The sequence below is a fragment of the Trichosurus vulpecula genome, chromosome 4, assembly GCF_011100635.1.
Source record: "Trichosurus vulpecula isolate mTriVul1 chromosome 4, mTriVul1.pri, whole genome shotgun sequence".
Classification (NCBI taxonomy): domain Eukaryota; kingdom Metazoa; phylum Chordata; class Mammalia; order Diprotodontia; family Phalangeridae; genus Trichosurus; species Trichosurus vulpecula.
Genome location: NC_050576.1, coordinates 40,202,497 through 40,253,887, shown reverse-complemented (window position 1 = coordinate 40,253,887; position 51,391 = coordinate 40,202,497). Strand labels below are relative to the sequence as shown.

Sequence of the window (51,391 nt, the reverse complement as noted above, 5' to 3'; positions counted from 1 at the left end):
CTGGTATGGCTAGGCCACCTTCCCTTGCATTTCTTTTCATTAATTCCCTTGATATTCTGGGCCTTTTGTTCTTCCAGATGAATTTTGTTATTACTTCCTCTGTACTGTAGACATCATAAAATTTTGGGAATCTACCTGCCAAGAGAAACCAAGGAATTATAGAAACACAATTGCAAAACACTTTTTACACAAATAAAGTTAGATCTAAATAACTGGAAAAATATTAGTTGCTCATGGGTAGGCCAAGCTAATATAATAAAAATGACAATTCTACCTAAATTAATTTACTTATTCAGTGCCATACCAATCAAACTACCAAAAAAGTTTTGTAGAGCTTGAAAAATAGTAACAAAGGCAATTTTAAAAATGGGTTAGATGGAATTGGAGTACTAGTGGCTAGCAGTTGAGAGACCACATCAGAATGGCTCAGGGGACCCCTAGGATCATGAGGGGGAGTTGCAGCTGATCTTGTTCTGGGAGGGTGAGGTTACATTTTTTGGAAAAGCTTTTTAAAAAGAGGGGAAAAAAGCAATTCCACAAAACCAGTGAATGAAAGGACCATATCTGACAGCTGTGAAATATTCCCCACACATCCAATGTCTCTCCTCCCTGCCTTACTCCAGTCTTCTCCAGGGCCAAGCCTGGCTCTCATCCATCTTCTCCCTCCTTCTGACCTAAGGCTCCCAAAGAAGGAGGAGAGACTCTGTAAAGAAGATAAGAAAATAGCTTTAGAAGAGAAAATACAGAAAAGTTCTTAGTGGCTCTTACTTACTTCCAAGTGGATTCTCCTGTGTTCCCAATGATCTGATCTTCCCTTGGTTTTTTGTTATCCTTCTTTAATTACTCTACCCTTTTCACTGCTGTGTCAGCTCTGATATTTCTGACTCTACTAAGGCCTGGGGATTTCCAGGCTTCCGTATGAGATCTGATAATTTAAAAATCCTAAACAAAAACCTCAGCCATCAGTAGGAACCAAACAACTTCAAGGAAGTAGGGCAAACCGAAAGTAAAGGAAAAGTTCTTTATTGCATAACTCAGATACTCAGTCACTCAGAGAAGCCACAAAAGGAACTGCCTGATTTCAGTGCTGAAAGACAATTTCTTGGTGGAGAGCTTTAAGCTCATTCTCAATAATTTGCAGTAACAGAGGGGAGCTGAATCATCCAGAAGATTCCTGGGACCCCTTCCCATCCTGCTTTTGCCATTAGAGAAGGATCTTTCTAGAGAACTCACAGATTTTATTTTTGTAATATGGACCTTCTCCATCCTAGTTCAATTAGAATTAAACAAAGAGAGTTAGTGACTTGAATGTAGTGAAAATAGATAATGTCTCTGGTTTGCATTTTCTGGAAGCAGTGTCTCGTTGATGGTGGCAGTGAGTCTGCTTAATTCCTGGTGATCATTGAGAAATCTTAAAGATTTATCATTCCTTAATACAATGTTCAATGTGTATATTAGAGTGCTATAGCATAGAACACTTAAAGGTCAATGTCACAATATCACAGATTTAAAACTTAATACAATGTTCAATGTGTATATTAGAATGCTATAGCATAGAACACTCAAAGGTCAATGTCGCAATGTCGCAATGTCGCAATGTCACAGATTTAAAACTGGAAGAGACCTCAGAGGTCATCTACTCCAACCTCCTTCTCCCCCTCCCCCTACCACTCCCATACTTTACCAATGAGAAACCTGATGTCTCATAAAGGTTAAACGACTTACCTAGGGTTTTACAGATATTAAGTGGCAGAGCTGGGACTGGAACCCAGGTCCTCTATAACTCCAAATCTAGTGTTATTTCCATTGTTCTTCTGCTGCCAGGGTCTCAGAGATCCATAACAGATTGTGGGAGTTTCCTTTTATTTATTGCTTCCTGCATTTTCTTATTTTATACTGTGGATTTTTGAGGGTGTCTTTTGTAGCCTGCAACTTCACTGAAACTATTGATTGTCTCAATTAATATTTTTGCAGATTCTCTAGGATTTTCCATACCATCATATTATCAACAAATACAGATAGTTGTATCTCCTCTTTACCTATCTTTACGTCTTCATTTCTTTTTTTTTTATTTTTTTTGTTTGTTTTTGGCAGGGCAATTGGGGTTAAGTGACTTGCCCAAGGTCACACAGCTAGTACATGTGGCAAGTGTCTGAGGTCGGATTTGAACTCAGGTCCTCCTGACTCCACGGCTGGTGCTCTACTCACTGTGCCACCTAGCTGCCCCTACGTCTTCATTTCTTTTTCTTGTCTTATTCCAGTTGCTATCATTTCCAGAATTCTATCAAATAAAATAAAAAAGTAGTTTTTCTTTGCTAGTTCCTTCATAGCTAGTTCAATTTATTTTCCTGAGGTTGAGTGAATCAAAATCTCTTTTTGTTCTTCTGATAGTTTGGTTATTTTATGTTTTTGAAAGATCCTATTTCTTTTGCACTCTCAGGTTTGGTAGCATATAACTGTGCTAATATGTTCGGATTTTTTTTTATTTCTTCTTTTTTTCTTATGATTTTACCTTGGTTATTTACTATTTTATTGATTTGGTTTTCCACCCTCTTATTTTTAATTAGATTAACTAAAAGTTTATCAATTTTATTAGTCTTTTCAAAGAACTAGCTTTTATTTTTATTTTTCATTAATGTTTTTTTCAATGTGTTTATTCTATAATTTTACAAATCTTCTTTTTGGTTTTTATATTAGGTTTGTTTATTTGTTGGCTTTCTGATTTTTAAAATGCAGATTCAATTCATTAATCATTTCTTTTTTATTTTTTAATGTATATTTATGGGGAAATGTTTTTTTTTCTCCAGAGGAATGCATCGATTGTATCCCCAAAGTGTTGGTATGTTGTTTCATCATTATCACTGTATTTCAACAATTATTGTTTCTATGACTTGCTCTTTGATGCATTCATTATTTAGGATCTCATTGTTAAGTCTCCATCTTGGTCTTTTGCTTGTAGTCCTGAACCAATGATTATTTTTGTTGCATTATGTTTTTGTTTTGTTTTTTTTTTTGGAGGGGTGAAGGCAAGGCAATTGGGGTTGATTTACCCAAGGTCACACAGCTAGTAAGTGTGTCAAGTGTCTGAGGCCGTATTTGAACTCAGGTCCTCCTGACTCCAGGACAGGTGCTCTATTCACTGCACCACCTAGCTGCCTCATGTTGCATAATGTTTTGCAAAACATAGATTTACTATTTCTGTCTTCTTATATTTGTTTGCAACATCCTTGTGCCTTAAAACATAGTCAATTTTTGTAAAAGTTCCATGTGGCATTGAGAAAGATGTATATTGTTTTGTAGTCTGTAGCACCAATGTGATATTCACAGTACCTGTGGTGGCTACGAATATACCAGCATAGTTCTGGATCACAAAATATAATAGACTTTCTACATGGAAAATAGAACCAAAACATTATTCAAACACCAGAAAGCCAAATCCATCACAGCAACAAAGAAATCTGCACACAGTAGCAATGCAGGGGGCACTGCCATCCCCAAGCCTTCCTTTTGTTAGGGCCTTCCTACAAAGGAACACCCTCAAGCAAAAACACTAACAGGATCCCTTAAGCAAAATGCCCTTCCCTCGTTCACATCTAGCTGCTTTGCTTCTCTGCTTCCTCTCTCTTTCCCAGCTCGGACTGCTCTGACCAACTTCCTCTCAGCTCTGCTCCACCCATCCTGCTCCACCTTTCCTGCTCTACCCCTTTCTGTTCCACCCTTCAGCAAGCTCCTCCCACCACAGGCTTCATGTGACTCAAACTCACGTGACTCAGGCTTCTATGTGACTTAAGCAGGTCACATGGGCTTATTTATAAATGGGAAAGATCTTCCCCTTAAGCAAGAAATACATTAACAAAACACAATCCCATCTAAAAGATGTCATATATATTTTAATGCTAGTTTATTCACATATTTGTTCTGTTCCATATTTTCGTCTTTATTCATCTTTCTGTTAGACATATCCAAAATACAGAGACATTGAAGTTTTCCATCACTATTGTGTTACTATGTCTTATAGTTCAGTTCATGTTTCCTTTATGAATTTGGATGATAAGGTTTTTGGAATATATAAATTTATTACTAATATTGGTTTGTTGCCTATGGTTCTTTTCAGCATAATGTAATTTCCTAGTTAATCCCTTTCTATTTTTTGAATATTTGTTTTTGTCTTGTCAAATAGCATGAGTGTGACTCTTGGTTTTTTGGATTCACTTGATGTACAGTCATTTTTTTTTTTGCCTATCCTGTCATTTTTACTTTGTACATATCTTTATTTTTTAAACTGTTTTTTTTAAATAAGCAACAGATTGTAGGGGCTTATTTTCTTATTGAATCTGTCACTTTTCCCCTTTTATTGAATTGTTTAATCCATTTGTGTTTAAAATTATGAGTTAGGCTTATATTTTCATCCCTTTGTCTCCAACATTGTTTTCTTAACTATTATTTTCCCCCTCTTCTGCTATCCACATTTACTTTAGCTTAAACTTTTTCAAGGTGGTCCTGTTCCTAATGGCTTTCTTCCATTTATTCTTGATCTCCCTTCCCTTTGAAGTCTTGGTCATTCCTTTTTCTTTCCTGCTTTTATCTGGCTATTTAATTCTTCCACTCTTTTCTCCTCTCAGTCAAGTAAATTCATCCTCCTTTTCTTCCCCTTCATTTTTCAGTCATGTCCAACTTTTCATTATCTCATTTGGAGTTTTCTTGGGAAAGATCCTGGAGTGGTTTTCCTTCTTCTCATTTTACAGATGAGGAAACTGAGGCAAACAGGGTTAAGTGACTTACCTAGGGTCACACAGCTAGTATCTGAGGCCAGATTTTAATACAGGAAGATGAGTCTTCTCAAGGGTTTCTTGCATTCATTGCCTTCATTATCCATCCTCTTTTGCTATCTGTTCTAGACCCACCTTCTCTGATTCGTGACACATGGTTTTCTAGTTCTCCTTTATACTCTGCATTCCTCATGGAGTCAAAACTTCTGCATTATTCATTATAGGCTCTTCTCTCTAAGCAGTTTCTGCCATTGCCTTGTAGAGCTTGTATTATAAATTCCCTTTACCTATATCCATGCCCTCCTTTTTGCTCTTGGAGTTCTATCTCCACACCTCTTCAGACAGGACAAGTGATCTTTTAAAGCACCAAATCCCTGCAAGATACCCAATATGAGCTCATCTCTCTTGACAGAACATTGTCATCCATGGGCCTATAGGAACATTCATCAGTGGAACTCTGTCCCACCACCACCATAAGATTTTCCTCTTTTACAACCTCCTTTCAATCCTTTCCCCCTCCTACTCATCCCCATCCCTTGTGGGTGAGTCTCTTCTCTCTCTGATAGGCCACAGGGATCATCTTCCCCTCATTGCTAGCTCTTGTTTTGACCCAGTTACATTATACTTTCCCCTCTGTCCTTCTCTTCTCTTTCTTTTCATGTACCTTCCCACTTTGATGAGTCAGTCCCAAAAGAACACTGATTCCTCTGTAGGTGGGATGTTGCCAGTTTCTGTTCGTAATGTTCTAGCCTTACCTCTCCACCATTAATTCAACCTGACTTCTGCCTTCACCCATGTCTCTTTGTGTATGTTTTGAATATCTCTCACTGGTCTCACTGTTGTCACTCTGTTGCTGTTGCTGTTCTTTGTTGCTGCATTCATTTATCTCTCTTGTGTTTCCCTTGTCTGAGGTATTCAAGAAATAAATAATCTCTTCAGGTCTCGTTTTCTTTATAACAGTGTTCACAATTTCTTTTCATTGAATGTCCATCTTTTTTCATTCATATTTAAGCTCAGCTTTTCAGATAGGTCACCCTGGGCTGCATTATGAGCTCCACTGTCCTTCAGAAAAATTCCATTCCCTCCTGAGTTTTCTGATGAGTATAGGATAGTCTTGTGTTATATGAATTTCCTTTCCTTTGTATTTGAAGATCATTCTCCTTTCAGAATATATTGTTTCTAAATTGAATTTTAAAATTTAACCACTGTGTGTCTTGGAGTTTCCAGCCCTGGCTTTTTTTTCTGGAGGTAATCTATGCATTCTTTATTTGATATTTCCTTTTCTGTCTTCAGAAGTTCTGGACAGTTCCTTTGTATTACTTCTTCCATTATAGTGTTCAGGTTTGTTGTCTTATGTTCTTCTAGGAGACCTATGATCTTTCTGTCTTCAAGATCAATATGTTTGGCTTTAATATTTTCATTTAATGTTATTGCTTTTTTCCTTTCTTCTTCTATATTATCCTTTATTTCTGTATACATACATTCCCAGTCAGTTTTCCTTTTTTGTTCCTTTGGTGATACTTGCTACTGAAGATTGAAATTTTCCAGTCTGCTGATTATTTCTGCTCTGCAGGCCATATATTCTACTCCCATTACTCTCATTTCTCTTTTAAACTACTCAGGAACAATGTGTTGTAGTTCCATATTCTCTCCAAATCCAACAGGGCCCTCTGTCATGTGAAGTATTGTCATTTTTCCTTTGTTTTGCAGTATCAGTTTGTAGATGCTAGAACTCATTTATTAGTTCTGGACAGAATATTTCATTCTGCTGTCAGCATTTTCCCTGTTGATTTATCTGCTTATGTTTGAGCTCTTTGATTTATTTTCTTCCTGAGATAGTTGGCAATTTTAATCTTTTCCCCTCTTATTTTCTCTGATTGCTCCTTTCTGGCTCTTTCCTCTCTCGTGGTGGTTTTCCTTTGGGCTAAATCCCAAAGTGTCTCAGCCTCCTCCCATATTAGGCAGCTCACAGTTTACCAGCCTAGATTTCTGTCCCAAGTGACTTTTGGGAGGGACAGAACTGGCCTAAGCTGGATGCTAAACTCTTTCCTTCAGGTTTAGTGTAGGGCTGCACAGCCCTCCTTTCACTCACCCTCTGACATCCAGTGTCCTGTCCCATTTCATCTGTTCCTCAGTTCTCTGGCCCAGTGGTTCAGAGTGCTGCTGTGGTGGTGCTATTGTAGCACAGTAGAGTTCATTTTCTGTCTTGTGGAGTCTGAATCTCTGAGGTTTTTGGAGGAGGAAGAGGGGTTGAGGTGTGGCGTTGAACTTTATTTTCCTTCCAAACATGTATACTGCCTCATTCCTTCTGTTCTTCTACTTTTCTTCCAGAATCTTTTGCAGCATAGAGGTCCAACAGACTAGCACAGCCTGGAGTCTGGATCTCCTTGGCACTGGAAAGATAGAAGGGGGACTGGGTTGCATTTTGTTGCAATTCTGTGGGTTAATCAGTTAGTGTAGCCTTGCTGCTGGAGAGGTGGTGGGCAGTGGGGGAGGGATGCTGAGTGAGCTCAAGGTAGGTGTCAATTCATGGAGGTATTTTTAAGCCTTTTTTAAAAAATTCCTAGTTTCTTAAATGTGGGATACATTTGAAGTTGCTTTATAATCAGCATATAATTTCTGTTTTGGAGAGTTTTGAGAAATTGTGAGGATCAGAGAAAATGCCTCTGTGGCATCTTATTCATCATGTGACCACAAAAGCAGTTCTTAGGAGCAAGTTTATATCTCTAAATACTTTCATCAGTTTAAGAGAGAAAATCAATCAATGAATTGGGAACAAAACTTAAAAAAACATGAACAAGAAAAATTGAAAATCCCTAATTAAACATCAAAACAGAAATTCTCAAAATTAAAGAAAAAATTAGTGAAAGTGAAAGCAAAAAAAAAAAAAACCAACACAGTGAATTGACAAAGTTTTGTTGTTGTTTGTTGTTCAGTTGTTTTTCAGTTGTGTCTGTTTCTTCCTGACCCCCATTTGCAGTTTTCTTGGCAGAGATGGCAAATGTTTTGCCATTTCCCTCTTCAGCTCACTTTATAGATGAGGAAATGGAGGCAAACGGGATTAAATGACTTGCCCAGGGTCACACAGCTATTAGGTGTCTGAGGCCAGATTTGAACTCAGGAAGATTCATCTTCCTGGGTCCAAACCAGCACTCTATCCACTATGCCACCTACTGCCCCAAATAAAACTAGAAACTGATTTAAAAAAAAATCTAATGAAATATATACAGTTAGCTAATCTGATAAAAAGAGAGAGAAAAAACAAAGTTCTATAAAAAGCGAAGAAGGAAATCTCTCAACAATTCTAGAAGAGAAAATAGAAATTGTAAGTAAAAATTTTGCTCAGTTGTTGCTAACAAAACTGAAAACTTAGAAGAAATAAATGGATAATTAAAAAAGTATAAAATACCATGATTAAAAAAAGAAGAAAGAAACTATTTATATAACGTATGATCAGAAGAAGAAATTATCAAAGAAATAAAAATCTAGGACCAGCTTTATTTACAAATGAATTCTATAAAAAAATTTAAAGAATGTTTAATTTCAATGCTATATAAACTGTTTTCAAAAATAAGAAGGCACTCCTCTAATCTCTTTGTATGTTACAGATATCTTAATACCTAAATTAGGAGAGAAAGCAGAGAAAAAAAACTACATACCAATATCCCTAATAAGTAGTGACATAAACATTTTAAATACAATATTATTAAGTAGGCTGCAACAAGAACTTAGAAAAATTACATGCTATCACCATAGTGTATTTATATCAAGAATGCAGAGTTTTTTCATCACAATTAAGATTATTAGTATAATAAGTCATGTTGATAATATGAACATCAAACCATATAATTATTGATTCTGAAAGGTTTTTGACAAAATAAAGCAGCTATTTTTATTAAGACCTCTAGAAATAGTAGGAATAAAGGAATCTTTCTTTAATAGAGTAAATACTATATAATGAAATCTTAGTGCAAACATTTTATAGTTAGAAGCCTTGCTAGTAAGATCAGGGGTCAAGCATGGGTTCCCAGTAGCTTTACCCTTCTTTGACAAAGGCAAAGCAGTAAGATCCAAAAGAGAAGTTAAGAGAATAAGTATAGGCAAATAGGTAACAAAATAACCACTTTTTTGCAGATGATTTTACTTTCAAACAGAAGATGAACTTCGCTAGGATACAGAGATTAACTCTATACTGTATAGACTATAGATGTTATACCTAAAGAATTTAACACACTTGGAAGAGTCATCCACATTTATGATGACAAAGCTCCATTTAGAGCAATGAATATGTGAAGCATCCCAATAGATTTTTTAATGCATTTAACATCAATAACTTTATTAAATAACAAAAGGAAATCCCTTTGGCAAGTGATCTGGAGGTAGAGTAAGATTTAAGGAATCATAATCAAATAGAAAGTTAATGTGGAGTTGAGAATTGGTGTAGTGATTCCAGAAATCATTTGGGAATTATGCTCCCCAATTTTCTTTTTAGTTGTACATATGCTTTGAGCCAGCTATACCACTACTAGGCCTATATACCAGAAAGATCACAGAAAGAGGAAAGGGACTCATATGTACAAAAATATTTATAGTAGCTCTTTTTTTGTGGTGATAAAGAATTAGAAACTCAGGGGGTGATCATCAACTGTGGAATGGCTGAACGAATTATTATCTATTAATGCAATGGTATGTTATTCTGCTCTAAGAAATTACAGGAGGCAATATTAGAGAAAAATCTGAGAAGATTAGTATAAACTGATGCATAGTAAATCAAGCAGAAGTAGGGGACAATTTTATACAATAATAGCAATGTAGAGACAAATAACTGTGAAATCTTTAAGAACAGCAGCAGCAACAACAAAAAAAGAAATCCTGAAAAACTCAGATCAAGGCAGTAAAGAACCAGGATTCCAGAGGACTGATTATGGAACATGGAACTCACTCTCTGAAAGACAGGGGATGAACTCAAGGTATAGAATTAGAAATACCTTTTCAGATCTATCTGTGGGTTTAGCTTTTCTTTCTTTTTTCCAAGTGGTAGTATATAGGAGGAAGACAAAATAATAACGATTAGGATAATGATAATAGCATTTATAGAGCACCTTAAGGTTTGTAAAGCCCTTTATAAATATGATATCATTTAATCCTTAAAACAATGCTGGGAAGTAAATTCTATTATTATCCTCACTTGTTAATTGAAAAGAAATGAAATTTCCAAAAATATTGGGGGGATCACACATTGCTTTCTACTTAGAAAACCAGAAAAAAATGTCAGAAATTTGTTTCAGCTCTGAATAGTCTCTTTGCATCTGGACCAAGCCCAAGGTCCTCTACATTCCTACCTCCCCTGCTTCATGAACAGAACATCACCACCCAGTTCCCCATTCCTCTTTAGCAAAATGACTTTTGACTTCATGTAAGGACAGTTTGTCCTGTATTTCCTGTAAACTTTGAGGTAAATGGAAACTGAAACTGGTTTGATTTAAGGAAATTGATGGGTTGTTTGTGAATGTGTATAAGCATGTGTCTACAAAGGGCTTTGGACACCAAAGAGAGGATTCTGTATTTGACCCTAGAGGTGACAGGTAACCTCTGGAGATTACAGCATAAAGAGAGGACATGGTCAGACCTGCATTTAGAAAGATCACTTTGATAGTTGAGTGTAGGATCGGCGGGAGGGAAAAGAGACATGAAGCATGGAGAACAACCAGAAGGGTATTACAATAGCCCAGGTGTGAGGTGAAGAGGGTGTACACCAGAGCAGTAGTAATGTCAGAGGGGGGAATGTACATGGGAGATGTTGTAAAGTAGAATCAATAGGACCTGGGAATAGTTTAGAGATGGGGAGGGAGAGATACTGAGGAGGTGAGGATGATGCCTAGTAATTGGAAGGATGGTGGTATGCTCAATAGTAATAGGAAAGTTAGGAAGAGGGGACGGCTTTGGAGAAAAGAAAACGAGGTTAGTTTTGGACATGTTGAGTTTGTGATGTCTATGAAACGTTCAATTTAAGAAGTCCACCATGTAGTTGGAGCTGTGAAGCTGGAGGTCAGAAGAGAGGTTAAGGCCATATAAATAGTTCTGAGAATCATATGAAGAGAGATGACAATTGAACCCATGAGAGTTAACGAGATCACCAAGAGAATAAACATAGAGGGAGAAGAGAAGAGAAGAGGGCCCAGTCAGCAGGCTTAACCTGGAGAAAGAGCCAGCCACTCAAACTGAGAAAGAGTGGTCAGAACCCCAGGAGTGGCTATCCTTCACTATTACTGCTTTTAGCCCAGCCCTCATAGCCACCATATATTGGCATCCACCACACTAGCTTATTATGGTGGGGTTCTTTTTTCTTTGGCTACTAGCCTACTTGCTGATGCCTGCCACCCTTCTGGAGGGAAGGTCTGGGCTGCTCCTGTTGGTGTTTTCCTGGAGTGTTGAGTGTGTATTATTCCAGGATCTCAGGGGCTGGCTGCAGACCAGCAAGCTTCCAGTGCTCCCAAAGTGATCTGATTCAGCACAAAGTCTCTTTGCTATCTGCTTCCTTCCCCCACCCTGCTTTCCCCTTATGAGGTCTATAAGTTCCAGACCTTCCTGACCTGGCTTTTTGTCTCTGAAAGACCAGATTGCTGTTGGATTCCAGCCCTATCAACCCACCAGAAAACTCTGTTGGTTCGAAGTGGCAGAAGTGTAGGTTCTCACTTGGGCTAGGATTCCTGCCTTGGTTCTGCTGCAGGCTGGGCTAGATGCTAGAAGTGAGTCTCTGCTCTGAATTTGGGTCCAAGGCACGCCTTTGCTGCTGCGGGCTTCTGAATTTCCTCCTTCTCCATTAACAGCCCAATGCCTCCACTCCCATGCACAGTTCCCTTTCTCAGCCCCCATAAATCCATGGCCCAGACCTGGGTATTAGGCAACAAAGCTGCCATTTTGTACCTGTCCCCATTAGAGTTCCCAGGTAATGGGCTGACAGTGCCCCATGTGCATCTCAGATCTCTTTTTGCCTTGGGTGCTGGAGTGCCCCATTCCCAGTGTTCATAGACCTTCCCTGTCTGGGAGCCTTTGGCCTTGTATGGGACAGAATTTTCAAATAATAGGAGAGACATCTTTAGCAGAAGCAAAGCAAATTTGGGCGAGATTTGGGCGTCGCCCATACTAGAGAAACCTAGTGGGGGAGGCGGGTGAAAGGGAAAGCTGCTCTAATTTATACTCTTAATGAAAAGATCCCCACCCACCCCTATCCTTTCTCACCATTGTCTGGGAGGCAGGCTTACAATCTAGCCGGAAAAAATAGAACTCAACTTCCTGGGGTGGCGTCCAAAAGTCTAGGAGAAGAAATGAGGAGGGGTAGGGGTCCAATTCCTTCGGCCTCATTCAGTGCAGGTCACAGTGACCCTTTCCTTATTTGGTCCTGAGAGTGGGGAAGGGAAGGGCCCCTACTGCTTCAGGCCCTGACTTTCTACAAGGTTAAATTCTAAGCCTCTCCTACTCCCTCAGACATTCCCAATTTCAGAAATGTGAGAAGAGTGTAACCCCTGTATTTTTATCCTGTGAAGTCTTCACAATTATTCTTCCCATTCAGCCTTAAGGCCACATGTGGCCTTCTAGGTCCTTAAGTGGGACCTTTTGACTAAGTCCATATTTTACAGAACAAATCCTTTTATTTTTATTAATACATTTTTGTTTGTCTTTTATATTTTTATTTTATTTGATTACAGCTAAATGTTAATGTGGCCTTCTAGCATGGAAACGTTCCCTACCCCAGCCCTATGGTTATCTAGGCTGGTCAAATGACTTACTGTGATTTTTTTTCTCAATTTCCCCATAAATATTAGGTCTGGTGCATGATTTAGATAAGTTTGGAGGAGTCTGTGGAGGGGGCTTACTTCTCTGCTTCCTATCACTTGACCACCTTGGCTCTGCCTCTGACCTTGGGAGTTTTCCATCTTACCTGAGGCTAAAACCTTCTGTTCCCGTTGTTTCCCCCCATTAGAATGTGAGATCCTTAAGATCAGGGACTGTCTTGGTTTTCTTAGCCTACTATGTGCTTAGCACATAGTAGGCACTTAATAATGCTTCACTCATTCAAAGACTACAGAGAGGACAAGAGTGACGAAGCCTGAGAAAAGGCCACTGGATTTATTGATTAAGAGGTCATTGGCAACTTTGGAGAGAACAGTTTCAGTTCAACGATGAGGCCAGAAGCCAGAATGTAGAGAGTTAAGAAGAGAGTGAGAGGAAAGGAAGTGGAGGCATTGCTGGAAGAAGGCCTTCTCAGATCTTGTGCAGCACAGAGCCCTGCCTCCATGGTGCTGTCTGTCGATTTGTCTGGCTGTGTCTCGGGGCCCAGGAAGCTTCTGTAGCCTAGAATGCTGCCCCACATTGTATGCCTCTCAAGGCCTGAGCAAACCTGGAGCCAGGATCTCCATGGCACTGGAAGGAGGGAAGGGGAAATAGATGTGGGCTTGTATTTTGAGGTGAGATCCTGGGTTGGTTCCTGGGGCTGGCTAGTGCAGCCTCAGTGTTGGCAGCCTAGAGGGCCATGGGGAGGGGGACTAAGGGAGCTCAGGGTAGGTGCCAGTTCATGGATTTTTGTTGTGTTTGTTTTTACCTTTTGGAGGATTTACCTTTTTTTGGTCACAGACCATGGAGAAAGTGGAAGTTAGTCTATCTTTGATACATAGTTTCTGTTTTGGAGCAGTTTTCAGAGATTGTAGAGATCAGAGACAATGTCCAGTCCTCTCTCTGGTTTGTCACCTGACCTCATAATTTCCTTTAAGAGCTCATTGATTAAGAATTTCTTCCTGTCCACAGATGTGAAAAATGTAACATTCAGTTCACCATGAATTCTTTTATGGTGTCATTTTAAAATATATTTAGATCATTGATCCATTTCGAAACGGTTGTAGTATGTAGACTGGATGCAGGCCATGTCTCCATTCATCACCAAATTATCCAGTTTTTCTGATAGATTTTGTTGAATAACAAATTCTTTTCCCATTGTTTTTCCCCCTTTTTATATAGATTCATCATTCAGTGACCTCAGAGGTCATCTAGTCCAAATCTCCCAGTTAGAAGATAAAGAAACAGAGCAGCTGGGTGACTCTTGTAAAGTCACAGAGATAGGTGATGGCACTGCCCAGACTCGGCTTCAGGTCCTCTGGGTCCAAACCCAACACTCCTTCCATTGCTGGTCAAATGACTCGCTGTGATTTTTTTTCTGAATTTCCCCATAAGTATTAGGTCTGGTGCATGATTTAGACATGTTTGGAGGAGTCTGTGGAGGGGGCTTACTTCTCCGCTTCCTATCACTTGACCACCTTGGCTCTGCCTCTGACCTTGGTCATCTGGTGGACTGTCAATCCTAAAGGCACCTGGGGAGCACAGTGGGGGAGGGTCCTGGCCTTGTAGTATGGAAGAACTGGTTTCACTTCAGTGTTAGCAGCTTTGTGACCCTGGGACCAGTCACTTTCTTTCAGCTTGGGTTTTCTCCTCTGTGAAATGGGTTTAATAAGAGCACCTACCTCTTCTTGTGAGGCTTCTTGTGAGGACCAAACGATAGAACCCATGTCCTGCATTTTGTAAACCTTCAAGTGCTATATAAATGCTAGCTCTTATCATAGCAATAATTATCATACCACTGAAATGTATTTCTTCCTAAAACTTTTTAAATCTATTCCAATTATTTACTTGTACAATTTTTAAAGCAGCCATGTAGCCTAATGATTGTCTATAGTCCTTGACTTGGAAACAGGAAACCCTGAGTTCAAATCCTGCTTCAGACACTCAGGCAATCTTCTGGGAGCCTATTGATTCTTTACCATCAGGCTTCTCAAGACAGCCTAGATTTTATCGTAAGGAAGAAAGTTTCTCTCTTTCCTTGTCTGTTTTAAATTTTATTTAAAGATAACTCAGTATATTGACTCTTCTAGACAATATCTCATCTTCCAGAGGCAATCAAGGATAAAAGTTTGTGACATCCAGTATAGTCCCTGTGTACAATGAGGTTACAGCTTACAAGATGTGCGCCCCAGAGGGCCAGTCATTTAGGCTCCCTCTGCCTCACTTTCATCATCTGTAAAATGGGGATAATTAGAACACATGGCTCACAGGGATGTTATGAGGATCAAATGAGATAATCACATAAAATGCTTTGCAATCACACATAAATGTTGGCTACAATGAAGATGAAGGCATATGTTGGAGATCTGGAGGGGTCCTTTTTCTTCTTCACTTTATTCAGGTTCATAAGGCCTGACCCCACATGATGCTTCTTAATACTGTCCCCAGCTGAGCATTTGGCAGCTCTCTTTGTCAGAGGACTCACAACTCATGGTCACCCACAGCTGTCTTGTTAGAAAACCAGGCAAAGTGCTTGAAATTCCTTCTGGCTGTGATCAGTCTTTTTGCCTCTGGACCACTTCCAAACACTCCCTTCACCTTTGGCATCCTCACCAGAATGCCAGCCAGCTGCCCCTCCCCACTCAGTTCCCTCCTAGAGAAAGACTTTGTGAATTCAAGAAAGCACAGTTTATGATTAACTGAACATCTGTAAGCTCTGAGTCAGATCGAAACAGAAGGTGATTTGATTCTAGGAAATCAGCCCATTGCTGTGCTTTCTTTGTGGTGTATGTGCATGCTGTGAGGTCCTTTATAAAAAAAAAATGGAGAAGCTGAATAATTATTCTCTACATGGAGAAGTTAACTGTTGTTTATTTAGAGCTAAACTTCAAAAGACTGATGTGAGTTGAGTTTATAATTGTCAAGAAATTACTTTTAATCTGGAAATATCTCTGCCATGGGAGCCCCTTCTCCCATTGGCGTGTTCTTTCCAGAGACCCCTTTCTTAACAGTATCAGCCACACCCAAGGCTGCAAAAACCTTAAACCAACTCTAGAAACCTGAGCTTAGAGAAGAGCAGCATGGGAGTGTTGGTGGAGAACAAGGAAGAACACAGGACAGCTGTGGGACCGTGGGCAAGTTACTGAATTTCAGGGTGCCCCTCCCCCACCCAGCCCCCAGGAAACTTTCTAAGACCCGAAGTGACAAAGAAAGAGCTGATCTACATGAAAAAGGAAAGTCTCTACTCAGCAGGAACCACAGGCCAGTTACACACACACACACACACACACACACACACACACACACACAGAGCAAAGAAATGAGGTGATTTCCTAGAATCAAGGCAGTTTCAGTTTCATTGTGGAAACAGGCGTTTATTAAATACGGGCAAACCAACATCAAGTGACTTGCTCAGAATCACGTGGTGAGTCAGTGCCTATATCCACAACTTAGGTGTTTACATACTCCATGAGACATTTTGGAGGGGTGTGAGATACTGGGAGAGTTTTCTGCAAAGAGAACAGTGCATCTGGGGCTCTAAGAGCACTTCCTGATAGTAGGGATCTTTGTCAGATTCCCGGAGAGAAATCCAGGAAGGAGAAAGCAGGCTGGTGAGACTGATGACACCCTGTTATAATTTCCCAGGATTATGCATTTCTATTGGGGGCGGGGGAGTCAGTGTGGAGGCTTATGGAAGGTTAGGCCAGGAGGAGCCTAGCAATGATTATCTTCTTGTTACCTAGGTTGATGAAGTGGTAAGTTGAGGCCCTTCTTGCACTAAAAATGTTTAGGGTTAAATGAGGGCAGCCTGACTTGATGTATTGTGAAAGCTCATGGTCCTTGGTGGGGCTCCCTTGATAAGGAGGCTAGCTTGACCATCCAGTAACCCAGAGTGCTTTATCTTTTTATGGGGAGCCTTGGTAGAAATGGAGTCCCACCAGAGGGATACCAATTTGGCATGAAATGGAGATATATTACTAAATAGTGTACACCACACGTTTCCAAATAGATCAGTGATTTGAACTGTTTTAAAAACTGTACCATAAAAGAATTAATAGTGGATTTCTATATTTTCATAGTTGTCAACAGAAGAAAAGTTTGTTATCAACAGTGTCTTAAAAGAAATTATGGGGTTAAATATAAAAACAAATAAAAAAAAATAAAAATAGAAAAATAATTCAACCAAAGTCAAGACAATGATTAATAAGATTTTTCAGGGTTCAAAACCAGTCTGTTTAGACCCAGAGTTGTGGTCCTGGATCAAGGTTTACCTGTATGTCTTTTTAAAATTTTTTTTTTTACAATTTTAATTTTTAGTTTACAATACTCAGTTCCACAAGTTTTTGAGTTCCAAATGTTCTCTCCCTCCTTCTTCTCCCTTCCCCCAAGATGGCATGTAATCTGATATAGGTTCTACATACATATACCTTCCCATTGAACTTATTTACATAATAAGTTGTAAAGAAGAATTATAACCAATGGAATGAATCATGACAAAGAATCAAAACCAAAAAAGAAGGAAAAAAAATGGAGAGCAAATAGTTTGCCTCAATCTGCATTCAGACTCCATAATTCTTTTTTTTTTTTGGATGGGGGAAGGAAGGGCAGTTGGGGTTAAGTGACTTGCCCAAGGTCACACAGCAAGTAAGTATGTCAAGTGTCTGAGGCTGGATTTGAACTTAGGTCCTCCTGACTCCAGGGCCAAAGTTCTACTCACTATGTCACCTAGCTGCTCCCAAGGCTCCGTAATTCTTTATATGGATGTGCATAGCTTTTTCCATCACGAATCTTTTGGAGCTGTCTTTGTACCTTGCATCAATGAGAGGAGCCATGTCTATCAAAGCTAGTCCTTACAGATAACGTGTCTATAATCATGTATAATGATTAAAGTTCTGCTCCCCTCACTCAGCATCAGTTCATACAAGTCTTTCCAGGTTATAATGAAGTCTGTCTGCCCCTCCTTTCTTATAGCACAATAGTATTCCCTTACATTCATATACCATAGTTTGCTTACCCACTCCCCAATTGATGGGCATCCCCTTGATTTACAATTCTTTGCCACCACAAAAAGAGCAGTTATAAATATTTTTGTACATACTGGTCCATTTCCCACTTAGATCATCTCTTTGGGATACAGCTTTTTGAGGTCTACTACAGATGCAAAATCTATGATTCTCAGTCTAAAGGTGAGGAAGATCTGGGAACAAGTCCAAAAATTTGGGGATCGTTTGGCTGGTGATAACCCCATAAAATACCCCCCAGGAGCAGCTGCTGTTCCCACTAGTGACCCAGGATGGAATTATCAAAAGAGTGAGGATAGAAAAAAGAGAGACCATATAGTAATTTGCCTGTTAGAAGGCCTAAGAACAGCATTTCAAAAGCAGATAAATTTTCAAAAAATTAGGGAAATTACTCAGGGAGAAAAGGAAAACCCTGCCCTTTTCCAAAACTGGCTAGTAGAAGCTATTAAGAAGTATACAAATTTGGATCCCGATTCTGTTGAAGGGACAGCAATCCTTAGCATGTATTTCATTAATCAGTCTGCCCCAGATATTAGGAGGAAACTGCAGAAATTGGCAATGGGACCTCAAACACCTCAGGCCCACTTACTGGGCTTGGCCTTTGGAGTGTATAACAATAGAGACCAGGTTGCAGCAGAGGAAAGAAAATGCAGGGAAAGGGCTAGAGACAGAGAACATACTCTATTCTTGGCTGCTGCCATGGCCAGGAAAAGACCCAAGGAGTGCCCTTCCAGGGGGCCCCCTTGGAGGAAGCCCAGCAGAGTGGGCCGTGGGGAAACCTGCTTTCTATGCCACAAGGAGGGTCACTGGTCCAAGGAGTGCCCCTCTAGGGCGACCCCTGGAGGAAGCCTCCAGGATCCACGTGTCCAGGACCATGCCAAGCATGTAACCAGGAGGGACATTGGAGGAAGGATTATCCCAGAGGTTGGAAAAGTGGTAGAGCCTCCTCCCAGTACCCTGCCCTCCAGTCTTCTCAAGACTTGGAAAGAAGGGAAAACCTGGGGCTTGGCAGTGCTCCCACTTTCTCCACCTCTCTCATGGAGCCCTGGGTGAAATCGAAGCTGAAGGTAAGGTTACCCACTTTATCACGGCTATGTTCTCTTGTTTTAACTAATTGCTCTGGCCCTACACGTCCCTCTACTCATCCGGTCATGGGCATCAAGGATCTGTTGTTTGAACACTCCTTCCTTACACTCTCCTCTGGCCCTCCCCCCTTGTTGGGAAAGGACCTGGTGGTGAAATTGGGGAGGCAATTTTCTCTAGTTAAACCTCCCAGCTCCCTTTCTACTCTGCTCACCAGACCACCTCCCCCAGAAGTGTGGGAGACAGTAAAGCCAATTTTTTGGGATCAGGGAATTGCTGGGAAAGCTACTCATGCCACCCCAGCCCTTAGTTGCCTTGGAGAGTCTAACGTGTTCCCCAAACCCTGTCAATATCCAATTAAGCTTCAGGCTTAATTGGAAGGACTGGGGAACTGGGAAGGACTGCAACCATTAATTGAAAGATTCCTTAAGCATTAAATCCTTGTCCCTTGTCAATCTCCTTGCAACATTCCAATCCTTCCCATAAGGAAGCCTAATGGACACTACCGAATGGTTCTAGATCTCAGGCTGTTAATGAAGCTGTTATTCCTATGCATTGCCACAACCCATATTGGAGTACCCAATAGTTTTCCACCCTGGACCTCAAAGATGCTTTTTTCTGTATACCTTTGCACACAGACTCACAATTTATTTTTGTCTTTGAATGGATACTTCTAGGGGAATCAAATTCACGTCAGCTAACGTGGACAGTCTTGCCCCAAGGGTTGCAAGATAGCTCTCATTTATTTGGCCAGGCTTTGGGAGAAGATTTAAGGGATCTGAAATTAGTTAACAGTAGCTTAATTCAGTATGTGGATGATAATCTTATTTGTAGCTCCACCTGTGAGGCTTCTTTGGCTGTGGCCCCAGAAACCATGAACTTCTTGGGTACTCAAGGCTATAGGGCCACCTTGAACAAAGTCCAGATAGCATGCCAATCTGTAAAGTATCTGGGCCACGAACTAATGCCTACCTCTCAATCCTTAACCTCGGGGAGGAAGAGGACAATACTGTCTATTCCTATTCTAGTCACTAAGAAACAAACTCAAACCTTTCTAAGCATGGCTGGATTTTGTAGACTCTGGATCCCTCATTGCTAAACCTCTTTATGACTCCACTCAAGGCCCTGACTCACTCCCTCTAGAGTGGGGCCTGGACCAGGCTAAAGCTTTTGAAATTTTGAAAACTAGAGTGACCACCACTCCAGCATTAGCTTTACCTAATCTAGAAAAACCTTTCACTCTATATGTTGAGGAAAGGAGAGGACAGGTTTTAGGAATCCTAATCCAATCCTTAGGACCTGACCCCAGGCCAGTTGCCTGTTTTTCAAAACAATTAGACTCCATGGCTGCTACAGACACTCTAACTGAGGAAGCTCCTAAACCTCCAGTTGGCCAGCCTTTAGAAGTTCTGACTCCCTATTGGAGTTCAGAGTACCCTGGAAGCAGAGGGCCACCAGTGCCTGGCTAACCACAGGCTCACCAAATATCAAGCCTTGCTCTTAGATATCCCTGACCTAATTTGGCTGTGCTGCACACTTCTGGACCCCGAAACAGTGTGGTACACAGAACAAGTGGTTAGGGGAGCTAGGTATGAAATAGTCATCTTTAATTCCCTCCAGGGAAATTGTCCTTTCTTTATACTTGTATACTGTCTGTTTGGTTGCTTGCTTAACCTCCTTGCCAGATTTGTCTCCTGCAGGCTCCAAGCCATCAACTTCCAGATGACTGCTCAGACTATGTACCCCTTGAACTGGACCCATCCAGGCAGGGACAGCTCTACACCCCTTCCCAGCAGGAAGCAATTTCAGAAGCTGAGACCTTTGTCCCTGACCCCAAAAGAATTTGGGTCCCATTTGTTTGAGGGGGGAATGATAGGGTTTAGACTGTGGGAATCCCCTTAGACCCCAAAAGAATTTGGGTCCTATTTGTTTGAGGGGGGAATGATGAGGGCACAGTCTCTGGAAACCCCCTTGAACTTGGAGTACAGTCTCTGGGAGCCCCCCATCAGCTCTCCAATCCTGTTTTCTACCCCTCAACCCCAAACCTCTTCAATATCAGCTTGGAATGCTCTACCACAAGTCAGGCATAAATAGTCCATGTGAACATTTGGGGTGGATACCCTAAATTTGCACATCCTATGTTTCCTTTGAGCTGTCTCAGTTCTGCTTTGCTCATGGAGCACAGCACCTTCTCTGAGGTGGGAAAGCCATGCCAAGAGGTCCTGTGCCAGTGTTGCTCATGTCACAAAATAAATTCCAAAGTTCTTAAGGGAGACCTTGAGAGTGTCCTTGTATCACTTCTTCTGGCACCATGCGGGTGCTTCCCCAATGTGAGTTCTTCATAAAATAGTTTTTTTTTGGTAAGCATATATTTTGCATTTGAACATTGTGGCCAGCCCATCAGAGTTACACTCTCTGAAGCAGAGTTTGAATGTTTGGCAGTTTAGTTAGAGTAAGGACTTCAGTGTCTGGTACCTTATCCTGCCAGCTGATTTTCAGAATCTTCCAAAGACAATTCAAATGGAAGAAATTCAGTTTCCTGGCATGGCAGTTGTAAATAGCCCAGGTTTCACAGGCATACAACAGTGAAGTCAGCACAATGACTCTGTAGACCTTCAGTTTGGCAGTCAGTCTAATACTTCTTCTCTCCCATACTTTCAGAACTTCCAAACACTGAGCTAGCTCTTGCAATGCACACGTCAACCTCATTATCAATGTGTACCTCCCTGGAATTTCATGATGGCATGCTTGCCCAGGTTCTAGATAATGGACAAGGTTCTCATGCTTTCCAAGTCACCAATGGAGTGAAACAAGGCTGGTGTTTGCTCCTGTGCTTTTCACCATCACGTTTTCAGCCATGTTGTCAAATGCTTTCCATGAGGATGAACGTGGCATCGAGGCCAGCCACTGCACTGATGGTAAATTCTCCAACTTGAGAACAATCCATATGATGAAAATGTTTTACTCTTGAGATCTGGCTGCTCTGATTAATCACAGGAATAACTGACAGCCACATTCTCAGACCAACATAATGCAGAGTAAAGGCGATAATCCTGAGCAGAGATGAGGCAAGGCGTAGGTAAGGTACATGGCCACTAGGAGACAGGCAGCGGGGGAAAACAACCAGGGACACTTTTCCATTTTTAAAGAAATGCAGGCACTTTTAATGCTAGAGTATTTGGGTCTCCATGTCATAAAGATATTTTTTTGTGTGGTAATTTAATTCACAAGTATTACAGCGTAAGATCTAAGCCAGCGCTGTCTAAACTGTGGCCCGCAGTGCAGTTTTATGCAGCCTGTCTGTGTTTACTACAGGCTTGGAAATTGACGTAAATGCTTTAACTAAAACATTTGTGTGGATTTCTGTGCTTGTGGTGGACTCAGGTAGGCCACATGGGGGCGCAAGGCCCGTGTTTTGGACAGCCCTGATTTAAGCCTTTGGTAAACACTCCAGCACTTGACTCAGTCTCTCCTGCATGGAATGCTTCCCCTCCTCGTCTCTGCCTTTTGGCTTCCCTGTTTTCCTTCAATTCTCAGCTAAACTTAAGGGAGAAACTTTTCTGGATCCCTTCAATGCTAGTGCCTGTCCTCTAATGATTATCTCCAATGCATCTTGTACAGATCTCATTTGTACACAGTTGTTTGCTTCTTCTCTCCCTGTACCAGCAGCGGCATGAATATAGGATGGAGTAATGGACACAAAAAGACAAAGACATGGGGCTAGGCGAGTCGTAGAGTCAAGCTATAGACTGATTTTAGTGGAGTTACTGACAGTATTTTATACAGGTTAATTGCTGAGTCATACAGACTTCAAAGAAGAGTACAATCAAGCATTGGTTAAGTTTTTTATCTCCTTCTTCCTAGGAGTGAGACACTATTTTTACTCAAGGCTAACCAAATTGAAATACTTATGTTCTCTCGCATATAGATAACCAGGCTGAAACATTTCTGTCATCTCCCATGTGGGTAATCAGCTACAAAGGCAGGTTTTCTTTGCCAAGTCTTTTTATCCTAAAACTGGCCTTGCCATGCATAGGCCCATTCTCAATCGACCCTGCCTTGCAGAGGTCTAAGAGGCCTAAACAGGATATAGCTGGCTCCCCACATCTCCCCCTTTAGACTGTGAGCTCCTTGAGAGCAGGGATTGAATTTTCCTTTCTTGGTCTCCTCAGCACTTAGCAGAGTTTCTAGCACAGAGGAGGCACTAAACAAATGCTTGTGGACTGACTGGAAGGCAACAGTAAACCAGGGGCCAACTTTTAAGCCTAAATGCCTTGTAGCAGCTCTAACCCTGTGGCAGAGTACGCTCCACAATTAGACTCCTGGAGGCCAGGACTCCTCTTACCAGTGTTCTTTCCTGCCAGCCTGTTCATCAGGTAGGATTTTCCAGTATAGTACAGGCCAACAATAGCTACTACCACCCCTGGTTTACTAATGGAAGAATCTGTAGGGCTTGCTGGTTTACCATCAGCTCTCCAATCCTGTTTTCTACCAGAGATATGGGGCCTCCACGGGCACTACTGATGCCTTGGTTACCTGCCAATGCAGAGGAACCCCTTAGACAGAAATCAAGAAGCAGAATTCACATAATCCTCAATTGACACTGCCTAGGTGAGTCAGATATCAATAACAGCAGAAGAGGGGATGCTGTGCACTTGTAGAATTCTATTTTTAGGGACACAGAACTGGCGATGGCAGATAATGATGACGATATTGATAGCAATGATAATACTTATCTTTATCTAGTGCCATAAGAGTTACAAAGTACTTTGCAAATATTATCTGATCCTCACACAACTCTGGGAGGTAAGTACAATTGTTATCCCCATTCTTACAGATCAGGGACTGAGGCAGACAGTTTCCAAGGTTTAAACACAGGTCTTCCTGACTCCTGGCCCAGCTTTCTATCCACTGCACCACTGAGATGCCTAGACTAGATGTCTTGACACTTTATTCTTAATCCCTAGAGCTGTCACATAGCACTTTGAGATTTCCAAAGAGTTTTGCTCATTTGATCCTCACACCAAGGCTGTGAAGTTGGTGCTGTTACCATCCCCATTTTATGGAAGAGGAAACTGAGACAAAGAGAGGTTCAGTGACTTTCTTAGAGTCCTACAGCCTGTAAGTATCTGCAACCATATTTGAACTTCAGTCCTGTCCCACTCATCGCACCACCAAGCAGTCATGTGTAAGCTGAGGCAGTGAGATCCCATGACTGTTCAGGCTCCTTCAAGCTCTGAATGCTCTGAACCATCCAAAGGAGGGTGAGAACTCAAGCTTTCTGCCTTCCAGACCATTTGCCTTAAAGAAAAGAAGTCTTTCACTTAGTGGAATGAAGCCTCATCTCACTGACACTGAGGAAGTGGATGCTCTTCATGTGAATTTCCTCCGATGTTCTTTATCCTGTCTGGTGAACATCAGCTTTACTTTTTAATATTTAGGTGAATTCAAATCAGAAAAACACAAACGTATTCATGCATACACACAGGTGTAAGGAAGTCTCAGAGCAATGATTTATTAGATGGAGCAAATATATTCTTTAACTTTTTTTGAGAAACTTAAACCCATTTGGTTATTGCACCAATTCAGCCAATCCGTTCATCCCGAACCCTAATAATTTTCCTACACCAGGTAACAGGACCATCAATGCAGTGCCCAAATTATGTAAAATTGAGGACCACACAGAGGTCTTTCTACTCTTAGTATCTTCAATCTGTTTTTGTAGTTCTTTCATCTGATTTTTCATTTCTTCAGCTTTTGCATGAAACCCTTCCTCCATCAGCTTCTTTTGTTCCTAAGAGAAGGCAAAAGCACAACAGCATTGCACACTGGTTAATTCCCATGCCACCAAGAACCATGCAATTCTATACATGTTTCCTGCATAAGATGTGACCCCTGAGTAGATTAGAAGAGGGGAAAAAGGCACAGGGGATTTCTCCTCAAGGGACATTTCTGGGTAGTGAGAAAAACCATCTAGAGGCTACACATTCTCTACAGTGACACATTACTTTCCCACTACTAGAGACAAGAAGGGCCAATGCCAAAATCTGTAACAGCTGAACACGAGGCCAATTGGGTTAGAACCATGGTCCTAAAAGGGAGAGCTAGGTGGTACAGTGCTGGACTTGGAGTCAGGAAGACCTGAGTTTGAATCCTGCCTCTGACACTCACTTACTGTGACTGGAGTCATGTTCCTTAAGTGATAATAGCTCCTAACACCCCAGATTGTTGTGAGGGTAAAAATGAGATAATGTTTGCTTTGTAAACCTTGAAGTGATATGTAAAATTCTAGCTGTCATCTTCAGCAATATTCTCAATTCATGATTGAGTGGTCCAGATGACATCATGTTTTAAAAAGGGTATAAAATACTATGTATTGGAGTGAACCAGGATGGGCTCCAGTCAACATCAAGGTGCCTTGATCATCTGGTCAATACTGAAACAAATGTGAATCAATATCTCCTGTCTCTATTAATAGACAAGACTGGATCTGTCCACATTCCAGGACTTCAGGCAGGACTTACTCTATCCCATAGCCGTTTGGGTAAGGGCTTACTGATAATGGTCCTAAGGAAACCAGGTCAGCCAAGGGATATGTTCTTGCCCCAGTTGTGGGCTCAGGTAGGAGGGTACAATTGACTCAGTCTGGGATGCTTGGCATCATCCTAGCAGCCCCAAACCCCAGGGGACTGTGGAATTAACTTGCACTGTCCATGGTTCTTAGGATTGAAGATGACCCCACAGACAGCTTGGATATTTTTAGGGTCTTTGTTGAGGACAAAGAGGCTTTGATGTGAATTTGGGGGGTTCAGTAAGAAGTAGGGGGAGCGGTGACAAATCCAAAGCAGTTCACTTTGAGGTTTCCCTCTGTGTGCTATGGTGTTAGAAGTACTAATCACAGGACCTGAAAGGTTCATGGTACTTTGTGGTTGTGAAGCCTTTTTTTTTAAACAGATGTTATGAAAGATTTTTGCGATCACAATTACATACAGAAGGCCAGGAATGTGCCTGATGCAGAACACAATAGCCTTGTCCGCTTGTGCTTGCATTTGCTCCTATGTTTTTCTTGGCCCCCTCTCATTTGTACGAGCCAGCATGGCCTTGTCCAGAGCCTTAGAGTCAGGGAGTCCTAAATTCAATTCATATCTCTGATACATCCTGGCTGTATGACCCAGGACAAGTCACTTAACCTCCTCAGTGTCCTCAGGAATTTTCTAGGACAATCCCTACATCTTGCTGCTGATTGTACTGGTAGAGGAAAATTTTCTTACTGTAGTTAGTTCCATCAATGAGGGCACAGGGCCAGCTCACTCTCTCTTACATTTGCAGGAAAGAGCCAAGGATTTGGGCATCAACACACTGGGGCAGGGGCGGGGAGGGCCTTGAACTCATCCCTCTACAATTTTCAGAAAGGATATCCATTATCAGATGCTATCTATGACAAATTTAGCAATGTAAGTTAAGCCAGAATTTTCTGACCTCAAGGCAGAGAGGCTCCTGGCAGAGATAATACCAGAGATTGCTGACCAGGAAATAGAATCCAAAAATAGCCTTAAGCCAGAATGTATAAGTTATTTGAGGTGGCCCAGATCTTTGTTTCAAAGAGCTTGGTCTCTGGGTTCTGCAATCTCCTGGAGAGAAAAGGCCCATTCTAATTGAGGCTCAGAGAAATTAATGGATCTCCTATGGGGAAAAAAAAAACACTGAGGGATATTCTCTGGACTGATGATTGTAAGTTAAGCTGTCAGCCTTGTATAAAAGGGATGCAGCAGAGAAGCCTCTGGGAATTAGATCTTTACTTTAAACTAATTGTGCCTGCTGGTTAACTAGAGAAATACAAACTTTGGTAGGAGCTTGTGAACTTTGAATGTCATAGGATGAGAACCTGTAGAATAATTTGAACTTGGAATAGTCTTGCCTGCCCAGCTCATTGTGGGAGCTCGGTGATGCTCTATGAGTGACACAAAAATCATTTGATCTGTACGACAATCTGTGCACTCAGTGAGGCAGATGTGATTGACCCTATATTACAGGAGAGAAAATTGAGGAGGAGGAGAAAAGGAAAGGGCTCAAACCTAGATCTTCTGATGAAAAGACCAGAGTCCTTTGCTCTCTGCCATGCTAATTCACATGAAGGCAAACTTGCCTCTCCTGTCCATCTGGCCATCCCTTTCCTGCCATGACATCAGTTGCTTCCTCAGCATAGGCACTGGTCCCAAACCCTGTGTACCTTTAGCTTATCTTCCAGAATCGTTTCTTGTTCTCTCAGGATCTGGATCCTCTCCTCCTCCATCTTCTTTGTCAATTGGTTGACGTTTTCTTCATAAGTTTTCAGCTGAGCTTTCATCTTCTCCTGCATTTCCCTTTGTTGCTGTTCCAACAAGTTCTTCTCCTTCTCGGCTGCTTCTCTTTTCACTTGTTCAGCTGTTTGATGGAATAGAAAATATGGGAAGATTAAATCAGGTAAGGCTAGTTTTCATCTCTTGTCAGTCAACAAGCATTTATTAGTGTTTACTGGGGCCAAGCACTGTGCTAAGCACCTGAGAGACCAACATAAAAAGAGGCTAAAAACAAGGACTTCATATTCTAAAGGAAGAAATGGTAATTATGTAGATTCCAAAAATGTAAGAATGGATGGGAGGGAAATGAATGTGGAAGGTAGGAAGGCATGTTAAAAGCTGGGGGAACAGGAAAAGCCTTTTTTTTCAAGTTGTTCTAACCTTTATTTAATATCAGAGGAGAACAAGGAAATTGTGTGGGGAAACGCTGAGCAGAGTTACTATACATCAATCTTTTTTTTTACAAAACACCTGACAAAGACATTGTTGTCTTAGATTTGGGCCTGCTGGCCAGCTTCCAACCCTCCAGTTTGCCCCACTTCAAAAGGATAGTGCTGGCGCCCATGTACAAACATGCTGCTGTCCCACTGGTATAGCTGGGCATTCGGGCTCTGAGGGTCAGGCCTGCTGCACAGCCTCCAAAGAAGTAGTTCAGGGAGTCATCTGGTTTTTCCCACATTTCAGCACTGATAAAGGAAGTGATCCCAAATATGGCACCTATGGCAGCCATGGAAAACATAAATTTCCCAACCCTTAATATTCTTTCAGCAGATGATTCACGTGGGACAAACACAAGGTGGTAGGCAGACGGCACCCAGCAAATAGCAGCACCCATCTTGGTGGTGACATAGGCTTTGTGGTGGCATTTTGTGATATCAGGGACATCCCACTATTGCTCCACCAGCATAGATGCCATGGTCACCCCCAGGAAAAGCCTTTAAGAAAGTGGGATTTTAACTGAGCCTAAAAGGGAGCTAAGGGTTATGTAGGAAGCAGAGTATTAATGGAATCAGGACAGCTAATGGAAAGACCTGGAGATCAGAGATGGCTTGTTGTGTCTGAGGAACTGCAAGTAGTCAATGTTGCTGAAACATAGCATGCATGGAGGGCAGTAAGGTATAAGAAACAGTAAAGGTAGGAAAGGGTGAATCTATGAAGTAATTTATGAAGGAATTATGGAGGAATTTATATATAATCCTGGAAGTATTAGGGAGTCATTGGAGGTCAATGACACATGATATTTTCTCCTGAACTCAGAACCCAAACTGACTATGAGAAGGAGACTGGAAATTCCTAAATCTCTTTTTTCTTCATTAGACCCAGAGAAGCAGAGCTGAAGAAGTCTGGGGGAGCAGCCTCTTTGACCTGCTGGTTGTTGTCACAGTTGCTCTTTACAAATCCAGCAAGGACTGGGACAGTAGAGAAGAAAGAATCCCAGTATTTCAGTAAAATCTTCATGTCACACTGAGGCCCTTAGGGAGAATTTGGTTCCAAACCCACCAAATCCCCTGCATGACTAAACCATCACACCCCAGCTCCCTGTACCTTCTAAAGCCTTCTCTTGTTCAGTGAGAGCTTGATCTGTCTGCAGGATGGATTCTTCTGTCATGGCCAGTGACTGTAGAAACCTTTGGAGGACCTCGTCTGCCTGGACAAACACACAAGACAGATGAACAAAATTTCCCCCAGACCAAGTCAGATGCTGAGAAGGGCAAACCCTCTGTGGTAGGAGCAATATCTGCTATATAGGCTAGAGTATCTTTTTCCTTAAAAGGTATTGACAACATTTTTGGGACATGATTGACTCAGAAGACCAAACACAAAGGCCATTCCTGTGACCTACCTGTCGGTACCAAAAGTCCCAAAAGGCCAAAGCACAAGGAGGTTCAGCTATGATCATCACATTTCATTCCAAGCTTGAACCTGAAATAATAGGCCAGCCTGCATCAGGCCTAGCCTATTATGGCCCTCATATGCATAGCTTCCTAAATTCCACAGTATATTCTCTAGCCTGGAAGTAGAGATTTCTGTCAAGAACTTCCAGGTGAGATGTGAACTAAAAAGTCAACAGTGTCTAGACATTCTCCTCTTGGTGGTTATTGGTAGGAGAAAGTCAGTGCTCAAATGGCTAGTAGGATCAATGGAGCCATCCTTGCAGTGTGACCCCTGCTGGCCTCCAGGTCTTTGCTCACCTTTACCCCTTTCCTGGGAACTTGGTGATAATCATTCATTATTTTTTCTTTTTCTTTCCTGTAGAGCTTGTAACCCCCTGGCACAGAGAAGGTGCCTTGAGGAATGGCTTCCATCAGGGTCTTTGAGAGGTATTCAAGCTTAGTTTGACAATATTTGATTGATTCCTCCTCATTTTGACGTATAAAATCATCCTTCTTGGATTCTAAGATTTTCTGCCAATGAGATGGAGAGAAAGACAATCAGGGAAAAGGAAGCAACATAAAAGAAATGATAATAACAGATAATGATTGACATGATCCCTCAAAGGCTATCAAAGTGCCCTATTTCCTTGTGGAGGGAGAGAGATTCTAAAGAAACTGTTGACAGAAGGTCTACCTGCATTTGTTTTTCTGGAAAGATGGATAGTGTGGTAGAATAAAATTTAAAATTTTGACCTGAGAGCTGAGAGGGCTCTGGTTTTAAATGTGCTACTGTTTAGGTGACCATGGACAAGTCACCTATCCTCTTTGGGGACCAAAGTCCTCACTCTCAAAATGATCCTCTGTGTCCCTGTCAGTCCTGAAAGTCTACCATAATGATTCTCCCTTTGGTGTGTGCCAAGTGAGTGCTACCAGGCTTTTTAAGACTGAGAAGACTTTTGGACTGGCAGGAGATGCTCCTAGAAGGAATTCAAGGGTGCTGGTGGTGGGAAGGTTTGTAGAAATGAGTGCGTCTGTGAGCTTCAGAAAATTGCAGTGTGCACTGAGGGACCATGATACCATCTATTCAGTAAATATGTGTGTGGGTTGGTATTTTGTCTTCTAAGAATCAGCTGATTTCAGTGTGTCACAAAGAGGGAGCATCTTTTCATGGCAAGTGAGATTTAGGCCTCCATGTCTCTTGTTCTCTAGAGAAATCAGGTTGTTCTCTCATGAACTGGGGATACAGGTCCCAAGGTCAAAAAGTCTGGAAAGAGCCTGCCCAGTCTCTAGGCTTTACTCAGAAAAGAGAAGTAAGCAGAGAAGTATAAATAAGTGAGAGGACATACCACCAGTTCCTCTTGGAACTTGTGTGTGTCATCCTTGAAAGAATGCTTCATGAAAACTGAGATAGCTTCTTTCTCACAGTCTGTATGTAGGCTTAGCAGGTCCTGGAGGGTTTCTGTGGGGAAGACCACCTTTAGGACCATCCGCTCTACATAATGCTCAGTAGCTTTTTCCACAGCAGCTGAGTTCTCAGTCTGAGCCAAGGCCAACACTGCATTCTCCAGGCAGGGAATATCTCCACTAGAGATTGTCTTCACGTAAGTCTCCAGCAGCTTTCCCAACCCTGATAGACAAAATGGAAGTTGAGGCAGAGAGCAACCTTCATTCAATTTGATCCAAGTGTTAATTATCTAGTTAGTGGAAACCATGCCTGACCAAGGATCTCTTTGACAGTAATCTTTGCAAGTGGCTTCTGATCATAGCTGGATAATTTTGACTTAAGGGGAGAGCATGACAACCAAAGGCAGGTTTTTCTATGTTTTAACAATTTAAATGGTTAGGAAGTCTCGGTTATTGATCACCCCTAAATATACCTCTTACCAAATTCTACCCATTTCTGCAAATTTAGATTTCTGGGGTCAAGGGGAAGGCTTCTTCCATAGGTCTACTCTTGTGTGATTTTTAGTCCTTTCACTGGCTTTAGGTATCATTTTCTGGAAATGTTTGACCTTGTCTATGTGTTTCCTGAATTGAGGTCCCTAGAACTGAACACAGAATACCAGATGTGGCCTAACTGGATCCAAATACTTGGCTCATTCTTGGCAATGAAGGCATTGAGTAACTGTGTTTTTGATATTTTGTTTTGCAGATCTTTTCCCCAAGAACTATTTTATATCTCTATTTCCCCTCCCCTCTAGGTAAGTTGATTTTTATACCCAAATGGAAAACTTTGCATTTATTCTTATTAGTTTCCATCATTCATTTAGAATCATTGTTTTATTCTTTCAGGATAACATTGTATCTCATTTCTTTCATTCGATGTATTAGTTGTTCTTCTGAGCTCTATGCCATCTGCACTTTGGATCACCATTCTCATTGTATTATATTTCACTTTGCCAACATTATTGAGAATGTTCTAAAAACCTGAGGCATGGCATTATAGATTTCCCTTCAATTTGATCTCAGGTTATTAAGGGCTATTTTGGGGGTCAGTCATTTAATATGTTGTGAATCTACCTAACAGTATTACCATCTCTTTTATATCTCTATGTTGTTCATAATCATAGCATGACACACTGTTAAATATTCTGTTGAAATCTCTGTTAAGTTGTTACTATTTCTCTGACTTACATCAATCCAGTTACAGTAAACAGGAAAATTTGCTTAATCTGCGGGATTTTAGTGACCACTGCTTTTCTTTCCTAAAGCTTACAAACCATCCCCTTATATAATGTGCTCTACAATATTGTCAGAAATAGAAGTCAAAGTCACTGGGTTAAACTTTGCTAAATCCACCCACTTCACCTTTGGAGCATTAAGGCAATGGACTTTCTCTACACCTGTGGTTCCTCTCTAATTCAATTCAATCTAATTTAATCTCCACCAAAGATCACTGACATTGTCTCTGAGTGCATATGCCTAGGCATTTTTAAACTGAAAGCTAGGGAAGCAAGAACAATGAAAACCAAGTCCAAAAGGACATTAAAACAAAAATCTTACAATACCTGTACACATACAAAGAAACAAAACACATATCCAATCCCAATCAAGTATGTAGTAGAGAAAATAAAACTCACGAATCCCATTGACTATGATGCCCCCACTAAGGGTCTTGGGTTTTGCAGTGGAAAAGATGTAAGAGCAGAAGTTGTCTGACTGGTCCTTGAATGCAGGCTCCAGCTGGCTTTCTTGGGCATCTTCAAGATGGGCTAAGAGTGACTTATCATTTGTTGGACGGTCAAATATGAAACACTTCCTTTTTGGAAAGAATTTTCTGATGCACTCTCGTGGAAGGTTGGCCATTTGAACTTTGGGATGGTTGCCTGAGAGATAGGGAAACAGAGATCATGCTAAGGGACAGGCCTGGAACAAGAGGATGATGAAGTTGCTGGAGACTGGTGATTGCTGTACTCAAGTCTTCATGTATCCATCCAATCCTAAGTTAGAATGATAGACACAGAATTTTAAAAACTGAACTGATTGAGGGAGAGATTATTAGAAATCAAACATTTTCTTGTAAGGATAATGTATTATGATATTGTGATAGGAAACATCTAAAAACATGTAGAGAAGATGAATTTTCCCCAAATCTCAATGGAACTTCTCACAGATTCATAGTTGAGATATGCTTAGATAGAACTTGGCAAATTATTGGAGTAATTATAGATAAGGTAGAAAGAGAATTGAGGCTCCCTAAAATGAAAAGGACCTGAGAGCTGAGGGCTATAATAAACGGAAATGCTCTTTGTGTGAAATTAATAACAATTCCATCATTCCAAAAAGAATTAGCCATTGAGAGGAAACTGTCTCAGAAGCCATTTTCAGCACTTCTTTCTCACCCATGTCCTTCATAATCAGTTAGTTGCATTCTACCCCCATAACATCTCTTGAATTCATTGCCTTCTATCTGCTTACCCCCACATTCCCCTGAGCTCAGGTCCTCATTACCTCTCACCTGGACTTTTACAGTAGCCTCCTAACTGGTCTTCCAGCCCCCACTTCCTCCTCTCTCCTACTTATTGCACACACATTACCAACCTGATATACCTGATGAAAAAGTCTGATTATGGTATTGTCTGCCTCAAGATGCTAGTACAGTGCTTGCCTAATGCCTCTGGGACCAAATTCAAACCTGATCCTTTGATATTAAACCTTTCCTAACCTGGTTCTAATCCTTCTAGATTGGATTCATGGTATTCTCCTTCCATTCTCTATTTGAATCACACTGGTCTCCTGGTTCTCTGAATATGATGTTTTCGTGTTTCTGGCTTATGAGTTCCTATGACTGTCCATTCTCCCTGTCACCTTTTCCTCCTGGAACCTGTAACTCTCTGCAGCCCTCTGCTTTGATAGTACCTCCTACAGAGTATGCCTTTGATGATCCCCGTGGCTCTTTAGTCCTTTCTATCTCCTTTCTTCCCACATTTTGTATATTTTTTTACTCACTTATCTTTCCCACGTTTTCTCCCACTCGCATGTAACCTTTTTGAGGGTAGGCCTTTTTGTCTCTGTATACTGACCACCTAGCTCAGTCCCTTGGGTAGAGTGGATATTTAATGAATGCCTTTTGACTGGAATTGAAGGAACTCATTCCCATACATGATTTAGAGAGATTTCCAATGAGATCAGCATCCTTGCCTGTATGCCATCAAGGAGTTACCAGCCTACAATGAAAATAGTGCATAATTGATGACCTGTATAGTTAGATTTATAGCCCCTTGTGAAGTGTTAGAAGAAAGGCTACTGGAGCAATGACAGGGCTGAATGGGAGCATCTGAGGTCAGTCAGAAATCTTTAGGATTAGCAAGATATATTTGAGAGAGACATAGCCAGTGTTTTCTAGAATTCTCAAAGGGAGAAAACTTCTGTCCTCACTAGCTAATATATATATATAGCTAGAGTTTTTGGAGATCTTGTGGTCCAAACTCTTCATCTTACACATTTGGACACTGAGGCTCAGAGAAATTAAATGCCCAAATAGCCCATAGTCACATGCGCAGTAAGCATCAGAGGTTTAATTTGAACCCAGGGCCTCAGACCTCCCATTTTGATGGACAACATGCCTTCTCAAGGATATGGCTATCTATCTCTTGTTATGCGCAAGGTCTATGCTGTTACTAGGGAGGAAGAATTCTTCAGGCTATGCCCTGGACTGAATGAAATAACCCTTAAATAAAGTCATTCCCTTTCATTGAAATTCCATGCTCACCAACCAACTGCAGGACATGGAGAAACATATCTCTGTCCTTTTGTAAATTCATATGAGAAAAACCCATCACAGAAGCTGGCAAAAATAACCCCCAGGAATAAACAGTTAAGCTCCAAAGAAAGGGAAAAAATTTGGTGTTAGTTCCACCTTTATTGTCAAGGGCCACTCATGGCCCAGTCTTAATTCCTAATAAATTACCTTTACTGAGTTTCAAGGCATTTTCCAGGTACTCATCTGCAGTGATGGGGTGTCCATCTACCTTAAGCTCCAAGGTAAAATCTCGCACAGTCCACACAAAGTCTGGGAAGAAGCCCGCAAACTCTGCTGAGTCTTCTCCAACAGCATTAGGTGAGGATTTGACCTTGATTAACTTTGTCAGCTCTGTTACATATCTAAGATCATGGATAAGGAAAAGGAAACATCCACCAGCATCATCAGTTCTCAGTTTTACCAGTGGGATCTTTCCTTCCCTGCAGTGAGTCTTATAAGTTCCCTCCCCCACCTTCCCTTTTGTACTCATGGGATTTCAATCATAGATGTAAAAGGGCAAAGGAAGGGCTTTTCAGGGAAGTCTCTGGTCAACTTGATGTTTCTTTAATCAACTTGGTGAGAACCCAGGTCTCGTTATGATTCCTGATTGCTATAGTAGTAGACAACAAGGTCTTGTGCTGAGCCAGCCAGTCAAGAAGTATTTATTAAATGTCCACTATGTATCAGATAGTGTTCTAAGTGCTAGGTGTGCAAATAAAGGCAAATGCATGGTCTCTGTTCCCAAGGAGTTCAAGAGCTTGACCCACATTGGCAAAGGCTGCAGAGAAGTCAAGAAGAATGAGGATTGAGAAGAGACCAGTAGATATGGTAATTTAGAGATTATTGGTAACTTTGAATAGAGCAGGTTCAGTTGAAGGATGAGGTCCGAATGCAAATTGCACTGGGGATAGAAGAGAGTGAGAGGAAAGGAAACAGAGACATTGACTACAGACAACATTCTCCATGAGTTTCGCCAGGAAGGAAAGTAGAGAAATAGGATTGTAGCTTTTTGAAACAGTTGATAGCATCAATAGGGAAAACATGACTGATTTTGTAAGTGACAGAGAAGCAGCCAATATCAGGCAGAGATTGAACATTAGTGAAAGGGCAAGGATGATAGAAAGGAAAACCTGTTAGAAAAGACAGAATGAGTTGCAATCAAGGGAGCATGCTAAGCATTTGCTTTGGTAAGGAGAGGAGCCACGTCTTCATATGAGATTGGGGTGAAGGATGGGAGGTAGAGGGACAAATGGGTGATGTGAGATGGGGAAAAGGGGAGAAGAAGAGACTTGGAAGTAATAAGGCAGTGGGAAAGCTGGAATGATTGAGACATTTCAGAATTTTTGAAGATGTAAGTGGAATATTGATGTCTAATGGCAAGCTCAACCAGGGTCCGTCCTGAGCTTTATTTGTGGGCCTGGTACCAGGCTGTCATGTGACGACCAGCCAGTTTCATTTGGAGACATTGACCCCAAAATGTTGGTCACCTAGTGATTGGTTTTTATGGGCAAAATAACTCATCCTGTAAGATCATAAAATGTGGATAATTTATCATCTATCCTGGTGAGGGAAATTAGTATTGAAGATGTTATGGATGTTCTGAAGTTATGAAAGGATACTGCATCTGTTCCAAGGCCTGGTGATTGATGGTGCTCATGCTGTTGTAGACAAAAGTGCTGCTGAGCAGGATGGCCAGGGCAAAGATCCAGGAGTCATTCTTGGAGTCACCCTACAAAACAGATTATGTCAGTGAGCCTATTATTCAACCCTTCATCGATGACACTGTATAACCTTTAGAGTCCATGGTCGGTTACAGTGAAGTCAGGGAATACTCAATTGTTAAAGATTTGATGTCTTACGTTTGGGACCTGAGATTATAGTCTAAGTCATTGCCTAGAATCTATGCCTAAAAGATTATCTATCTATCTATCTATCTATCTATCTATCTATCTATCTATCTATCTATCTGTCTATCCCTATCTGTCCTTCTATCCATCTATCTGTCTATCCATCTATCTAACTATCTATCCCTCGATTTCTCTATCTCTCTGTCTTTCTATTTTTCTATATTTCAGTCTATACTTTATCTGGTTGACTTTCTAATCTAGCCAATCACAGCAAGATCAAGGATGGCAAAGCTGGAGCCTATTTTTGCATTCATTTTCCTTTTTGCACATAATATTTAATTTTTCTTCAATTACATGTTAAAACAATTTTTAACCTTTGTTTTTTTAAGATTCCAATTCCAAATCCTATCTTGTGCTCCCTCCCTGCCCCCATCCCAAAGATGGCAAGCAATCTGATATAGGTTATGTGCCATCATATACAATATTTCCACATTATTCAATTTGTACAAGAGAACTTGAAGAAAATTTTTGAAAAAGAATGAAGAGAAGAGGAAGGAAGAAAGGAAGAAAAAGAGAACAAAAATGGTATGCTTTAGTTTGTATTCAGACATCAGTTCTTTCTCTGGAGGCAAATAGTATGTTTCTTCATGAATTGTTTAGGATTCTCTTGGATCTTTGTATTGCTGTGACTAGCTAAGTCATTCACAGTACAATATTGCTGTTAGTGTGTACAGTGTTCTCCTGGTTCTGTTCACTTCACTTCCTATCAGTTCAAGTAAGCCTCTCCATGTTTTTCTGAAGTCCACCTGCCCATCATTTTTTCTAGCACAATAATATTCCATCACATTCTTATACCACAATTTGTTCAGCTATTCCCCAATTTATGGGCATGCCCTTAATTTCCACTGCTTTGCCACCACAAAATGAACTGCTATAAATATTTTTGTACATGTAGGTCCTTTCCCCTTTTTATGATCTCTTTGGAATACAGACCTGGTAGTAGCATTGTTGGATCAAAGGTTATGCACAGTTTGATTGCTCTTTGCTAATTGTTCCTAATTGCTTTCCTGAATGGTTGGATCAGTTCACAACTCTACCAATAATGCCTTAAGGTCCCAATTTTTTCCAAATTCTTTTCAATACTTATCATTTTACTTTTTTTTCTTTTTTTGGTCATATTAGTCAATCTGATAGGGGTGAGGTGGTACCTCAGAGTTGTTTTAATTTGTATTTCTCTACTCAATAGTTATTTGGGGCATTTTTAATATAACTACAGGTAGCTTTGATTTCTTTGTCTGAAAACTGCCTGTTCATATCCTATGACCATTTATCAATTGGGGAATGGGGAATGATTTGTATTCTTACAAAATTGACTCAGTCCTATACATATATATGTATATATATATATATATAAATGAGGCCTTCATTAGAGATACTTGCTACAGAAAATTTGTCCCCAGTTTTCTGCTTTTCTTTTCATTTTGCTTGCATTGGTTTTGTTTATGCAAAATCTTTTTAATTTTATATAACTTTACATTTTGTGAGGATTTCTATATCTTGTTTGGTGCTACATTCTTCCCTTATCCACAGATCTGATAGGTAAAGTATTTCAGGCTCTCCCAATTAGCTTATGGTGTCACCCTTTATATGCAAATTATGTACCCATTTTGACCTTATCTTGGTATACAATATGAGTTGATAGTCTATAACTAGTTTCTACCATACTGCTTTCTAGGCCCCACCCCCATTTAGTTTTTGTCTAATAATGAGTTTTTGTCCCCAAAGCTTGGATTTTTTTGGTTTATCATGTCCTAGATTGCTATGGTCATTTACTACAATGTATTGTATCCCTAATCTATTCCACTGATCCACCACTATTTTTCTCAGCCAGTATTAGATTGTTTTGAACATTACCAGTTTATAATACAGTTTGAGATCTGGCAAGGCTGGACCACCTTCTTTCACATTATCTTTTATTGACTCCCTTAATATTCTTGACCTTTTGTTCTTCCAGATGAATTTAGTTATTATTTTTCTAGCTCTATAAAATAACTTTTTGTTAGCTTGATTGGTATGACACTGAATAAATAGATTAATTTAGGTAAGCCTTTCCTATTATTATGTTGGGTCAGCCAATCTGTGAACAATTAATACTTTCCCAGTTGTGTAGATCTGACCTCATTTGTGTGAAAAGTATTTTGTAATTGTGTTCATATGGTTACTGTGTTTGTCTTGCCAAGTAGAATCCCATTTTTGTATTTTTGAATTATCTAATCCCATTTGTATTGTCTAATCTCATTTTTGTATTTTGTATTGTCTACAGTGTTTGAAATGGAATTTCACTTTCTATCTCTTGCTTCTAGGACTTGTTGGTAATATGTACAAATTCTGACCATTTATGTAGGTTTATTTTATGTCCTTCAACTTTGCTGAAATTGTTATTTATTTCAACTAGGTTTTTAGTTGATTCTCTAAGTATACCATCATATTATCTGCAGAGAGTGATAGTTTTGTTTCCTCATTTCCTATTCTAATTCCTTCAATCTATTTTTCTCCTCTTATTGCTATAGCTAGCATTTCAAGTACAATACTGAATAATAGGGGTGCTAATGGTCATCTTTGCTTTATCTCTGATTGGAGTGAGAAGGCTTCTACCTAACTGACATTTCAGATAATGCTTACCGATGGTTTTAGATAGATACTACTTATCTTTTTAAGGTAAGCATATTCCTATGTTCTCTAGTGGTTTTTAATAAGAATAGTTGTTGTATTTTGTCACTGACTTTTTCTGCATTTATTGAGACAATCATATGATTTATGTTGGTTTTATTATTGAGATGGTCAGTTCTGCTGATAGTTTTCATCATTTTGAACCAGTCTTGAGTTTCTGGAATAAAACCCCCCTGTTCTTTCAGTTTCACCAAGCAAGTAAGACACCCAAGGGAGAGACAGGAGGAAGACTCTGTCAGGCAACAAACTCTCCCCACCCTATTAACCACCAGCTCCCCTAAGACTTGGGGAGAGACTGCCCTGGACTCTGAAACCAAGATTGCTCTGCCTCTTGGAATAACAATGACACCTCGACAATCGAACCACCTTCCATCCTGGACACCAAAGGGATTATTTGGGGAATGATCACATTGAAGAGAGAAACCATTTCAGATAAAGGATTCTCCTTCTTTGGCACCACCAACCCCAACTTCCACCAATAAGCAGACAGGTCTAAGAGGCCTGGAAAGGGCAGATCACCAATCCTACTGGCAGCCCAACTCCAGCTCCCATCATACCTGGGTACCTCCCTGTAAATGCCTCTTTCGGTACTGAATCCACAACTACTGAAGATTAAGGAAAGAATGTTTTTGCTACCCAAATCCTTGACATTCTTAAGCAACTCAGTAGCAGAAACTGACGTGATCTTATTAGTGGCAATGACATTAAAGAAGAGGCAATACCCACTGCATTGCCTCTGTACCCTAAAGGGGGACCCTGAGACTGCTCTATCTGACTTGGAACTGAAGTCTCCCCTGTATCATCTCACCCATTAGAATGTGACCTCCTGGGGAGCAGGAACTGTCTTGGTTTTTTTTTTCTCTAGCATTCAGTATAATACTTTGTACATACTAAGTGCTCAGTAAATGCTTATTCATTCATCTTAGCTTGATCAATTACACAGAATTTTTAAAGCACAGAAGAGAAATATTGAGCTCAACCTCATGTAGCAAAAGAACTAAGACACCCAGAGTAGTGACTTTCCTCTAGGCAACTAGAGGAAAGAAGGAGAGTTTGGGCACTCCACAGTAGAATATGAAATTAAAATCCCTACAGTTATTTCTTCCTAGGTTCTAGATGGACCAAGCTTGCGTCTGAAAGCCTTCTTTTAGAGGGGGCTCAGATCAGGATCTTCCAGGTGACTCCATTTTCCATCAGCAGCTCTGCTTGGTTTTGACTCCATGCAGTATCATGCCCCTGCACAGGCTTTCCCCTTTCCCCCTCCTCCATTTTCAGCTGCCTTTTGTCTTCCTCCATTAGTTTGTAATCTTCTGGGGAAGCATCCCCAGAGAGGACACAAGTAAATAAAAAGACTTTGCAGAAACTGTGACTAACAGAGACTGTGAAAGGCTCTTGTTCAGTACACATTCAAATACTACATGTATTTCACAATCTTCCCAGGTTTCCCTTCCTTTTTCTGTAAAAGAAGAGATTAGTTTATATCCCCTTGTTGTCCTTTCCAGATCTAGATCAATAATTGTATTGACAATTGAAGGGTTGGGCCTTGTAACTTACAGTGTTAAATTCTGCCCAATAGTGTGTGAAAGGAGACAAACTTTATGTTAAAGTGTAGATCGACCATGTCACTCCTTTGCTCAAGAAACTCTGGTGGCTGCCCATTGTCTGTAAGATAAAATACAAATTCCTCTTTCCCAGTGTCACTCTATTTTATGTTCACAGGCTATTTATATGCTAAGTATTTCATGCTCTTTCACAGACTGTTTACTATGCCTTGAATGCGCTCTCTCTCTCTCTCCCTCTCTCTCTCTCTCTCTCTTTCTCTGTCTTTTTCTCCCATTTGGGCCACTTTGAACCCTTAGCTTCCTTCAAGCAATAGCCTATGTGCCAGTTCCTTGTAGAGGGCTTTTCGTGTTTTCCCAAGCTTGACAACTAAACCACTTTGTGCTTATTTAATTCACTCTCCTCTACTTTTGTGTTTGTGAACGTTAGGTCTCTGCTATCTGGGTGGCATTGTAGCCTGAAATTCCAGATCATCTATTGCTGAGAGGTGAAGACGGTATGAAGCACCTGAGAGAAAACCCAACAGTTACTTGGGTTCTAGATTACTGTTTCTCTTTCTCTCTCTCTCTCTCTCTCTCTCTCTCTTTCTCTCTTTCTCTCTCTCTCTGTGTATGTGTGTGTGTGTGTGTTTGTGTGTGTTGGGGTTTGCAGCTCCCAGATGGCCAGCGAGAATTATAGCAACAAAGATTGCCTGGCACTTCAGATATGTACTACCATCAAAAGGGGTCTACCTGATTTCTTTATTTTTTGTATGGGAAAGGTCCCATGTTGATGAATATGTGTAATATTCATTTTTTTCTAGTTTCCATGTATTCTAGGGTGATAACGGGGAAGATGAGGTAACAGATGTAGGGTGGGAAGGCTCATTGTTCTATCTGTTACTAGGGTGTGGATTCTATTAGATGAAGAACTGTGGGTGGTACAAATTCATTCAGTCATTGTTGAAGTTTGGAAACATAGAGAAATCTTGGCAGGTTAGGGGACATAAGAAGAAATAGTGATAGGGAAAAAATTGCCAAGAGCAACTGACGTGAGAGCAGTCTTAGGGTGCTGAGGGGATTTTAAAAACTCTTCTAAAAAGCTCTTTTTCATTGCCAAGGGAAAGGACCTTGGTAATTAATCTCTCCATTTTCCATCAGTGTTTTGGACTGCAGGGGCCATCATGCCCATCATGCCTCCCCCAGAATCACTTGATCACCTGAAATCTAATCACCAAGCTGGTTGACTGAATTTTTGATTGACAGCACCTTCTCAGCTCCCTCAATTGCCTCTCCTTTCTGATTGGAGGGCTGGAGGGTGCAGCAGTAAATGCCTCCCAAAGCCTTCTTTTAGAGGAGGTTCAGATCAGAACTTTCCAGGTAACTCTCCATTTTCTATCAGCAGCTCTGATTGGAGGGCTGGAGGGTGCAGCAGTAAATGCCTCCCAAAGCCTTCTTTTAGAGGAGGTTCAGATCAGAACTTTCCAGGTAACTCTCCATTTTCTATCAGCAGCTCTGCTTAGTTTTGACTCCATGCAGTATCATGCCCCTGCACAGGCTTTCCTCTTTCCCCCTCCTCCATTTTCAGCCGCCTTTTGTCTTCCTCCATTAATTTGTAAGCTTCTTTTTCTTTCTTTCCTTTTCTTGTTTGTATCGTCAGCACTTGGCACAGTGTCTGGCACATACTACTTGCTCAATTCATATATATATATATATACATTTAATTGACTTGGCATGGTCATGGTCCTCTTGGGGAGGACAACAGGACCTTTCCTCTTAAGACTTCACGATTTCCCCTAGATGTTGTACCAATGAATGTGGACCTCGATGGGGAGAAGGCAAACCTGGCAAGGAATGTAATGCTAAAGTGTATGGGGCCTCAGCAGGCCAGCATAGCCACACACAGAGATGGTTCTCTACAGGTGCCCATTCTCTGACCAGCAATTTCAGCAATTTCTGACAAAGGAATTGTGGGGCCCTTGCATTTGCAAAAACCCTAAAGAACAAGAATATCCACATGAAATAAAGCAGTCACGAATCAGACATTATAGGATGCATTAGGGGATCATCAGTTTCCCTGGCTGTTATGTACACCCTGCCAATAGCTCACAGCTGGGCATTGCCTTGCATTCGTTTATAAGCTTTGCAAAGGATTTTAGAAAGATGATCTCATTTGAGCCCAATAATAATCCTAGGATGTATGTGCTATTCTTATCCCCATTTTACAAATGGGGAAACTGAGTTAGGGAGAGTTCAAGTGACTTTCCCAGGGTCACACAGCACATGACTGTCTGGGGTAGATTCCAGAGTCAGATCTTTCCAACCCCAAGACCAGCACTGTAGCCACTATGTCCCCTGGCTGCTCCTTGAAGGCAGGGACTGGGTGACTTTGGTATTTTTGTCCCCTGAGCCCAGCAGGGAGTAGGTTCTTAGCAAATGCCTGCTAATAGGTAGACTGGTCTTTTTTATTCACTGGTGAATTTACAGCCTGGAGGATCAAGTTCAGAAGTGGGTCTTCAGAAGCCTTTTAAAGAAATGGGAACCGCCTGCAAGATTGGGATTCCCAGACAGTCAGTCTGACCTGAGGTCTGTGCTAGCCTCATCTTGGGGTTTCGGTCAGCTTCCTCTTTTGGCCCATCTTTTTCTGCAGCTGGAACTTTGGGGAAGTCCTTGATACAAGGAGAGTAGTAGGATGCTGTGATGGGTCCTTCATGTTTACATGGCATGGCCTTCTTCCTCAACATGATGGCAGCATCCCAGAGCCCAGGATGCAGCCAGGACCCATCCAGCTTGGTCACCCCATAGATACATTGCACAAGCATCTCTTGGCAATAGTTTGTCATACCCACACACAGGCCTGCCAAGTGTAAGAGGTCATTCCTTCTTAGGTCAGGGAGAGCTAGAGAGGGGAATTCAGTGAGCAGAATGTCACTGATTAATTTACCTTTTCCACATCTCCAAGGCCCTCAGTATCAAGCAGAACCAAGGTATAGTCAAGTTTGCTGGGGTGAGGGACGCACCACATCCAGATGCCCTTTGTATGAGACTGCACGGTGGAGCCAAGGGAGAAGCCTGCAAGGGAAGGGGGAGACATGAGGGTCCAGTGGAGGCAGGAAGCCCAGAGGCTGCAACAGACAAACTCCTAGGTCCTAAAGAGAGGAGATGGGAAGCTCCTCGGTGGGGAAAAAATAAGAACAAGGATCATAGTTAACATTTATCTAGCACATTTTATGTGTGTTCTCTCCTTCTGCCTTCACAGGAATGCTGTGAACTAGGTGTTTCTTTTATCTCTACGTCACAGAGGGGGAAACTGAGACTGAGGGAGGTAAATTACTAGGCCTGGACCACAAGCCAGTGAGTAGCTGAGACAGCTTTCACACTCAGGGCTTCCTGGTTCCCAGTCCCACATTATCAAACATTAGCAGCTAGGGGCATAGGAATGCATGCATTCAGTTTACCCAGAGCACTGTGAGCTTAGACTCATGGGGTCAGATTTATGGTAAAGGTGGCAAACAAGATCAGTGAGAGCTTCAGGTGTGCCTAGAGACATCACCTTTCTTAGCAGTATCAGCCACACCCAAGGCTGCAAACAGTTTAGACCATCTCCACAAACCTGAGCTTAGAGAAGGAAGAGCAGCCCAGAAGAGTGCATCATGGGAGTGTTGGTAGAAAGCAAGGAAGAACACAGGACAGGTGTGGGACCCTGGGCAAGTCACAGAATCTCTGGGTGCCCCTCCCCAACCCAGCCCCCAGGAAAGACCTGGAGTGACAGAGAAAGAGCTGATCTACATGAGAAGGGAAAGTCTCTACTGTGAAGGGACCACAGGTCAGTTACACACACACACACACACACACACACACACAGAAATGAGATGGTTTCCTAGAATTAAGCCAGCTTCAGTTTTATTCTGACTCAGTAAGTTGTTACCTAAGAACTGTCCTTACATGAATTCACAATACCTTTCTCTAATGGGGAGATGAAAGCAAGGGAAACAGGCATTTACTAAATGCCTACAGTGTCCCAGGCACAGTGCTAAGCAATTCACAGATATCTCATTTGATTCTGACAACAACGCTACAGCAGAAGGATCAAATCACCACCATCATCTTGATCATCCCCTCCCTTCAGATCTTGTAGAGATTGCTCAGTCCCTTCTCCCAAAACCCCTAGGAAGAGGAGTGCCTTTAACCCCCAGTCATCAGCCTTGCCTGCAGCCTGGCCCCTGCAGCCATTGTCCTGGGAAGTAGCCCCTTTGAGATGTGAATCTGTCCCCACCACCACCAACAGCTGAACAACAGCCACTTATTGGCATCACCTTTTAGCAGCAGGTAAGTTTCAGAGCCTTGAAAACAACAGCATCTCCTTCACCCTGGATAGCAGTCCTGACTCCAGCCCACCCCAGGCAGCCATGGTCCAGGGGAACAATCCCTTAGATGTGGCTCCTGACTCTGCAGGTGCTGTGGCAGGCCTCTATTTCTTCAGTAGCCACAGTAGCAAGTGAAGACCCCCAAAACAATCCTTGGTATTGACCAATGGCTTTGCAAGGGTGGTTTTAATCAACAGAGGAGCCATAGAGGAGATGCCTTACTATCTGATTTTCAGCAGAACCCTTAGTAGCACTGGGCCCTTCCATGACTTCAAACTGAACCCTTGTGTGTGCCTTAGCTCCTCATTATACTATGAGCTTCTTGAGAGCAGGGGCTGTCTTGATTTTTTACTGGCATCGTCAGTACTTTGCACAGTAGTTGGCATGTAGTGCTTAATAAAGTAGGGGAGGAAAGGTGAGGTGGGAAGATTCTAAAGGTAAATTTGTTGATACTCTGCAGGGCTCCATTGAATATACCAACAAAGAAAGTAAGTCACAATGTGGAATAGTGCAGAAAGCCTTGTCTTCAGAATAACAAGACCTGGGTTCAGATCTTGCCTCTGTTGTTTACTCACTGTGTGACACAGGGCGTTGTGCTCTCTGGGGCTTAATTTTGTCATTTGTAAAAGGAGATGATTGAATTAGATGTCCCCTTCCTGCTCTCAGTTGATGATCCTGTGAGAACAATCACTATGAGGAAAATGTTTCACTCTTGGGATCTGGCTGCTCTGATTGATCACGGGAACAACTGACAGCCACATTCTCAGACCAACATAATGTAGGCTAGAGGCAATAATCCTGAGCAGATATAAAGCTAGGAGTACATGGCCACTAGGAGACAGGCAGCCAGGGGACATTTTTCTACTTTTAAAAAATGCAAACACTTTTAATGCTAGAGCATTTGGGTCTCCATGTCACAAAGGTATTTGTTGTGGAACAATTTAGTTCACAAGTATTACAGTGTAAGATCTAAGTGTTTCAAGGACACTCCAGCACCTGACTCAGTCTCTCCCACCTGGAATGCTTCCCCTCCTCATCTCTGCCTTTTGGCTTCCCTGTTTTCCTTCAGTTCTCAGCTAAACTTAAGGGAGAAACTTTTCTGGATCCCTTCAATGCTAGTGCCTTTCCTCTAATGATTATCTCCAATGCATTTTGTATAGGTCTCATTTGTACACAGTTGTTTGCTTCCTGTCTCCCTCATTAGACTGTGAGCTCCTTGGTAGCAGGGACAGAATTTTCCTTTCTTTGTCTCCTCAGCACTTAGCAGAGTTTCTAGCACATAGTGGGCCCTTAATAAATGCTTGTGTACTGTCCGGAAGGGAACAGTAAACAAGGGGCCAACTTTTAAAGCTTCATTAAGTCTCAGACATGCCTTGTAGCAGTTCTAACCCTGTGGCAGAGTACGCTCCACAATCAGACTCCTGGAAGCCAGGACTCCACTTACCTGTGTTCTTTCCTGCCAGCCTGTTCATCAGGTAGGATTTTCCAGTACGGTACATACCAACCATAGCTACCACCACCACTGGGTTAGTAATGGTCATAAGAATCTGTAGGGCTTGCTGGTTTACCATCAGCTCTCCATTCCTGTTTTCTACCATAGATATGGGGGCCTCCATGGGTACTGCTGATGCCATGGTCACCTGTAAATGCAGAGGAGCCCCTTAGAAAGAAATCAAGAAGCTGAATTCACATAATCCTCAATTAAGACTGCCTAGGTGAGTCAGATATTAGTAACAGCAGAAGAGGGGACACTCTGTTGTTGTAAATTCTATTCTTAGGAACACAGAACTGGCGATGGCAGATAATGATGATGATGTTATTAATGGCAATGATAATACTTACCTTTATGTAGTGCCGTAAGAGTTATAAAGCACTTTATAAATATTATCTGATCCTCATGACAAATCAGGGATGTATGTACAATTATCATCCCCATTCTTACAGATGAGGAAACTGAGGCAGCTTCTAGGATTTAAACACAGGTCTTTCTGACTCCTGGTCCAGCTGTCTATCCACTGCACCACTGAGCTGTCTGGGCCAGGTATCCTGTCAGCTCATTCTTTTTTTTTTAAGATTTTTTATTTTTAGTTTACAACAATCAGTTCTGCATGTTGTTGAGTTCCAAATTTTCTTCCCCACCCTCGCTTCCTGCCTCCCCCGCAAGACAGCATGGAATCCAATATATCTTCTACATATACCTTCCCATTAAAGTTATTTATACAATAGTCAAGTTGTAAAGAACAATTATGACCAACGGAATGAATCATGAGGAAGAAGAAACAAACCCCCCCCCCAAAAAAGAGGAAAAAAAAGCAAATAGTTTGCCTCAATCTGCATTCAGACTCCATCGTTCTTTCTCTGGGTGTAGATAGCTCTCTCCATCATGAGTCCTTCGGGGTTGTCTTTGAGCCTTGTATTGCTGGGAAGATCCAAGTCTATCAGAGTTAGTCATCACAGAATCAATATATCTGTGGTTGTGTACAATGTTCTCCTGGTTCTGCTCCACTCACTCGGCATCAGATCAGGTAGGTCTTTCCAGGTTATTATGAAGTCCATATCTTCTCCACTTCTTATGGCACAATAGTATTCCATTACATTCGTATACTACCACTTGTTCAGCCATTCCCCAATTGATGGACATCCCCTTGATTTCCAATTCTTTGCTACTACAAAAAGGGCTCTTATAAATATTTTTGTATATATGGGTCCCTTTCCCACTGGTGTGATCTCTTTAGGGTACAGCCCTAGAAGTGGTATTGCTGGTCAACTGTCATTTCATTTTTGATCCCCAGTGCTGTCACATAGGAAAAATATTCCCAATCTTTGAAAATCCCACCCTGCAAGATTCTACCTGCTACAATAATCATGTCCCTTCACATTATGTTGGTCTAGGTCCACAGTGGCCATGGTCATGAGTGATGTGAGGGAGGGATAATATGAGACTGTATCAGGCAAATACTTTGAGATAAATGGTTTATTTATTAGCGTCTGGTGCTAGTCCCTTCTTAGTGGTGCCTGAGTGACTTTGGGATGATTTCTGTCCATCCTTCCCTTCCCTTCCCCTACCCCACCCTGAAGTTTCTGATTACTCTTCCATTTTTATTTCCTAACTCTTACTTTTTCCTCTGAATTTGGGAACATCAAGGAGCTCTTTAGTTTGACTATGGCAGAGCACTGTCCTTAATCACTGCATGCCAGAGTGGATTAAAAAGTTGGTTTGGGAGTCAGGAAGACATAGATTAAATACTCTCTCCGGTGCAACCTGAATTTGTGACCCTAGGTAAGTCAAATAACCTACCCATGGTCCATGGAGCTCTCTAAGGTTTAAATCACAGTACAGTTGTAGGCCTACATTGGTAGAGGGAGTTTCATCCCTAGGAGATTATTATACCAAAGGAGTCTTAGGTCCAGACAAACAGAGATCATTGGTGGAAATCACCCCCTTTCTAGATAGAGAACAAGAACCCCAAATTCTGACTGCCTTACAGGAATCCAGAACCAGCCCCTTAGTGGCTGCTCTGACAATGTCTGGGACTCTGGCCAGCCTCAGGTGAGGTCTCTGGGGTGATACAGCCCCAGGGGCCAGATCCCCAGATCAACCCAACCCTTGCAGAAATAGTAGAATTGTCTTTTGTAGATGGTTTCCCTGGGTTTCTGATCCAACATAGATAGGCTGTGGATCTTTACTCCTGGAACATCCCAGAACCTGAACCAAGGCAGCCTTCACTGTATCATACCTGGAGGGTAGGCAGCCCCCTGTGTGAACCCTGATCTCATAAGATATAGTGCCTATTAGACAATGGGGAGCAGTGCAAGGAGACTTTCCCCATTTCTGATGGATTTGAAAAAGCCAGCATCTGGATATTCTGGATCAGGAGAGGACAAGAAAAGTAGCAAATTATGCCATCCCCTAACATGAGACTTCTTGAGGCCATGTGGAAAGTTGGCTATAGAGCTGGACCTGGAGTCAGGAGGAGCTGGGCTCCCATCCTGTCAGCCATGCGTCACAGCTGGGTGACCATGGACTTAATGTCTCTGCACCTCAGCTTCCTCATCTGTGCAATGGGCACAGTAGCAAAGTGCCTACTTCACTGGGTCGTTGTGTGACTTAAATGAGATACTTTCTGTAAAGCACTTAGTGAACCTTACAGGGTAGTTCAGATGCCAGCCAGTGTTACTCCTCTTTGTGCTTTCCCTACTCATTCTCTTAAGGTGCAGCTTGGACTGCTCCTAATGAAGTAGCTCCATCTCCTCTTTGCCTCCTGGATCACAGTCTTGCTGTGATGGTAGTGAGCACTGGCTGACAACAGACGATCCACTAGAGAAGGAAATGGTAAACTACTATAGTATCTTTGCCAAGAATACCCTATGGACAACTAGTGTGTGGGGTCAAGGAGAATTAGACATGGATGAATGACTGAACAATACCAACACGTCTTGCTCAAGCAGCAATTTCCCCATGTAGAATCCAACCTTTTGTTGGAGCCAAGTCCTGACAGTCCTCCCAGCATTCTCCTAGCAGCCTGCTGAAGAGCAGTGAGCCCACAGAGCCCAAGGGGACCTGGAGAGGGGGGTCATCCCTGCTGCCTGTGCCCCAGGCTCCACCTAGGAAGGATCAGGGCCATCCTCAGAGAGATCCATCCAGCTTTGGGGGTAAAGAGGATGTGTTGCATTTCCTCTGCACTTGTCTCCTAGCTGACAACTACAGTCTCCCTAGAGCACTCTGGGAACTCACATTGCCCTGTTCCTGAGCAATACAATTCCAGGGCTCATGTAGATCCAGGGGCTTTTTCGAACTTTATACATTCTGTCTTCTCCCAATAAGTACAAATGCCCCTGCCACTGAGATTGCTTAGATGACAGAAATCTAGGCCCTACATGCTGAAAATCCAATTTTAATGTGGTTTCCATTCTACTAGACTGAGAATCATAGATTTCACATCCCTAGGAGACCCCAAGAAATCATGTGGTCCCATCCTCCCCCGTGCCCCACACACACATATCATTTCATCTCCACTTTTGCTGATGACAAAACTGTGGCTCACAGAAGTTAAAGGATTTAGCCTGGATCAGACAATTTAGAAGAGACAGAGCTAGAACCAGAAGCCAGCTCTCCTATATCATCACTTCATCTCCTTCTCTTTTAACTTGTCTTGCTCTGTCTTCTAAGTAATGGCATCTGTAGAATGGCCCTGTCAGCCTCAGCACTTCCCACTGCCTTAAAGGGGATGAGTTGCAGTGTCTCCAGAGCACACAGCCAGGGACCAGTGTCAGACTTCTGACTAAGTAGCTGAGGCCAGAGGGAACTGTTTGGATAAATCAATGCCAAACAAACGTGTATTATTCAAGCTGCCTCCTTGGCCCTTCTCACTGGGTTTTAATCCTAAGACTAACTTTCAAGCTCCAGGGAAAAGATGCAAGGAAGAGAGGAGAAAACTGGCAAATAAGCCTTACCTTTTACAGGAGGCTTCTGGTCAAATTGTTCACAGACGCTCTCGCACGTTTGCTTTTTCTCTCAGCTCTTCCCTTATGTGCTCTTCCTTGTCCTCCCCTCTCTTCTCTTTTTTGCTTCTCACATTGCTTCTGTTATTTATGGTAAGAAGGAAAGGGTGGGACCGACAGGGGAAATTGAAACCGAAAGCAAATCTTTCTGTTGCTAACTCCCTAAGCTTAAAATGAGAGCCTAAAGTGAATGTATGAGTGTATTGTTTGAGAAATGCAGCAAATGCCTAATTATTCACCACATGTGAGAGCTTCAACAAAAGCATTTTCTAATGCCAACCTCAAAAACAGCCTATCCTTCAAGGACAAACAGAGATCCCAGGATCTCACAGTGCAAATTCTTTAGGCAGATGACTTCCATCTCTGACTGCTATCATTAAATAAGTATTAAAATATCAAAACCTCTTATCTTCTGGCATTTATTTTAATGCCCTAAGGCAGCTATATGGCACAGTGGATAGAGTGCCGGTCTTAGAGTCAGGAAGACTCATCATGATGAGTTCAAATCTGGCCTTGGACATTTACTAACTGTGTGACCCAGGACAAGTCTCCTAACCCTGCTTGCCTCATTTACGTCACCTGTAAAATGAGCTGAAGAATGAAATGGCAAACTACTTCAGTATCTTTGCCAAGAAAATCCCAAATGGAGTCACAAAGAGCCAGACAGGACTGAAACAACTGAACAACAAGAAATTGCAAGGAAAATCAGAGGTATTTGAAGCAAGGATTTCTTTCCTGATGGATTGTTTCTCTTGCTGTGTATAGATTTTTAAAGTGCAAAAGCATTTCAATGTCAGACAATCAAATTATTTATTTCACTCTTTATAATCACTGTGTCCCTTGTTTGGCTAAGTATTTTTCCATAGACAACTGTGAAAGATCCCTGCCATGCTGACTTCCAATTTTTTTCTTACTCCTGTCCATTTTTAGTTTCTTGTAGAATAAAGTATAAGTTGTTGATATAAACTGGATTTCTGCCCCCTTCTGCTGTACTTCCCTTTCTGTGACTGTTCAAATCTGCATAGAAGACTCTCTAATCTGCTTTACAGGTGCCTAACATAATGTAAGTGATTAATACATTTCAAATAATTGTCTAAACAATGTTAAAAAGGATATAAGGCTGTCCCCAACACACATCATTTGTAAATGCTATTTCCATTATTAAAAAAGCTTCCACCCTTGTTTCTTTACAATTTATAAAACTATTCTGAAAATTGTATGTATGTTCAAAGTTACAAAGGTGTTT

The 51,391-nt window shown here is 41.5% G+C and overlaps 1 protein-coding gene across 2 annotated transcripts; it reads right to left on the bottom strand.

Moving 5' to 3' along the window:
• Positions 1–24,195: 24,195 nt before the first annotated feature.
• Positions 24,196–50,215, bottom strand: LOC118848799 (guanylate-binding protein 6-like). 2 transcript variants are annotated; one of them, XM_036757820.1, is made up of 11 exons: positions 50,098–50,215; positions 46,088–46,283; positions 43,221–43,348; positions 35,781–35,890; positions 34,330–34,523; positions 32,000–32,245; positions 30,266–30,546; positions 29,238–29,450; positions 28,591–28,693; positions 26,937–27,130; positions 24,196–24,500 (listed from the first exon to the last, which is right to left on the bottom strand). In XM_036757820.1, the coding sequence occupies exons 2-11, from the start codon at positions 46,275–46,277 to the stop codon at positions 24,279–24,281; spliced, it is 1,881 nt and encodes a 626-aa protein (XP_036613715.1). In that variant the 5' UTR covers positions 46,278–46,283; positions 50,098–50,215; the 3' UTR covers positions 24,196–24,278. The 2 variants fall into 2 exon arrangements, with proteins under 2 accessions (XP_036613715.1, XP_036613717.1); XM_036757822.1 differs by lacking the exons at positions 46,088–46,283; positions 50,098–50,215 and adding an exon at positions 45,219–45,788.
• Between the last annotated feature and the right edge of the window lie 1,176 nt (positions 50,216–51,391).

What these genes read in the sequence shown, in the direction of transcription:
- LOC118848799 (XM_036757820.1), bottom strand. Translation starts at nt 46,277, where the DNA reads ATGGCATCAGCAGTACCCATGGAGGCCCCCATATCTATGGTAGAAAAC. An exon ending in GCTGGCAGGAAAGAACACAG is followed by an intron (nt 43,349 to 46,087) that starts GTAAGTGGAGTC and finishes CTTCCCTTGCAG; the next exon opens with GCTTCTCCCTTGGCTCCACC. An exon ending in AGTTCCAAGAGGAACTGGTG is followed by an intron (nt 29,451 to 30,265) that starts GTATGTCCTCTC and finishes TCTCATTGGCAG; the next exon opens with AAAATCTTAGAATCCAAGAA.